Genomic DNA, 59,374 nt, shown 5'->3' with positions numbered 1-59,374 from the left:
CACTCAGGGAAGGAAAGCCTTCCTCCTGACAGCATGCCTATAGAAGGGCATTTCTGGTGACAATTTGAGGGAGACTTTTCTTTTAAGCTATAAATAAAAGCTGACAAATATTGTGCTAAACTGAAAAGACAATATACTTTTGAAACATTGTAGAAAAGGTCATATGGAAAAGAGTATGCTTGTTTATGCAGTTTGTTGGTTTTTTTAATAACTTTTGCATGCAGCACAGAACTAGAAAGAAAAGAGCGCTTTTTTGGTAGCATTGCATTATAATAGGTTTTCCTAGAATGCTGCCAGCAAAAACTGTGCTTTTGGGCTTCAGCGACACAACCCAATTGTTGTATCTCTTACCCCAGCTTCCCCAGCTGTCAGAGCTCTGTTATTTGCTGTGGGGCTCGCTGCTGGAATGTATTTATTTTATGATGGGAATGCAATCCATTATATTTGGAAAGTATGACATTCAATTACGTCAGTGTGTCCAGGGACTGGGATTAGTATATTGTTTTATAAATAAAGGAGCCAAAGTTCAGGAACCATTGTACTTGTGTATATCAATACGGCTTTATCTGAAGATGGGGAAAATGTGCAGCTTTCCTCTTTGTTTTATTTCCCTGACCTGTCCCGTTTGCTTATTTTACCAAACAGAACCTCCTATTTTCATCAGTTTCCTTTCTGATAAATGGTCAGAAAATCTCTTGCCTAACTTACCTGCATTCCTGTCACAGAAACACATCACTGTGGGATGGTGAAAGGAATGCAGGTAAATCAGGCAAGAAATTTATTGCAGGACCTCACCCCTGCCCTTAGCCTATGGAGGCATTGCAGCAGTTTCTGTATCTCAGGGGGTAAATCCCCATAGCCTTTGCCCCAAGATCCATGGACAGCAGAGCTTCCAGGACAAACAGAAAAGTCCCCTTTCCTCAGGATCTTGACCACACCTTCAGTCCTGAAGGCTTTGGTCTCGGTGTACTTTTTTCTGCCTGCAGCAGAGCACAGCTGGGCCCCACACCGTCCTGGCCACCTCACCCCACCACCAACCTGCACCTGAAGCCCCCTGCCGCCAAGGGACGTGTCACATCCATGCTTGCGGGGGCACTAGCTGACTGCTGTGACAGCTTGCTAGCCTGTAGCTGGGGCAGGGGGCACAGGGCACTTCTTAGTGCTTCTTGTAGCACATATTAGCCCTACCCTCAAACAAACAAACAAACACAACAAAAAGAAAAAAATTTCCAACCGTGCCCAAGTAGTCTCATTTCCTTCACCCTGCCTGCCTGCCAGGACTTCATTCCCAGTCCTTTGAGGGTTTATTTAACCCACTCCTGCTCTGGCTCCTCCATTTTTCAGTCTCTTTTGGGAGCCGGACAAAAGCTCTCACCCAGCCTTAACCTTCCCCTGCAGTAGGCTGCTGTCCCTGGCCTCTTTTCCAGAGGACAAGTTCAGTTTTATTTGGGTCTCTGGAGAGGGAGAGAAGCAATGTTTGTTACTATTCCTTCCCACCATGCTTCTCCACCAGCCCCAGCTGGTTCCCAAGTCCCTGCAGGAGCAGCATATACTGGGGTGCTTTGCCCTTGTGGATTACAGTTTGCTCTTAACTCAAGATTTAAGGGACAAGAACTTCTTTCTGAGTTCCTCAAGTTCCTGTCAATGGCTGTTGGTCACTGCATCCTTCAAAATGCAATTTCACTGAATCCACTCAGTAAGGATTAACAACACATAAGCTGTACTTTACGTGTAAATATGTAAAGATGCAGACAGCACAGAAAACAAAATTTAGGACAAACCTCTAAATGATAGTTTTCTGAAGTTGGCCACATTCTTTTTTTTTTTTTTTAAAAACAACTTTGAAATATTGGCCTACATTTATTTTTAATGCTTAAATAATATGTATAACATCCCTCCATGGCTTGCACAAATATAAGATCCACTACAAAGAAACTTGTAAATTCTGCAAGCATCAAAACTGGATCAGTTTAAATGTGTGATACTTGAAAGAAAACAGTAGAGAAGCTAAAGCTCTCTTACTTCATATCCACAAATTATTAGGACAACTTTATACATTGATAGGAGAAGAACACATTTTGATCACTTTGGACTTCAGTTACAACCTTCCTGCCAAGAACAATATCACACAAGAAGTCCAGTGATGAAATCTGCTGAGAACATGTCTTCTGGCACTGTTCCTTCCCATGGCTCCTCCTTTAAATATGCAACATCTCATTACAGAGTTCAAAGATAGGAAGAGATGTTTCAATGCATTCTAATTCTTTTCTACAAGATTAGAGACTTATCAGGGTTTTGATTATCTCCAGGCTTAATGGCATACATTAATTAAACTGTCGTTAGGCCTATTTTTCAACCCTTTGGTAAACACAAACTTGAAAAGTACAAAGAGGAATTTTATCTGGATTTACAGAACGAATGCCACAGAGCAGCAACTCTTGGGAAAAAAATATACTCAAAAAAAAAAAAAAGCTGTTTTAAATCCATGTTTTGAAGAACAGTTCATCAGTTCTGCTCACACGATCAAACCGGGGTGAATCCACCCCACGCAGCTACTGCGGTGCCTATCAGTGGGGCTGAAGATAGGGCAGCCCCCAGTGAGCCACTGGCGCTAGTGGAGAGACAGACCCCGTGGCACATCAGTATATGAGAAATGCAGGGAGAAGCGTGTCTTTTCGCTTGTAAAACAGCTCTGTAGTGAGCTGGACTGTTAGAAAGGCAATTATCATGTGGATAGCACAGAGGACATTTAGGTGGAGCTAAGAAGCTGACATGTAAAGGGAGCTGGCTTTGGCTGAAGGAGGCTGGAGGCTCTCCCGTGCTCTCTGTGGAGCAGGTAGGCTGAGATATGAACCTCGCCAGGAGTTTGAGAAGACTTTACATTAACAGAAAAAAACATGCCTTTATTCTGGTGTTATTTCCTCCAGATTTACCAGAACTGGGAGCTGAAATTAGGGAATTGCTTGTGCAAACAAGAACAAGAAACCACAAAATTCATAGTTACCGCTCCTTCTAAACACCAGAGATCTTGTACAGTCTCAAAACATTATTCCAATGACATTCACCTTCCAGACATGTCTTCCTTTCCTGTTGGTTGACCTGGGGCTTTGAACAGAGGAAATGTGCAGCTTAAACTGCAAGACAATGTCCCAGAGCTACAGGTCACTGCCACAGCAGGGGAACATCCTCTGGGGATGGAGCTCAGAAAAGGGAGGCACCAGAGCTTTTGACCAAAGGGCTATAATGATGTACATGAGCATCCATCAGTGCAGGAGAAATAAAAGAAAAACATTCAGAAAAAATGGACAACAGTATAGTGTCAAGGACCCTAAGCCAGGAAAAACACTTCCAGATTTTTAATTACATATTCCAAAAGCTAAACAGAAGATTAAAAGGAAAACAGCAGCAGAACTTTGAACTCCCTGCTGAACAGTATGTTCCTCCGCTGATAGCAGAAGATCGTACAGCGCAGGGAGATGAACTAGCTGAGCCTGCTCTGTTTACAGCTTGGGGGCCAGAGATAGGCCACGAGTACAGTTGCAGAAGGATGTCATGCCATAGATGAACACAAGGAGATGAAATCTCATGCATTTGCAGCTGGGGAGATGACAACTATTACTGCTATGAGCTGCATGTATGCGTACATCCAGCTCATTCAGTTATGGTCTGAGTATCCTAAGTGGACTCCTCTCACCATTCCTAAGCCATTCCATAAGACCCATGTCAATGCTGAAAAGGGAATACAGCCAACAAATGCATTTCCACAACTTCCTATTCCAGCACATTGTTCCTCAGGACTAACATCTAACTTGCAAGTACTCTAGGGAAGTGTAGGTCTGGGACATCACCTGAGTTACAACTCAAGAAAACTTCTCAGTGAGTTTGTAAGAGCAGATAACCTTCTTCTCCCAGCCAGCTGAGCAGACTAACAACTGCTAGGCACTGGTATAGCTGGCACTGGGTTGTGCCACACTGTTCAGTCTAGTGAAGGATTGATTACCAGAAGAGGTGATGGCAGGGGAACATCAAGTGGAAGAGGAAACACGAAGGTGGCACCAAGAAAAGTATACTGAAAAATAAGAGCAGAGGTGTGCTCAGAGCCTTGGCTGCAGACTTGTGTGACTGCACCTGAAGGCTGTGAAGCTGAACCACATGTCCTTCCTGAACCACCACTGTCTTTCTTACCTGGAAGGAGGTCACTGAACTTCAGGACACAGATACATCCTTCGGGGTCTGCTGGCTGCCAAAGAGCTAGAGGCAGCAAGTGCAGTGGCTTCGGGAGCTGTGGCATTTCCAAGTGCCACCCCTCTGAAGCTCCTTTCGCTGGTGCCTGCTGCTGCCAGACCTGACTGGGAAGGGGCCTGGTTTTCTTTCACTTTTGGCCAACGTCTGAAAGGCTATGGATTTTTTTTTCTTGCCCTTTGGATAACTCTGTTGATGTTAAAATCTACTCTTGTGAAACTTTTTCCATTTCCCCAGGAAATATTTTGTGTTAATATATTCTTATTGACTTTATCTGCTACGCATTTTGCCAAGTCTAATTTTTAGAGCCTTACGTTTATTGTCTTAGGCCCCAGTCATGAAGTGTTTTGCTGGGCTCCTTTCTTTTTTTTTTCCACGATGCACAGTGCACTTCTTCCAAGCGAGGCATGGCTGGGAGCAGCTTGTGATTTCTGTGTAAGCCAGGCTGGCAGTGTGGTCTAGCAGACAGGGTGAATGAGCAACAGATAGGGCAACTTCCTACATGCTTACATCAGAGGGGCTGAGGCCAGGAGAAAGCTGAATGATGCTTAATTAGTTGTGATTAGATAGAAACGAGAAGGGGACACACAGGAAACACTAGGCAGTGACAGCTCATGCTTATGGGTATGTGGGATCGAGTACTAGTAAAACATTTCATACCCACAAGTCATTTAGTTAAAAATACAGTGTATTTTAGGAGCTCCCTGGTTGCCTGCAGATTGGTCAGGGACTCATCTCTCTTACATTTCCTGAGCTCTGTGACAGGGTGGGCAATGATGACCCCTGGGGCATAGGAACTCTGAACACCCCTGTGTGAGAGCTTGCCAAAATGCCCCCTCCCCAGGTCTCTTCCACATCGGTCCACATGCTTGCTTAGTGTTTTTTTAAGGCCTAGATCCTGAAAGCTGCAAGATGTAGATACAAAGGCAGGTGTCTTCTCTGCCCCACCTGCAAAAGCAAGACCAGCAGGGAGATGTTTTTTAAGTCAATCTGTGGAGTTTCATCACCTACAGACCCCGACTCCTCCTCACCTGCTGGGCTGAAGCCCCCAGGAGGCTCCTCTCACGCTGTTTGTGTGATGATATTCCCAGCTCTGACAACGATGCAAACTCTGCATGGCCCAAGCAAACTCCAGACACAGCCAGCAATGAGCTGAAGTGGTACGAGAGTGGCCCAAGGGGCGGCCAACCCACAGCAGAGGACCTGGAGCACCCAAGAGCTCTGCCCGCAGAGGCGATGATGCTGGGGAGGGAGCTTGGCCGGAGCCACGGGGTGCTGAGCAGCTCCGTGACCATGCAGAAGGTGTGTGGTTTGCAGGGAGCTGGGGAAAGCTGCTCTCCCACAGGCCAGGGAGGTGTTATCACAGCAGAGCTGTGACGATAGCCACTTTCGCAGACTATTTGGAGCGTGAGATACCCTGGACATTTAAATATTATTGATATTGATACCAGCAGCCTCCAGAGCTTGTTTAATTTGCACGGGCCTATAACCCAGACCCAGCCTGCCTTTGATGTGCATTCCTGCATACTCACGAAGCACATTCATTTCCTTTTGCAGTGTTTTGCTTTGCTGCTAGAAAGCCTCTAGGCCTCTCAGATGGGCCTGTGGCTATTCAAACAGTGTCAGTAGTTTTCCTATCACTGAGAGTCTTAAACAAACTCTGCTAGTTTTCTTCTGCTCTGCATACCAGCCTTTTACCACGGTCAGAGAATTTTAAATTCCCACAGTACGAGCTACGGCTTCTCTTCAGAAATCACCCACCATCACCACTGCAACCATCCAAAATATCTGCCTGAAAATCGAGTCCTTGGCAACACCCACCGTGGAGTCCCGCTTTCTAACAGTATAGTATAAAACAGGGCTTCCATCTCCAAAAGTGTGCCACCAAAGCACAGCAAGGAGAAATAAAATGAGGTATAAGCACAACTCAAATATATTCTGAAGATGCTCTTAAGCCACATATATTTGTATGCGGCAATGTTACCTGGAGTTAGCCTTAACAAAGAAGTGTTCCCATAAAACACTTTTACAAGACAAGATGACATGAATGGGAGAAGAAGCCGTTCTCAGGCATCGTGGTGTTCCCTGTGCCACCTCTACTTGTGCCCTTGTTTGTCTTTATATGATGCTCACAGCAGAATTACTATAACTAACCCGCCAGGGGCATTACTGTTTATCAGGGTGTACCACCGTGCCTTCAGCGGGTGGTGACGTGAAAAGGCAGGCAAATTTGTTGAAACCTATGTGCGTTACCTGGGATGTAGGGTGGAGTAGCCAAAACTGGAGGAAAGCAGAATTAAAAGGAAGTAGAAGTTTGGGTTCAACGCCAGGGTGGAAGCGTCTGTCTGACTGACAGGGTTGAGGGCCTGGTCATGATTCGAAAAATCAATGAGCCTTGAGCATGGCGCATGAAATTGAATCACCATCACATTTAGGCAGCTGAACCTCATGAGCCCAGACTTTCTGGCACTCAGCCCCTGCAGTGAGACCTGTGGTAGCTGCATTAGGTAACCCCTGCCCACTCTTGTCCCTTTGCTCCTGGAAGAGGGCCTGCATCACATCAGGGAAGGGGATGTCTTCTGCTCATGTCCAGAAACAGCCCACAGTGCCATAAGCCTTCCTAGTCTGTGTATGTGGGAGTTTGTGACAGGACCTTCCGGGGTTCAGGATGGGTTTAATTACTAACCCTTCATGACCATGGATAATGACTAATGGGGGAGGGAAGTGAGGAGGGTGTGAGCAAAGAGAAAGGGTTAAGCAGTGGAACAAGACAGTCTTTCCTGGACTGAAGGAGAGTGACAGGAGTTGGTCAAGAAAACACAATGAGCCTCACTGCTTTAGCTCAAAATGGGTTCAGGTAACATGGGCAAGTACATCTGTGCTTTGGGGACTTCTAACACTTACCTGTCTGCTGGGAAATTAGGAGCTTTCAAGGAGGAGGAGTTCAGAAGTTCTTGCCAAACTGTCTTGGCATGGTGGCCGATCAGCTTTGCCACCCTGGGGATTCAAACAGGTACACCAGGTACACTGACAGTAGGGTGCAGGCAGAGAGGAAACCCCCAGCTGATGAAGAAGCACCCCAGAAAGTGACAGCACTGAGGGCATCATCCAGAGCAAGTGTGGCCAGGGGCTAGGTGTCCACCGCATCACTTCAGTGAAAGTTCGAGAGGGCAGTGTTGTTACTGGATTTCCATTGCAGGGGGCTAACTGACAGAGCTGTGTAGGTGAATTTGAAAATCATATTTAGAAGACTAAGGATTTAGTGCTAAGAAATGAATGTGTCAGCCTGAAATTACTCTGACTGACACCACAGGGAAGCAGATGCTCTACAGAGCAGTGGGCAGTAGAGGATCCTTGCACGGAGCCACCCAGTTCCCAGGGCGGTGCTCACCAGGTACAGTCTCGTGATCAAGGTGCTCCGGAGATGGTTTCTGAAGACAGAGCCACTGCAGTCTGGGAGAAACCAAGGGCTGTGGGCCTCTGTGGAGCAAGTGTGAGCTTAGGCACAACATGAGTCAGTAGATATTCAGATCTTAGGTTTGTATGTCTGGCTGCCAGAAGTTGCCCCTGTTCCAGTATTTCCAACCTAAATTGCTCCTGCAGAAGGAAATCTCCCCTTTTTATGATAAAGCAATCTTAATTTAAATCCAAGACAGCTATTTTTGTCTGTCAAGGTGGGGCAGATCTGTACAAGGATTTTTACTAGAACTGTCTTTCTCGGATAATTCCAATGGAACGACTTCTATAAATTGTACATTTTTTTCAGCGTGGTAACTGGGAGGTCTCAGAACAGTACAACTCGCATTTTCCCCTTGCAGGGTGTTTGCCTTGCTGTTTTGATTACTTGGCTGATAAGCAAGCTACAGGAATCTAAACAGCGAGGAGAACAAGGACCATGCCGCCCGTTGCTTTGATAGCACAGCCTTAACTGCGGTTCGAGGCGTCCGCCCCCCACAAAGAAGAGCTCTGCTGGGTTTCTGTGTGTCCACACAGGGAGGAGGTGACCATCCGCTTCAGCTGCTCCAAAGCAAAACATGTTTGCCTGGAGCACTGAATCAGTCACATTTTGGAGCGTGCAGTTAGAGGGGTCACTCACTTTAAAAGCCTTTGATGGACCCGTAATATAAGTCAACAAGGAATTTAATTATTTTTTAATTATTAGGAGCGGTAGCCAAGAGCACAGTTTTGTAACTGTGATCCAGAAGAGGAACGTGTATGGTCCCTTGGAAGATGTTATGCAGCTCAAAAATACCATGTCTTTTTCTTCTGATTAGATAGACAGAATATCTTGACAAAAATGTCCCAGAGCTCAGGAAATGTGAAGATTATTCTGTTTCTAGCAAAATAAGTGATTATTGTGTTATGTCACTATAAATAGATCTAATGCTAAAATTTTATGGATAAAATCATGGAACGTTACTGGACATTAAAGACATCTGGGTATTTCAAGATACCAAAATGTCCATATCAGATGTGGAATATGGTCTTCCATTCACTGCCCTGATAGATGATGGTATGTTCCCTGAAAGCCAGCTTTAAGTTAAAGACTTCTGCTGCTTTTAAATATTTAATGATAGCAATTCAAAGAGAATACCCTCATCACTTTTAGGGCAGAGGTGAAGATAACTCCAGGAATGGATGTGACAACAAAGATGACAATAGTTGCAGGAGGGGCTACCTGAGGGATTTCCTGAGAGCACCTCCTTACGCGTGAAATCCCCCCTGATGCAGCTCATGGCACAGAGTGCAGATGGCAAGTGGTGACCCTGGAGGTGACATGCAAAATGGCAGACACCAGTGTGAGAAGAGGAGCAGGAAAAGTGTGTTAGCACTAGAAGAAAACAACAGTTTGGATTTGGCTAATGATCTCTAGTCCTAACGAGAGAAATACTGTCAGCGAGGAAGTAAGAGAGAAAGAGCAAAATTATTCTGGAGTAGAGAGGAAATAAAGCAATAAAGAGGGTATCATTGCACTTAATAGAAGAGCACCTATTTCCACCAAAGATAAAGGAAGATAAAAAGATACAAGAAGATAAAGAAGGTAACAGGTCATTGATAAATGAATGCTTATGAGAAAGCTTTTGACACGCTGAATCACTGACATTTGTGGAAAGATTACGAATGCTGTCTCAGTAGCTAGTATCAAGTAATACTAGCATCTGAAATACAAGTGTTTCAACTAAAAAAAAAGCTACAAGGTTTGGGAGAAAGTGCACACTTCATGACAAGTTTGAGAATAGATGATAAAATTAGATGTACCAGAGGACAAACAGTAAAGAATAGTAAAAGGATCGCCATAAAAAAAAAAAAAAAAAAAGAAACCAGTAATTCTAAGGTGAAAAATAATTTAGGAAGAAAAATTAGAAGATTGGCTAATTTGAGCAAGAAATACAGGGATAGCATAAGATCCTCAGAGCCAAACAACAGCCTGGAGGAATCTGACCTAGCCAGGTAAGGCATCAAGCCTGATATAGCAGAAGCATGGTGAAATGGCAATATATCATGGATATCGAGGGGCACGCACTTATAATAAAGGTATAAATAAAGGCATATTACTGACACAGAGGTATGTCATTGTGCACTAGTGAAGTGTGAGACTACTGAAACAAGAAGACATAGAAGGGATAAAGCAATCTATTAATGCGAAAGCCATTCAGGAAGGGTTAAAAAAAAAAAAAAAAAAAAACATGGTTACAGCTGGGAACATGTCTTAGGTCTCCAGAATTAAGTTTAGATTTGGATAATGATCTCTATTGTTAATGAGTGAAATATCGTCAGCAGTGATGCAAATCAGCAATGATACAAACATGGGAGGCATGCTGTGTGTTTGTTAGGATCTCAAGAAGTTAGGCTGAGGTCTGGTAGCAGACCACATGTACAATCTTAGTCATCAGACTGCAGCAGAACATAAAGGTTTAGGATACAATGACTCAGACGGGTGTAATGATGTGAACATACTCTTATTCTCCCAGCTCAACTTGGAGAACAAACTCTACTAGAGCCTAGATGTTCTAAGTGGAAGATGCCTTCAAAAAGTTACTAAACAAAAATAAGCGGTACTTTTTTAGACTGGACTTCAGTAACTAGGAGGAAACTATAGAATGCACGATTATAAAATATAATTTTAGAAATAACATTCAAAATTTAAGTTTTCTGGAAAGACTGTCAAAGATAGGCCTACAAACAAAGCTTTAAAGTCCTAAAGCACAAGCTTTATTGAAATACAAAAATAAAAATGGTGAAGCCGAAGAACCAAACCGAAGAACTCAGAGAACTGGATGAGGAATAATCTTGGAATGTCTTTATTTCAAAGATGCAAAATCTATTTGTACACAGAGAATAACTTATGGAGAAGCACTTCGGACTTAATTAGCTGAGTATCCTCTCAAAGCAGATATTAGGAATAAGCAGAGTCCTTAAAGAACGAAAACACATTCTTATGAGAGAATAAAACTGTTTTGCACATTAGGATGTGCAGAGGTAAAGTAAGAAAAGGCCAAAATTCAGAACAGATTTAGATGCTGCAAGGGAAATTAAAAAATAATAATAATAAATCAATAGTATAATAAAGAAGAAAATAACAGAGAAAAAAGTGAAGCTGCAACAGAGCAAGGACTAGATGGTTGAAAGATTTGATTCAAACCTCATCCTTCTTTAAAAAAAAGAAGAAAAGAAAAGTAAAACATTGAAAAAAGCAAGGCAGCTAAGGGAAAATATTGCATCTGAGGCATAAACAAAATTTCAGGTACTCTAATAAAGGGCTTCTTTGCCCTAAATTTTCAAATAATTAAGTGCATGCAAACACAGTTTTGGTAGCCACATTTTTGGTAGCTAGTCAGAAATGGTGCAATTATGAGTGGAGAACAGCAAATATGAGGACTCTGTTTCAGGAAGAAAAAAATAGTGTTAGAGGCCGGGACCAGTACTCTGACTTCAGGAGTAGGCATGGCTTTAAAGAAAAAGCACTGTTTAAAAGAAAGAATAATTAAAGACATGGAAATAAATGCAGAATGGAATAAAAGACGACATGGGTTTATGAAGTTTAATTATTTCAGACTGACTGAATTTTCCCTGAAAAAGAAATAGAACAGATCTAATGCCACTGAATGTCAGCCAATATTTTGATAATCTGTCAAATAGGAAATGATTAAAAATCATACAAGGGTTTCACAGAAGGGAGACAAAACCAGACCATGCTGAAAGAGAAATTGCCGAGCTGAAATACATTGTCAGCAGAGTTTGTCAAATATCAGTCTCGGTTTCATCTAATTAAATATTTTCCTGTGGGACTTCAGCAAGAAGTGTAGTTTCACCAACGACATTTGCTAGAGACACAAAATAGTCAGTAATGGTCAATACAGTGCAGAAGTAGAGTATCACAAAGGAATAAAAGGCGATCTTGAGAAATTAGTAATAGAAGCAGGTTGAAAATTAATAATATGAAGGGTGCCATCACTTGGGGAACAAAAAAAAATCTGCTGTATCTGAAACAGTAGATGGGAGTGGCGGGGGGAAAGGTGCAGCATATCACCACGGTGTTGGATGGGCAGGAGCCTGTTGCAACACAGCCGTGGGAAAAGCAAATATGTGGCCGGCGTGTATCAGAGGAAACAACTTCCACTGCAGACAGCAAAGTGTGAACACAGGTCTCCAAGACACGGTGAGACCTCACCTGAAACACTGTGGAAATCCCCGGTCATTCTCCGACAGGAAAAATTAATTAAAATGGGAGCAGATGGAGACAGCGATGAGGAGAATGGGCACTGCCCTGCAGGAGGGAGCTGAGCCTGCCTAGCAGGGGAGAGAGGAGGAATACAAAGGGTTTCTATAAATACTTCAAGAAGAAGTAAACACCAGTGGAAGAAAAATAGCTATATAAGGGAAAGTGGCATAAGATGGGAATCTAAACTAGCTACAAAAAGCATTTGTATAGAAGATAGAATATGGTTTTTATGACTCAGAAGAGCAAAACTGTAGCGCAGCCTTCCAGGAGAAGCGGTGAAACAGGAAATTTGCCTGGTATCAAGGTACAGCAGGATCCCTGTGCAGGACTACACCTGCCAGGGTGGGATGAGCAGGAGGAGACTGCGCTTGGTGCTCCCATGTGCTGCTGCTGCAGGAGGAGCCAGGAGGTCCCCGCTTCTGGTGGCGTGCCAGGGCCCGGTTCCTGCGCGGTCCCTGTGTCCGAGCTGGTAGCCTGCTTTTGGTGGAGCTCTGCGGTTCTGCCCTGTCCTTGAATTATCATACAATCATAAAATTACAGAATGGTTTGGGTTGGAAGGGACCCTAAATCCCACCCAGTTCCAGCCCCCTGCCATGGGCAGGGACACCTCCCACCAGCCCAGGTTGCCCAAAGCCCCATCCAGCCTGGCCTTGAGCACCTCCAGGGATGGGGCATCCACAGCTTCTCTGGGCAGCCTGTGTGTTCAAGAGGCAACCAGGAAGCGTTCAAGGCCAGGCTGGATGGGGCTTTGAGCAACCTGGTCTGGTGGGAGGTGTCCCTCCCCACGGCAGCGGGACTGGGGCTAGATGGGCTTTAAGATCCCTTCCAACCCAAATCATTCTGTGGTTCTGTGATCTCCTGCAGCCAACAGTGCAGTTGGACCGCACACTGGAGTCTGCCTCCAGCCTCACTCCAGTTCCGCTTTAGCAGTGTAATTCATTCCTCCCATTTGAATGAGAAGCTCTCCACATCAGGCTGGGCGTTACACTTCATGCACTACTATATATATTATACAATTACGCTATATCACTGCCAGTCATGAACCATTGATACCATTCACTAGTGGAGCAACACATTCCCTATAGTCTGCTCCCTTTTCAGGGATTGCCATTACTCTTGACTGCCAGAAACATGTATCCCCTCATGGACTATACAGTACCGACTTCTTGCAGTGGAAGGTTATCTCTGTTCAAGTTGCAGAAAAAAACAAACAGATTTCCACAGGCCGCACATTATATAATAAAGCTATAAGCTGCAAGGTTTTGCTATCTATTTTGCTTGTAGCAGGAAGCGTCTTCAGTAGTACAGTGGGTGATGTATAACAAATACCAGCTACAGTTGGTGAGTAAATGAAACAAAACATGAAGGGGATTAAGTGCTACCATCACTCCATCACAGACGTGATTAGGAGAACTGCTTTGTTTAAAAGTTACAAAATCTTTTTGAAGTCCCAGCTTGGATGGAGCTAATCTGCACAGGAAGCAATCATTTTTCTCTCTTTCTCTGTAACTGTTGTCCTTAACATTTCGGCTCTCTTGTGCCTTTTTAAGCAAAGATGTGGATGGGAATTGGGGAATGGGTTGGCTGCAAATCCCTCGTCTTGCACAGCAGTGGGTGCATCCAAAAGCCTGGGTTTACTCTCCTGTTCAGAGCACAAGACGTCACAGGTCAGGTGTTCAGGGTTTGAGGTAGCCTCATGAAGTGCACATCATTTCATTGCAAATTCAATGACCCCACGGTCAGGTGCTGTGCTGGGGGGATCAGAGAGCTGCGGTCCTGGCTGTGGATATTCTTCACAATCTGAAACTCTTCCACTTCACTTTGAGACAAAACCGGGGCCTTTCTGGGCTTTCCTGGAGAAACAGTGTCAGGAACTGGCTGCAGCCTGGACTGCCCTTCCCCACGTCAGCCCCACACCCACTGCACAGGAGATATGTCCACGGGGCTTTGCCTTCTCTCACCACACCACCGGGTGCTGAGGGGAATTTCTTGTTCACTGCAAGTATGCGAGCAGCTTGGGATTCACTGGGCCCAGTACTTAGGGGAAAAAAAAGGGGTGAGATGGAGTAGAGAGGGGAATCAATGCTCGTGGGAGAGAATATAGGGCAAGAGGGGAAGCAGGCAAGTTGCAAGTGGTAAAGAAAGCTTGGAGAGCAATCAAAAGAGAAAGCAGCTGGAGAAGGGAAAAGAAGCAGAGGAAGCAGAGGTACAAAGGTTTGTGAATACAGGAGGAGGTGGTGTCATTTTTTGAGGTGACAAGTGTTCGCCCACAGGACCAGGATGGGAAGAGAAACAAGAAGGCACAAAGTTACAGAAATTTTAAAAGGTAGCTTGCTAACTGTGCAAAGAAGGGACTAAACTTAAAACACACCTAGGTGCATACAGAAAAATACGTTAAAATTAATCTCATTTAATTGCTCCTCCACCTTTTCCTTTTCCATTAACTCAGAAAGAAATAACAGTGCCAGCAGAAGGTACCCAGAGCTGCCTGGTGTCCCAGGGCTGAGGCATTGAGAAATGTGATACAAGCTGAGGCCTTGCCTGCTTTTTGGGATTCCCTCTTTCCCACATCTCTGCTTTGGTGATGGTCCAAGGGAATCGGGATATAATGTTTTGGGAATCAGGATATAATGTGTTGGTACTAACGTGGGACCAGAATATATTTGCAGGAATTTATTTCTTTTTCTAATTCCAAATTGGAACAAGAACCTCGAAATTTTCAGGAAGTGAATGATACTGGTGAGGACCCAACGTTTCCAGTCCATAAGAATACTTCACATTGACTTTTTGCATTTTCAGTAGGAAAAAAACCATACATTTTGAAAAAGATTATCCCGAGGTAAAAGAAAAATGTTGCATTTTAAAAACAGGCTGTTGAAATTCCTTGTTTAAAAATAAAAATAAAAAACAGACTGAAATATTCCATCCTCCTTAAAAGGCTTTTGGGGGTTTTCCTTTTCCAAAATAAAACACTCCTGACATAGCCATGTTTCCACAGAAAGTTTCAGTTTTGACATGAATGGCTTTGTTTGACCAAAAAGCAGTCTTCCACTGGAAAAAATTTGACCGGCTCTTGTGTGGCCGCCCACACCCTTCTCTTTTTCCTCAATATCTTTTTCCAGTCCCCATCGGTCAGTCCCCTGCCAAAAACGCTCCACCCGCCAGAAAGAGGAGCAGGCAGAACATATTCGGGGCAGTTCTTTGCTGTGCGTGCCCTGGGCTTTTTCACACGAGCTCCTTCCCCATCTGGGGGCTGCAGTTTTGGGGGCAGCCACCGCCTCCTGCTCTGCCTGGGGACACGGACCCCATCCTCACGCCCTGGTGTCTCCTCTCCCAACAGGAGACATCTCACAGCCGCCAGCCACAGGACCCTGGCTGGAGCTGCAGGCTCTGTTCCTACGTAAGCCCAGCAAATGTTATATTTGAACAAGAGCTGGTTGCTGGCAATTAAAGGAGTCCTGCACGGTGCTGCTGTCCTGGTAACGCCCGCCGGAGGCATTTATGGTCTGAGTGCCTCGCACCGCCTGAGAAGGATTTCTAGGAACCACCAGGGTGGCTGAGGGCAAGGTCTGCACGCAGGTGTTTTGAGGAAAAGGGCTTGTTGCACAGAGCAGGTTTTGTTTTCCAGCCTGCTCAGTGCTTCGTTAAGTCCACGTAATCCTGAGACAGGTGAGCTCACAGCTCTTCAGGGCCCCAGCAAGACTCACTGCCATAGCTTGGGCTTGTTAAGGGAGCACTTGGGCACCAGCAGAGGACAGGGGCCTGCCCGTAGGCAGGAAAAATCGCCCACAGCGCTGAGCCCCATGAACCTCTAACTTTGCTTGAAAAAAAAAATCATTTTAAAACCACGGAAAAGTTAAATACAGCTGATCATCGCTCGGAGCCCAGCTATCGTTTGGCCTCAAGCCATTGGGAGGTGAAGAGGGGCCGATTTGGGGTGGGATGCCTCGCTGCGATGCTCAGCCCAGCCTGGAGAGATGTCCCACCACCGGTGGGACAATGGGTGACCCCCCGACGAGAGGGCTGCTCCACAGGGGCAGGAAGGACCAGCAAGCTGTAAATGTCACCGAGTGGAAAGAGAAGAGCAAACACCGTGATGTAGCTTCCTCTTCGGATCTTGGCTGGGAGGCGCAGAGGCTGCCTTTGCAAGCCTTTGTGGAGCTGGTACAGCTGAACAGGAAATGCTGTGGAAATGGAAAGCCTTGGTGGAAATATTTATGGATCTGTAGTTCCTTAAAAAGAGAAAAGCTCTTCAGCAAGTGATTTGTGCTTTTAGCTAAAAATGCAAGAAGAAGGCTCTCTTATTCCTCAAATGTTTTAAAATTAGCAGGTGCTATCTTTTCCAAAAGAAATCTTGGAAGCTTAACAGCATGTACTCCTCATAACTTGTACCTTTGGTGTGACATCTGTCCTCGAGTCCATGTTTTGAAGGGAAACCTACACAACACGTCTGAATAAAACACAGCTCCACAAAACACCGTGTCGTGCGAAGCAGCAGCCTGTGCCACAGCGTCACCACTCAAGGGCTGGTGCCACAGCACGGGCCCTCCTTTGGGGCAGCGCTGTCTCTCCCCCAAGCACCGGAGCTATTGCTCCCACCAGGGCTTCTGAGTCCTGCAGAGTCCCCAGTGTCCCCCTGGGGATGCCACAACCCCAGCAGTGGGAGAGGGCTCCTGCTATGACACCGGTGTCCAAGAAGTGATGGACACCTGCACCATGGGAAGGGGCTCGCTAGTTTTCCTTAACCATCCCCATGGCGGGGAAGTTGTTTTTAGGACTTAAATGTGGCCACTTCAGAGGTGTCATTCCTCTGCTTCCTGAGGGGCAACATCAACACCAGCAAGGCAGAGATTGGGGTGCTAGGGGCAGTGAGGGAGCCCTCAGCACACAGTACTGGGTTTTAGCACCTGAGCTTGATGTCAGGCCTGAACCCCGTGTGCCTGTCCCCACTGCTTACAATAACACAAGCTGTGACACAGCGTGAAGGTAAAACCCACAGGGTTTCTCTGGGTTTGGAGCCGCTGGCAGGAGAGTTCAACAGAGGGGAGGCACGGGGCCTGCACTGCAAATCCTTCTCTTTACACAAGTGTTTCTCTGCTTGTGTCAATGGGAATGTTCAGCACCGTTTATCCTGGCACTGGCCAGCAGCAGCAGCAAAGCCAGAGGTCTCTTTTGTTTGTAATCTCTGCTGAGCAGATGAATCATTGCTGTACATCATCAGATCATTTCTGTTTTATAACACCCTGCTCATTTCATTACGAAAAATCCACCCTTGAGCAGAGTAAATTAATTTGTCTTCTTGTTGTCCTCACATTCCTCTTGATATTTAGAATGTGATTTCCGCAGAAAACCAGAAGTACTGCTCTGTGCCTGCGGCCAGCTCCCATCAGACCGCGGGCCGGGTCCACTTTCTGGGCACCAGCCACCGTTCAGTGGATGGGCTGCTTTGAAACAGACCCCTCTCGGTTATCCAGCTCACGTCCTGTCATCACCGACCTGCTGTTTCATCCTTCTGCAAACGCAGGATGGCTCTGGAAAGTTTATTAAGCCCCGTCCCATCTGTCTAATGTCAAGCCTAAAGCTTCCCTGGCCTTTTTTGTGAGTTCACCTGGGTGCACCCTACCCAGACGACACTGCAATGCCCATCTGCTCAGCAGCTGCCATCGAACCAGCAGACAACTGCGTCTCGGTGGTGGTGTGTTTTCGGCGTGCACCGTACAAACATCTCTGGAGGACACACCAAAATGAGAAGCATGTGCAGTTACCCATTGTATTGTCTAGCTGTACAAACCCCCAAAAGAGCAAAGAATCTCGGGCCCACCAGGACCAACAGGGTCGGCCTCCCCCGACTTTGCAATGAGGCTGAATTTGGGCACGTCCACCACGCGTGCAATGTGCACAGTGGAAAGCATTCTCCTTAGGAGCTCCAAACAAAGGGAAACTGGGGCTGGGATAAACCCAATGGACATAAAATAGCTCACCCACTGGTGTGAGTTTTCTAAGATACTGCACTGCAGTATCTGATGTCTGTTGAGACGACGTTTTTATTCACGGGACTTCTTTTATCAGCTGTTAATTTCTTTGGCTCCCTGTAGTAGTGAGGAGCTGGTGGAAAAATAACAGTGGTAACGACGGCCTAGCCAGAGCTGTAAAGTTGAAGGGCTAACTAGAAAATAGCCAGTGGGTCAGGAAACTTGACGGGTGCCCAAAAACACGTACTGATACTGGCACTAAGGCTGTGGGGTTTTTGCCCCTGCTCTGAGCTCCCAGGGACTGACACAGGCACTTGCACGTGCTCCTGCTGGACGCACATGAAAAGCTGTATCTGCCAGCTGCTTCCCCATCAGCTGCAACACATTGTGCCATCTCCCAGGTCTGGGCTTCTTCAGGACTGATGCAGAGACCTTTCCTCTAACGCAAACCTCTGCAGAGCAGCTCAGCCTGCTGGCCCCATAGCCTCTGTCCACAGCTTAGAGAGGTTTCCTTGCTGAGCCTCAGACAGTGTTGGGGCTCCACGTTTTTCCATTAACGAGACAAAAATATTTTGGCTGATTATTAACAGAGAAAACAAAACCCCAAGAAAATGCTGTACATAAAGAGTTTTTTAAACAAAATGTGTTTGGGAGTTTAATTGAGGCTTTGCATGCACATGCGAATGTCAAGCTTAATTTATTGTATTTTCCTCTTTGAAAAAACATATGAGAAGCATCTTCCTGCATGTTAGTTACTATTTAAAAAGAGGGACTCTGTTAGTAGGGCACTGAACCTTAGGTCACCGCAGGCCAGGGGAAAATAAATCCGTTCACCTGCATGTCTCTACTTTCTTTCTTATATCCTCAGGTCTACTCAAAGCAGGAGCTCCTGGGTCAGGGAATGCCTCGTGGCATGTTTGTACGGTGCCTGCTGCCCGTGCCTGGAGATGCTGCTGTGCATAAATGTTTTATAACAACATGATTTATAACTCTGTACATCTCAGAATGTTGTTGAGATCATCTGTATCATTCAGCCACTGTACGATCGCCACTAGCCAAAGGCACACCTTCCCCTGCACCAGACTGTGATGAAATAGGAAAAAGTAAGTTTTCTTTCCAATGAAAGACCAGAAGAGCAGTCAGACCTGTAAAGGACTTTGTCTTCCTCTGTAGAAACACTCGAGTCTCTAAAATATAAACCAGTTTATGCAGTCTCCCAAAGCCAAAAGCTCTCAGAAGCTCTTGGATGTGGCCATGATTGCCTTTGTCCTTGAACCACATCCTCACCTGCTTCTCTTCATTCCGGTCTCTTTATATCTGGCAACTCCTTTCTCAGAGGCTGGTAGGGAAGCTCAGACCCTCCAGGTGCACCTCTGCTCTCCCTTCCCTTTCTCTCAGCAGAAATGGTGTGGCCAAGGTGAAAAGGAGCAAACGCTTTGCTAAGATTTTGGAAGTACAACACTGTAAGTGTTTGTTCACCAACTTAACTCCGTGTCCTGATTAATACAAGAATTTCTGGTACTATCATTTTGTTTCAAAGATAAGATCACTATTTGCTAGTGAGACTTTTTCTGATTTGTTTTTTCGTTACGTGTACTTATTCTGGTTCATTTTGTAATGTTGTTTTATTTTTGCTCTTCAAGAGATAAACACAAGCTGCAGGCTCTGCCTCTGTGTTGTGCAGCCTGAACTGTCGTAATGTTGTCACAAATGGTACCCCAGAGATGAGGGAGGTCAGAATCCAAAGTTCTGGATTTTGAGATTGCTTAACCACACGGATTTGTCAATGTGGTTTGGGAAGAAACCCCTCCCCTCAAATACCATCACAAAATACCATCAAACGTGTGTTGAACTGTGGCACTGAAAAAAACCAGAGATGTGTGTCTGTGACTTCTGCTAACAACAGCAACGCTGACCCTACCTCCCATGGAGAGAAGAACTTGAGGGGAACGGCAGCCATCCCCGCGCCTACCTGAATGCCTGCAAAGTACAACAGCAAGGCATTTATTGAAGGGGCAGGCACCGGTAAGCACGTTCTGCCTAATTTTGTGTGTTTGCCAATCAAAGTAATGAGTTCTTCAGTTATTTCTCATCTCTTCACAGTGGACAGCAAGGAGACAATGGCTTCTCAGTCTAATTAGAAAAATTCATCTAATAAAGCATATAGCATGCTCTGAGTTAGCTAATCCCATTTAAAGTATTTGGCCACACTAGACAGAACTGGAAGCCAGCAGGAGGTGTATCTCCTCAAACATCACTGCTGTAATAGCTAAGAGGTAGACCCTGAAACGCTGGGGAAAGGGGACAGGAGCAGCCATGAAACACTAAACTCTCCTTGCTGTATTAGCTAACATGGAAGTGGAGAAAAACGTGCAGGATTACAAGTCGGATGAGGAATGGTAAGTTTCACCCTCACCCTCTTCACTATATTTCTGTTATACATATCCCAAGCAATTTGTAGCTAAGTTTTAAATTCTGTTTGGGAAGTGATGTTTAGCTCGAGATTAGTGACAATAACACATCTGACCTCCACACCACTGCTTCCCTTAGTGCTCGGGCTGTTATCGAACAGAGGCTGTTAACCTCTGATCATTGTGCAGAGGAATTAGTGAAGCGAGATGTGTGACCCTGACCGTAGCTTTTACAAGATGGATGTTTACAGCTCAAAGTCCCTGCCTCCACCAAAGCCAGATGACTGTAGGAAGAAGTGAAGAAGAATAAATGAGGATGGGGAATGAATTATCCTCTAACCCTTGGAAGTGAACCGTGCTTTAAACTATGTACAGTTGAGGCAAAGTTGGAGGTACCACAGGACACAGATTTGCCTGAAAATAATGACAACTGGATCTCATTGCTATCAGCCTGATCCTTATCTTTTCATCTTCCTGAAATCAGCATCTCATCAGCATCACACTAACTATGGGAAGAAGTAACTTGCTAGTATTTCATTGATCATAATTTTCAATGGCAATTTAACAGCTGGTATGGAGAGGATCATACCACGTGAAGGTGCATTATTTGCTCAGCATTAACACCAGTCAAATAAGCAACTTTTTCTCTGTGTGTAAATTTAAGGAAGTTCTCAGCACAGTTCCACATATACTATGCCATTCTGTTCTCTCCAAAGCCATTGGGGTATTTCTCAGTGCCTCCAGCTGGATCAGAAAAACAGGGAAATAAAGAGTTGCAACAAATTAATCAAGGTAGGAACCAGCAGCCCTTATTGCAGCTGTTGCCAACTTTCAAGTCTTTAGAGACTGGCAATTCAGAGTGTTGCAGTGTGTATTAGACACTTGGCAAGGCAGAAATCTCTTTTCTGAAAAAGAATTTCCCCACTTCTGAATGGTGGGAAAAAGACGGAGCTCCCCAGATGGATATTTTCAGCCTGCTAGTGTTGGGAAACACCTCATTATGCCCTTGATAGTGTTTGAGCAAGTAGCTGCTACTGCCAGGATGAAGCTTGGTGGGATTAGGACAGAGGCTGTACAGTGTGGCTGCCTGAAGTACAAGGAAGCTGGATGAGGTGGTGGCAGGCAGACAAGGTAGAGCTCAGCTGGACTCATCTCAGTGGAAGAAGAGTCCAGTCAGCCCACAGTCTCATGTCCTGTCATGTACGTGCTGACATCCCAAAAGTGCTCAGGAGAGTCTGAAGCAGGGAATGGATAGAGACATTGCTCTAGATTGTCTTCAGATTCCCTAAACCCATGCTTAACTGAGACAGGTTCACCTTTTCCTCACAGCTGAGTTACGCCAGCACAAGTATTCAAATTCCTGCTGAATTACAAAGTGCCTTAAAGTGTTCCTTTGACCACGGACTCTCAAACTAACATGAAAAGTCTCTTTCTCAACCCCTTCTTCCATCTGACATTACCAAAGCAGTGAGTGCACAATCTGTGTCCCTAGACAATGGCATTGCTGCTATGGAAAAACACTGGGAGGAAATACAAATCATCTATCTTGTCATACAGTAAGTCACTTTTCAGATGAGTTATATTTTCACAAGGTCTTATATTTGGAACAATAATTATTTTTGACTACACAAAGCATTAGAATGAGTGGTAATATTCTCAAGTCATCAGCTGCATCAAAGCATGAAAGTTTTGCTTTTGGAATTGCGTATCATTTATCTTATTTATCCCATTAATCTCACTGAGAGTACCTCTGGCAAAACATTTCACTTCTAAACTTGCTCATACATTAGATGTTTTAACAAATCAACCTATTTAACATATCAAGATGTGATATGGTTATTTTAATAACAATTTAATGACATCATTTGTTGTTTCAATAGTAAATTAATAGCAAAACTTACTAAAGTATACACAGAATCCTCATTACAAAACATCAGAGCTGACTGAGCATCCAAGCAGTTGGATGAAAAACATATTGTGAAAGAGCAGGGTAACCCAAAATATCTTTTTCTTAAATAAAAAGTGTCGTGTCAAATGTGAGGAGGTTGCTGTGTCTAGTCTTGTTCAGTGCTTTTCTATATTAATGGATTTTTCCAGTGTGCTACACAAAATGTCAAATGTTTGAGGATATTAAATTCTAATTATCACAGGCTATTGTGCACTGCACATTCCGAGCTGGACTCAAATGCGTCTGGTTACAGCAGTAACTTTTGTAGAGATCTTTTAGATTGATAACATTAACTTTCCAAAATACATAATGCAAACAAAACAGGCAAACGCTACACGTGTGGCTTGGCTTTTATGCAGTTCTAATAGGCAGAATTCCCTGTAATTCCATGAAATTTCCACTGCAGAAATGAAGCCAATGAGAATTTTGAGTGAAATGGGACTATGGGATGTTTACCACAGTAATTAGAAAGAGAAATCTATCTTGGGGCTTTTGCCTGTGTCTTTCATCTATGTGTGTTTTCTAAAATGATGAAAAATGCCAAGCAGCATGCAATATTTCATAGGCAGAAAGCCTGTAATGTATAAATATTTTATAGGAATCAGCACTGATTTTTAAATTCTACCTTCGTATGGCAGGACAGCTAAACAACCACAGCTCACAGATATAACACTGAATTCTTTCACTACATTTCAACAATATGGCTTTATACATTTTTTCTAACATTCACGAGTGACATTGTACTAGCTGAAATCGTGTATTCAAGGAAAACCTCGTGCAGAGTCAGCATATATCCTGTTCTGTATGACTGCTTGGGCATATTGTCACCAAAGCTATGCAGGCAGACATCCTGAACACCCTCTCCTTGATGCCTTTGAGTTTACAGCATTGCACATTACATTAGCAACCTTTCCTGAGCATGCCTGAAGTTAAGTGCTATCCAAGACCTACATGAATGAAGAAAGAGTCTACATTATATTGCAAAAATATTGAGAATCCTAACAAAATGCAACACTTTCAAAAGCTTTTTTTTTTGAGAGAAAGAACACTCGTGGATATAGCCCGTTTATCAGTTATTTTTAGCGCAAGCATTTTCTAACCGCTAGACTTTAAAGGAAATTTCTGTTAGGAAAATAACAAATTTCCAAGGAGCAGGCATTTGACCCATCCTCATGTTTGTAAATACAGAGATTACCATAAAATGTTCTTGTTTATCAAACAATCACATCTTCCCGAGAGCTGTTTGACTTGCTTTTAATTCTGCAATGGCTCAGCGTTCGCTAGCCGGGCAAAGTTTACTCCCATCTCCTCTGCTTCACAGCCCCCGAGGAGCCGAGCTGCGTCAGGTGGTGACAGAAACCTTCTCCAGACCTCCTCACGCAAAGGACAACCCTGCAGCTCCCTCACTGCCACCCCTCGATTTTCCACTTTGTGCAGAGATGTAACGGAATATTAAAATGGGAAGTGGCACCAAATCCCCAGCCTTGCTGTCTGAAGGGGAATTGCTCCAGCTGCACCTAACGGGGACCCACCTGGGCCTGGCGGGCCTGCACCCCAGTCCCATCCACAGCACCTCTGATTGCAGCCTGCCCGGAGGAAGGGGTGGCGGGGAGGTGCTGGTGTCCCCACCGTGACCCAGCCCTCAGAGACCTCAGCTGCCACCTCCCCGTGCTACCTTTTCACACAAGAAGTGGCAATTTGCTGGCAAAGTCTCTGGGCAGCTGCAGATTCCCCTCCCACGAGGCGCATGTGGAGGGCTGGGGCCTACACGTGGAGCTCCCCAGTGCCTTTGGCAAACACACCACGCTCAGGTGGTCCCGCTGGATAAAAGCTACAATTTCCTTCTGCCTGGTTCTAGCCAGCTGAAGGCCAGCATGTGCTGCCTATATTTAGTGAAAAAGATACAACTGTCCTCATCAGGCTCCATTTAAAATCCATCGCTGCTGCTTTTAATGTGGAAAGGGCAACGCCACTTTTGCCCCTGCACAACTGCGGCTGCTGCCCTTGAAACCTCAGCACTAGGTCAAAGCCTTTAAAGCAGAGGGCTCTGTGCAAACAGACACCAGCGAGCACTAAAGGAAACACTTCCGAGCAGTCACAAGGCTGAGGAAAATAAAGATAATACTGCAAAGGGAAGGGAAGGCGTTGTTAGGCTGCCGGGGTGGGTTTCGGTGCCGATTTATATTTAACCCACTTAAATAGACCGTAATGGCTTCTGTGTGAATGCAAAAATGGATTGGAAGTTTCCATTTGATTAAATAAGGAGGAGAAATTGCCCCGTGGCTAGTCTGTACATTCACCGATCAACTGTGAAATCTCAATGGAAACTAGTGACCTGCCACTGTCAACACACCACTGATTAGAGCTGCTCTTGAGGGGTCATGTAAGCACGGCTTTGGATGTTTATTTCACATCGCTTTAAAGCGCAGCTCTTGGTCTAGCTCACACTATTTTCTGTGTGGTGAGGGGTCAGACTTGTCAGCTCTGGCCACACAGGTAAATTAAGCTAACTGCTCCATTTAATTAAGAGGAGCCTGGGTTCCCGCTGCTTGTTGGCCCCAGCTCAGCGCCAGCCGTGCCGGAATGGGGCTGGATCCCTCCACATCCACCCCACAAAATCCCAAGGGACTCCCATGTTTACCAGCGAGGCTCTCTCCGTACAAAAGGACGAGCTTCAGCCTAAGCCCTTCCAAGCTAGAATAATTCCTGATGTGCGTCATCTCGCATTATGTGGAGTTAAAAAGGGAGTTGAAAAAAGTCAGGTGACTGCAAATTTAACATCTTGATAAATTTTGCCACCTCTTGTAACATCTTTCCCCAGAGCATTGCCAGTGCCAACAACACATTCCCAGAAAAGTCTGCTTGAGCATGCTCTGCTCTCAGCTTCCCTCCAGGCAGAAACTGGGCCTAGGGAGATGTATTTAACCCATACAAAGAATTTTAACAAAAACAACATAAACAGCCATCCATCCTCCAACTGGTTACTCCGAAGCTTCATCCGTGAATTATCCTTTATTTCAAGATTCATTATCTAGCATGTGAAAAATGCTCAACACTGCTTGTTTAGTTTAGGAAAAAGTTGCTGTGTAGTTCTTGTTAGTTCTGTGTTCTCTGGAAACATAAGGATACTTTGCTTTCTGTTCCTAATATTTATTGGCTTGACTAAACTCAAAGGAAGACATAAAAGCAAGGCTGCTCCGAGGTAACATTTCCATGCCTTTCTGTGGGACCTGCCTATTTTCCATGCTCTTAAATCTGGCAGAAACACAAAATCTTTCTCCTTTGGGGGGATTTGGCTGAAGAGGTCTCTCTGAGGCAGTTTCTTGTGTTCCTTCTGATTAGGAATTGTGATTAAAGATATCAAACCTCTTCAATTGCAGGTTTCCAGACAGATCTTATTTTTTAATATTCATTATTTTTGTCATCTTTTTCAGCCTTCATTTTTTATCAGCTCTGTAAACTCTCCGCACCATTTGAATCTCCCAGCTTTTGAAACCATCTCCAGCTCAGATCGCTCTCTGTATTTTTGCTGCATTTCCCAAATGCAGCTGCAGAGCCAGGAGGATGCAGTGACCTCCTGCTTCTGACCCTGCTTTGTGCCAGCAGCTGCCAGCAGTGGTGCCAGCCCAGTTCTCCCCAGTGCAGGAGCTGGGGGCCACAAGATTAGAGCTGCAGCAGCCGTGCATGCAACCAACACCCCTCAAAAAAAAAAAAAAAAAAAAAAGGAGAAAAAAAATCAGCCCCTTTCTTCCTTTGCAATAATGTGTGACAGCAGGAGCTTATTTGCAAAGTTTTTGGTTGTTGTGCCTGTCTGGAGAAGAAATGAGTGAGACTAGTGAGGATAAAAGGGAGGAAAACCCTCATCTTTTGTCCTTGCCCCTGACATCTCATTACTTCAGTTTGCAAACACAGTTTTAGGGAGAAGCACGCTGCAGCTTGAGGAGCTCAAATTTGTCTTGATTTGCAAGTGCCCCTGAAGCTGGCATTTTGGGTGCATCATCCCTGGGCACCTTAGTGCATATCAGATTTCTCTAGGGTTGCTTTTAATGCTGGTTATGTGGCAGCAGAAATTTGCAAGGTTTTCTTCTACGTCAACAAGCAAGGACTGACATTTGAGACACGCAATTGCAAGCAGTGTTACAAAAGGAAAGTATCGAGTAAGAAAATGCATTTGCAGGCTGTGTTCAGCAGCACGGCTCCTCCTCAGTTGCTCTTTATTTAGTTTGCAGGGACTGGGTTCAAATCTCGCCTTTCCCCTACAATTTCCAGGACTTCTTGGAGTCCCTGTTTTTGTTTTCATCTCTTTTCTCTTCCTCTGTCAAAGATGGAACAAATCTGCATCATTTCTTTGTTTCACTTTTCAAAGTCCTTTTTTTTAGAGATTCTTCCCATGGCTGACAACTGGGGAGGGGGGAGATTCCCCCCTCAGTTTGAAGGCTTCTCTGAGTTTGCAATGCCACCATAATTAGCATGTTTCTGCAGACTGGAGAGCATCACAAAACTTTCAAAATCATCACAGTACTTTAGCAATCATAGACACCGACAATACTTACATTTTTTTAAACTCATTCCTCCCGGTTTGCTGTTAGCTTAACAGTCTCCACGTACAACAAACTAATAATAAAGATTGTAGATAATAACTCAGTTACAACTGAGATGGCTTTGAGAACATTTTTTTTCTAAATTACCCTTCTTCACCGTGGGAAAGGCATTAAGCTCCTCTGGGCGACTGGGTAATAACTCACGGATTGGCCTGCAGGTTGTCTGAAGAAGCTTTCAAGACAAAGCCAAGGCACACGTGTCAGGAACAGTCTGTCTGCTCAGAAAAAAAGCAGAGCTCCGCTTGCTAGCAGGTGAAGTGGGAATAGTTTCATGCTGTGGAAAATGAGGCCCCGACACTGTTGCATTACTGGAGTAAACCTCACTGTCGATATACTAATAAAAAAAAGGGAACATTGGCTGTGAGTACAAGGAGCAGGCCGACCTCGTGGAGCTCAGCTCAGCTTGGCTGGGAGAGCTTGAAGGAATGATTAACTCAAACAAGAACGTTTTATGAGGCCTTTTATATCATCATCTGAAAAGAGTGAGTGAGGAGGGTGCAGATTTACAGTTCTGGAAGGCACCAACCTTGGCCAGCCTGGGCTCAGTCTCAGTCCTTGGTAGATTTTGTGCTTTATACTTTCATGTGCTGCATTATCTATGAAGTTCTGGTTCTGATATCATTTATGGTGCTTAGCACAACTCTGTCCTCTGAGGAAAGGGTGAAAAACAATCTGAAGCCTGCCTTCAGTGCTCTGGGATATAGACAACTAATTCTGTTTCTAAACAGTGTATCTGATTATTGGTATTCACAAAACACAGGGAAAAAATAAAGAGAGACCGGATGGACAAGCTCAGAAGAAAAAAATGAGGATGATGCTGGTACTAAAAGCAAAGTAGTAACTTGGGGATTAAAGCTACTTGCTTGAGGGTTCAGACCCCAAGGTCTTGCTGTTTTACTTGCAGCTACAAACCCACTTGTGAAATGGCCCTAGGACATTTTCACTGAGAAAAAAAAAAAAATTATTGCCCATGAACTGGGTTTTTGGGAAGGGGCTGGAGACCCTCCCAGCTGTAGGGGTTTGAATTTCCCCACTGCTCTTTTCGTGGTTTTGATTCATCAGCTTGTGGTAACACAAGTATCATGTTAAGGACAGCCTCAGGCAGCTGAACTTTGCCTTCTGATGGCTGCCACGCAATCCCCATCCTGCTGGTAACACATCTTCAGAGCTGTTAGGCTGGCTTCTGCCATGGCAATTGCAGATATAATGAGCTACAATGACGTTAGGTCCCCGGATGTTATAAGTAATGTCACCAAAGAGAATGTCTTACAAGACTCACACACAAGATCTCTTGATTTCAAAAGCAAGGTCTGCAAACATTAGCATTTCCATGGGGTTACTCATATTCCTAACTTCAAGCATGCACAGATTAGGGTCGGGTAAGAGTAAGATCTTAGAAACAAACTAACAGAAAGAATACAAAAGAGACATGAGTATGATACTAATTCATGTCAACATTAGAGATTTCTAGGTTGGGACAGTCATTTTTTGAGGACATGGTGTCTTCTCGTGAGTAAGATATAAGAGAGCAAAATCAGAGCCAACAATTCTGAAGTATCCACTGTAAAGGACTCCCACTGAAAATTGTTTCAACTCAGAGCAGGAGAAAGAATGCAGCCATAAACCATGACAAGTGGGAGTTTAACAACATTTGAGAAATACTGTGTAAAATCCAGCTTTGTGTCTCTTCTTTCTGCTGTCTTCAGTCAGAACACATAGGGGATTGTTCTGCACTGAACCTGTGCCTGTGTGTCATGTCCCCAGCCATCCCCTCTTTTTCCTCCATTTGCTTGTATCTTCTAAAAGAAAACAGTCAGACGGAGAATTAGGAAGAAGTTGAAATAAAGAGCGAGATGAGTATCTCAACAAGACAGCTCTATAAAAGGGAATTACTCAGCAGCATTGGGAATACATCAGAAAAAAAAATAAATAAATACAGGATTTACTGCCCTTGTCAGCTATTTTGGATGAATCAGAACCAAAAACAAAATCTGAGCTCTGATTTCCAGAAGAAAAAGCAGTAGTTAGTCATATCGTGAGGGACAGCAATGCTTCAGGCTGACTACTTTATGCCTTGATTACTTTATTCTTTTGTGATCAGTGCCTGTGCCAGGTCTGTATACGCTAGAGAAACACATCTCAAACTGCTGTTTTCTCCTGTTTTTCTGGGACCATTCAGCAGGGCTGCTGGCACTGGCTTGCCAGCTGGGCCCCTGCAGCAGTGCAGAGACAGTCAATGCCTCTCCGAACGCAGGCCCGTATGATTCACGGGCCGTGTATTGTGGCCTCGACGGTCACCAGTGAGCCACATCCCTAGGAATTACTGCTGGGGGTGTCTGTGGTTTAATGCGCAGCAGTGCATCATCCAAGTGGGTGACTTGAATATAAGCAGTGAGGAAAGGCACATGGTCATGTTCAGTCGTCATGCCACGCTGCAGAACTGTGATGTTTTCATATAAATGCCAGGCAGCAAAATAGTGTATTGCGCAAAGTACAGGATGCAAGTCAGTCCAGTTCAGCTCAATATTCTTATTTGAAAGAGTTATTGCGGGCTAGGCAGAAAGCACAATAGCCTGCAGCTTTCAGTCCTGTTCTCTTCCTAAATGATCCTGAAAGATTTTATTGATGTCAGCTACTCCCTCCATTTAGGCCGAGCTCTGAACTGCTTATGGGCCCAGATGAAGTGTCACGGTATGCATTCAGCAATATCAGGATATTTTGCAATCGTGAATTTGTGAAGATGACCTATTTGAACTAAACAATGTGTGCCTCTGCAGCTGCAAGCTGAGGTCTAGCCAGTGTTTTCTCTTTCCTTGTACACATACCAAAGTCCCACTCCTAATTTAATGTCTAGAACAAAAGAAACAACAAAGCCATTCACCCATTTTAGAGAGTGAGAACATTTGCAGCACAGGTCGGTAAGGTAAGACTGGGAGCTGGTGCCAGCCAGGTCAAGAGGAATCTGCAGCTCTTGGAAATCCATCTGGCCATTGGGGATCCTGCACAAGTAATGCAGAGAAACAGGTATCTTCAGAGGGGGATTCAGCACCAGAGCCTGACTTAGGCCTCCCAGATTACCCTCTGCAAGTGTCTTCTTTCTCGACTAAAACACAAAGGGCTTTGGATCCCCTTAATTAAAATAGCTCTTCTCTCTGGGGCCTTACTTGGGAACTGAAAGTCTGGCCATATGATCACCCCTGAAGAGAACAGTGGGATGCTGAAACAAACGACATACGTCAGCTTCTCTGCCTGCTGCTAGGCCACCACGTAAAAACTGACTTTTCAAGGCCAGGGACAGTTTATTGGTATTTTCTGGCTCTTCTGGTTCAGCAGAGAACTGAAGGGAAAGTAGGATCATGAGTGCCCCTGGATAAACAGGCAAAGGAATTGAGCAGGGTACAGGTGAAAAAGTACAGTTACTTCCGAGCCTGGACCGAGTGGCTTGTCGTGTGTTAAAGCACCATTTTTCAAATCTGCTCTGTCATGAATAGGCTGTTACGGGAAGCCTGGAGAGAAAGCCCCGCGGCGAGCAGGCCGCTGCCTGCAGACCAAAGATGGTGAGGCAGCCCCTCAGGTGCACGTCCACCAGCGGCCTAGCTCGAAACGGAGCCCGAGGGAGACGGGGGATCTGCCACTGCCCAAGCTCGTCTCCTCGAGCCTCGCTCGTCCCAGCCCCTTGTTAGCCGCTGTTTTGGAACAGTTGCTTAGAGACCGCAAGAGCCTGGCTTCAACTTCAGGCGAGTTAATTTGACATTAAAACTTGACAATACCAAATGTATTCCAGGGTTGAGACACACTCGCAGATGAAAACCACAACATTGGTAGACATCATTATTAAACGTAACTCGAACGAACAAGCCTCTTGTCAGAGATCTGGGTGAGCCCCCCTCCTTTTCCTTCTCCCCGGGCTCTCAGAGATATTTGCAAGAAGACATGCTAAATTTCACGTGCCCTCGTCCTGATGGAGCTAAACTAAGCATCAGCTCCATCCATCCCTGGCCTCAGCTGCCTGGTGGGGGCTCCAGACATGCCTAAAGTTTGTCAGTCCTCGTAGCAATGGTTTTAAGGCCATGGACACAGACCTAGTGCTGCCTCACCCCCAGTTCTTGCACATTTTTAGGAAGCCACTTGAGATGCAAGCTTTCTGGCTTATGAAGGCACCACTTCAGACAGATGCAACCTTACAAAATTCTAACTTAGTTATGTAAGAAACAAACCAGAAAACAACAACAACAACAACAACAACAATAAAGATTTCAAGACAAACCCCTCTCTTCACACTCTGCCACCCACCCCATTTGGAGTCTGCTTGTGTTAAAGCTGGCAGGGTCCCCTGCATCCGCTTGTAGCGACCCTCTTGGCCTCAAGCAGGCAAAATGGCCAAAAGACCAAGAATAAAACGTTTCTTACACTTTTGTAGCTTTCCTGGATTTTTGGACAAATGATCATTAATCAGAAGCAGCCACAGACACAGACCTCTTATCCTGGATAAACGCTGGCTTATTTCTCATGCTTCTTCCTCTCAAATCCAGAAACAAGTATTGCCACTTAGACAGTAGCGGGACCCAGTTACCGTGCTGTTGTGAAGTGCTTTTGTGACTGATAGCTCAGAAATGCTTGTGTGATTTTTCCCTTGTCACTAATATATTGATGGTTGTGCAGGACTCTTGCAGCAACACTTCCTGCCGTAGCATGTTGATTTAATAACTGTGCTGCCTCCAACTGTCCGGGGCCAGAAAGCATGGGCTGTTTGGATCCCTATCAGAGCAGCCACATAACGCTGGGCTACCTCTCCGCTTCACTGGTTATATCCACGCTTTGATATACTCAGAAACAGAGATTTGATTAGATGTCACTGGCTGTGAAAATGTACATTCAAGTTCACTGGAGCAAGTCTTGCAGTCTTTAATCAAATATTATTCCCAAAAAGAACAATGGAAAGGGGCCTTACTTCAGTGAAAATCAGACCACTCTTTCATTGTTTCCGTATTAATAAATCTCCCTTCGTTTAGAATGTGAGACATTCTCTCTCTCATCCCAACGGCTGAAAAATGAAAAGGCCCTTTCCCTTGGGAATCATTTAAAATCATGTAACATGCCACTGAGAACAAATAACCTAAGAAAAGTGCTGTAGACAACATTTTAATGAGCTTTATCAGATGATGAAAAATATAATGCTTCCTTGTGCAGTCATGGGGGAAGCCATGAATCCTGATCTTGACTGTGGCTCTGGAAGTGAGTGAAGGCAAAATGGAAAAAAGGATAAGGTTTTTAAGTGTCAGCTTTCCACCTTGAGAATCAGAATCTCTGTCCTTACTTGGTCTGTATAAAAAAAGTCTGTCTACAGATGATTACTACGTTTTTCCTTGTAATATGTAATTCTAAGTGAACTTGTAGTTCTGAGTTATATTGACAGACTAGAGCAGGAAATGTATCACAAACAAGAAAAATCCCTTAGCTATTGAAACAAAATGGCTTTTTTTTTTTTCACTTCGGCATATTCAACTATCTGAATCAAATGTATACAGACCCCAAGGGCGGTCTTGCACTGAAATTGAGTGTTTGCCGCTTGATATATCTAAGCAAATGGCAAATTGTAAAATCAGCTGGAAGAAGGATGGCTCAGCCCTCAGGAGGCTGCCTTACTGCACTTTGTGTTTCTGGAGTCTCACTGGATCCAAGGAGGCATCTCCTCCCAGTCATTAAGCCTCCTACTGTATATTTATGCTTGCCCAATTTTACTGACTAGTGATTTTTCAAGGTACCTCCTGTTTCTTTGTGAAACATTTTGCAGTTTATGAACTCTGTAAAAACCCTTTAGGAGAATCATCCAATACCCTGACTTGGAAGGGACCCACAAAGATCATTGAGTCCTATCACTGGAGAAAACTTAAGTGAAGTCAATCAATGAAGTTGTTCAGGTCAATTATCATCAAACAAAGGAGAAGAAAAGGAAAAATAAAAAAAAGAGGTTGTTTTTTAAGATGAAAAATGTGATTTAGTGCCATTTTATGTTCACCTCAGACAAGATGCATCTCTTAGCGTGACTCTGTCCTTCCTATCATAAGAAAATACATGAAATATTTACTGTAAAAAAGAGATAAATTACCTTAAATGGACAGGAGAATGTTTCCTTGTTGGTAATCCCCAAATGGAATAAAGCCAGGCCGTGTTGACAGCTCTGTGGTGTTAGGGAAGAGAAGGGAAGGGAAGCTGATAGATGTTAACAGATGCAACAATTTAAAACTGTTTGCCCATACATATAAGCATAGTGATGCTCAAACGGCACAATGTTTTAAGTGGCAATTATATAATTGCAACTTGCAAAAGCAAATTGAATGAGCAATATGTATTTTATATATATATTTTACACTGCTTCAGCCTTTTTTTTTTCTAAAGGCGTATGCTAGGGTAGCAAGGTGTCAAAAATCAATACGCCACAACGGAAAACATACAGAGATTATAACTCCTTATCTGACATCCGAACAATGAACCTCAGGTAAGGATAAAATAAACAGACCTTTTATAAGTTACTGCAGGAAGATTTGGAAAGACAAACATTGTTTATTAACTAGCAATAGTAAAGTCTGCATCTGTCAGGACACCTACTGACAGATTTATTTCTGAATGTAACGGGGAGAATATATTTTTAGAAAAGGGTAGTATATTTTTCTTGTAATTTGAAAGTTCAGCAGGGAGAAATAACTCAATCTTGCAAAAAATTCCTAAGGCAGTGTTGTCATTTTATGAGCACTAGATTTTAGGAAGATTATTGCACAGCAAAAGTTAAAAAAAGAGAGGTTTGCTTTTTAAAGAAAGGAATTGCTTTAAAAAAAATGTTCTATTAAAGTTCCTGCAATCAAACTAGCAAAAACAAGGGATCTAGAGGCATGCTGGGAGGAGGTATGTTGTTCCCAGTGGAGAAAAGATTTTTAGTATCATTCAGACTTTGGCATTCTTGTGTGATGTTAAGATCCCTTGTCGAAAAGGGATCCGTTTGTGTGACACTTAGCAAACGCAGGAAGGGCCACGTTCAAACTTTTCATCTAAAAATGCCTTTCTGTTGAGAGGACATAAGATGGGGTATGCACTGGTTGCTGTCTCCATGGCAGAACTAGAGGATGACCATGGTCAACTCTGTCCTCGTGCAACATCAGCGTGTGGTCTACACTGTCCCAGCATTTGTGCTGAGTGGCCCTGGCTGGAGAAACCTGGTGGGAATACAACAATATTCCTCACCCAACCAGGAAATTAAATTCAAACCTTGAAGGCCAAATGTCCCATCCTTAAATTGAACAAAGAGAAGCAATGCAGTCCATGGTAAACAAATATGACATGGTTTCGAAATGGTGTCCCATCTCCAAAAATTACTGAGAATATTAGGGATCTCAGTAAACAGATTTCTTCATAAAAAAAAAAAAAAAAAAAAAAAGTCGCCACTGTGGGAACTGTTCATGCCATTAAGTAACTGAATACCAAAAAAAACATATTTTCTGTTTTGAAATATTGTAACAATAATGCATTAGTGGCAGAAGCTGAAATTCAGCTGTCTTCTGTCCAGGCTCCTCTGTGGTCTGGACTTCTTCATGGCAGGACATCACCCTGAGTGCATTGGAGAGCTGAGCGAGAGGAGCAGCACAGCTTCACGCGAAGTGGGATGTGTCGAGAGGCTGCCCATGGGAGCAAAAAGAAGGGGAACCATGGATCCTGCTCTGTCTGGTGGGCATAAGCAGGGGAAATTCAGAATTTATGATCTGGCTGAAAAGATTTTGATGGTTTAATAAAGTTCTTGAAACATCCACTGGATATTGCCCCATCCTTTCTCCAAGCACACGCATGAATTTTCTGCCCTTCTGCCCAGCTCACGGTTTATGAGCTGTAGAGTGCACTGCAAGGCATGACGAAGTGTCACAGCATGTGACAAAGCATGTATCACCCGACATCTGACAGAAAAGAAAACAAAATGAGTGTCAGGTGTAATGATGGCAAAAACTGATATTTATTTGACATCTGTGACTTGGATATTAAGGAGGAACTTGTGATCCAGAACGACTGCCAAGATCTCCATCTATTTGACAAAGCTGGCTGATGCAGCCTCAACGCAGGCTTGCTTTGCTGGAGGAGAAGGCAACTGAGAGATGGCACAGCATTTAGGACTTGGGGGTGGGCTGGGTGAGCGATCTGGAAAAGCACTACAGATAACCTTCAACTTCTGTAACAGCCGGGCTCCTGAAACAGTTAGGAGTATGGTCCAACAGACAGGCAAGCTGGGAGACTTGGGATAGCATCCTAGTTCATAGGATCATAGAACCACAGAATGGTTTGGGTTGGAAGGGACCTTAAAGCCCACCCAGTTCCAGCCCCCTGCCATGGGCAGGGACACCTCCCACCAGACCAGGTTGCCCAAAGCCCCATCCAGCCTGGCCTTGAGCACCTCCAGGGATGGGGCATCCACAGCTTCTCTGGGCAGCCTGTGCCAGGGCCTCACCGCCCTCTGAGTGAAGATTTCCTCCTAACCTCATCCAGTTCTGCCACCTCCTTCTGGTGTGAGCTTTTGCTGCTATTGGTAACAACGGTTACATGTGATGTGATGCTTTGAAAACCAGCAATAATCAGGTATAAGTGTTATTTCCTCACACTGTTGGATGCTTATTTTCTATTTCAGACAGGTAGAGAACAGGTAATGTTAGCTGAGATTAGAAGTGGCATTGCACTCTTCCTAGTATTTAAGTTATAAAAGATTTTTTCAACTGAGTTTTAACAAGAGGAATTGTGCTTTAATCCTAGAAACAAAGAACAAATGTATGTTTTGAATGTTTCCGTATTTTTAAGTAGAGTAACAAGCATTTTCATTGAAATGAAAACATTAAAAACTGGGAAGGATAAAAGGCCTAAGTTTAGATCTAGATATAGCTAAATATTGCATAAGCCTCCTCTGCGTGACTTCGGCACTCTAATGTATCTCATACCTCTCTGTAACATAAATCCTATGATCCTGGAATAAATTTACTTCTCAGGATAATGTCAAGTTAATTTTTTATAGGTTATAGCTTGAGTGATTTTAAAATAATTTGCTACCTAATGCAAAACCCTATGGATTTGAAATAACATCTTTGTCTTTGAAAAAACTCACCCATGCTCAAAAACACCCTCAATCTCTCTGCCCAATGACGTGAGACATCCAGTTGCACTGTAGTCACTGAAGTTGCAGAAAAGCTGGCATGTTCCTGTTGCCTTTCCCTTTGTCTTCTCATTACCCATCTTCTTCGATGTGAAATTTTGACCTTCAGGTAGTGAAGCCATGTTTCAGTTCTTTGATAGCAAATTTTCTCCTTGGGCCTACGGTTTCCTGCGATTTCTGCTCAGTCTCTGAAATTTAAAAGGCCGTATGTGTTTGAGAAAAGGCACTCCAAACATAATTTTTGGCTCTCATTGATTCAGGGGGTGCAAATTTACTACAAATCATACCAATACTCCTAAAAGCCAACGTGAAAAATAGTCACCTATAGCCCTGCTTTATACTGCTTGCCTGTGTATGGACGAGCTCCTTACCCGCTACTTGTCCCAGTTAGGGAAATGGACACATTTAACACAACCAGGCCCCAGCTCTGGCCTCCGAGCAGAAGTAAAGGGTGAGGAAGAGGAAGAATTTGTTTGCTGAAGGGACTGCTGGTTGCAATTAGTCACTGGAAAGACACAAAGAAAAGAGAAGAAGAATGGAGCAGAACCAGAATAAAGTGAAAGGAAACAAATAATTTAAAAAAAAAAAGAGAAGGAAAAGAACCATCCTCAGTGCTGTAGCTCCATAACCTGGCCTAGGGATCAGCCTTTGGAGTGACATTTGAGGATTATTCATCCCTACTGTGAGCTGGGAGGATGATAAAACAATAGGAAAATAACAAGCAAGCACTCACCAGAGAATTTTTTTCCATTTGTAGTGAGGTTAGAAACAAATAATCAAAACAAGATCCAGTGCAACTTTTGCTTTTTCCACAGAGTTTTCCCTGCCAGAAGACTGAACGTCACGGGGATCTGGTAGCGCTCCCAGGCGGGAGCAGCCACCGGGCTGCCGTGACGGCTCCCACCAGAGCAGACCCACGCTGTGAGCGCCTGTGGGCTGCAGTGTGGTGCCTTCCCCTGGGCCTTCTGCTGCCCCTACTGCCTGATCACCCCCAGCCCTTGGAGCCAGGCTGTGCTCGGTCCCGCACCCACCCCACCAAGCCCAGCCCTGCCCAGGGGAAACGACCCACTCACAAGCTACCCCTAAACACCTCCCAAAGGGATGCTGAGGAAAGCAACAATTCTACAAGGGTTGCAAGCCCAACAGCCAGGTACGTAAGCTTGCATGAGGAATGTACAGATCTAGGTGAAAAAGGAAATACCAACACAGTTCCCTGCTCACTGGGGCCCAGCATCTGCCTTACCTACCTGCCTCCATCTCCTCCTCCTTCTGAAGGGAGAGGGAGGGATTCCAACAGGCAAGAACTGTCCCTAAGGCCGTGGCATAACTGCCAGGTTGAAGAACAAATCTATTCTTCCTCTGAAACCATGGAGAAAGTAACCTTTAAAACCACGGTATTTACACTGTAAAATCACTGTATATGTAACAAAACAAACGCCTCAGAGCAAAGCCATGGTACTGATTGCAGATCAAAAACGAAGCAGACTCAGCTTAGCTCTGGGCATTTTACAAGCTGTGAATTCCATCGTGCTTCACTGTGTAGGAGGCAATATTCGGCAAAAGATGTAGTACTTAGAACTTGTAGATGTATCCTTTATAGCATAGATAAGTGGTGAACTTGTCAGTACAGGGTTAAAGGTTGGACTAGATGATCTGAGAGGTCTTTTCCAACCTGAGTCGTTCTATGAAAAGGCTCAGCCCAGGGCAGTACGAATGATCATACGGCAGGTAGGGAAATTCAACCAGCAGAGGCACACAGCTTTGGCTTAGGTTGTGGAAAACAACCACACCATGACAGTGGTGCTTAGATACCAGAGAATACAAAACTGCAGCCTGCACCTGCAGTGCTTTAGGTGAAAAGTGGCTGCTCCCGAGCCATGGATTTCCACAGCTCAGTTGCACTCTTAGCAGTAAAGACAGAGAGACAGAGAGAGAGAGAAGCCAAGGGCAAAGCCACAGGGTCTCTATTAGAGAATGGAGACATCCTCATCAGCAACAATATGGTGAAAAAGCTAATAACAGAACAGAAAGCTGGGGTTTTGTTTTAACAGGTGAAGTTAACATTAACACTTCCTGGGTATTTGTGCTAGGTAAGCCCAGATGTTTAAAAGCTGTTGTAAATGAAATGTAACAACTGAAAATGCGGTTCAGTTGATGTCCTACTTCAGATCAGATGAACATGACTGCAATGTTTTATTGCTCACTTACTAATCTAAAAAAAAAGCAGAGATAATCCCTCATAATATACATTTATATACAATGCATTTATCTTGTTATCCTTGCCCATGGAATACCCTGCAGCATGAAATGAGTGTGAATAATCTTCATGTTTGCACCTCTGAGTCTTACTAATGCCTGTATTGAACACAAATACTAACAATTAGCTTTCTGAAAACATCCCCACCCAGGAACATGAAAAGAAAAAGTAAAAGGATTGTTTGATTGATTGCTCTTGTCATTGTGCTTGAAGAATTGGAACAAGGCTTACTTAACAACCTTGGTAAGCCAGACTTCACTCTGAAAGTTTTACTCCTTCATAGCTAGCATGAACTCAGAGAGACAACAAAGATATTAATAAAATATGCGACATAATCCACACAAACATTCTTTCTTTTCTGTTCTCCTGCGGGAGAGCCTGGTATGTCTCCAGTCTAGGAGTTTCAGTAAATCAGATGATCCTTGTAACTCTGAGCAATCCTTTTGCTTAAATTGTTGTCAATGTGATCTGCAAGGTGTAGGACAGAAAGCAGAAATGTAGCTGTACTGTATTTGCACTGCACTCCAAACCGAGAGAGAATGGAAAAATTAAGAGTCAGACTGGAAAAATAAAATCCCTGTTTCTAAACAGTAAGAGCTGTGAGATATCCACTGTTTTGGTTAATATTTTTTTCCATGTTAAAAAAAAAAATATATATATATATATATTTGTTTTAAGGTGTATTTATAGAAGTCAATCTGTTATTCTGCATTTTACTGAGCCTCTTAATTTTAATTGATGTTAAATATTCTGTGGAAGAGAGAAGGTGTAACAGAAAAGATATAGTTTTCAATACAGTAAGTTGAAAGTGGCTAATTTAGCTTTTGTTACAGAGCTCAGATGCATATTTTGCCGCATACTATGGCTGGTGTGGTTCCCCACTGCTGCTCTTTAGTCACCTCAAGCATTCACCACCTTGCTGCAGGAACACGATACACTGAGCACATCACCCAGGACTCAGGACTGACCAGGTAGAGGGATTGCAGCGACAGCATTTCTCATGGTCAGCCCCCAGCAAGACATCCCAGGAAAGCACAGTGCCTCAGCAGAGATCATGTTGCATTTGGGGAAAAGGGTTTGGGGAGCCTTTTTCTGCCTACTTTTCTCCCCATCCCTGGCTTGAGCCACCTCAGTCCTCATTCAAAGGCAGGGAGAAGTGGTGATGCAGAGATGGGATGTGTGCTGAAGGGTGGGTGTCCAGCCTGAAACCCCCATGTCGACCACCGAGCCGTGGCAAGGCTGGGGACAGGCTGTACATCGGGGTCTGCAGCTCTTTTGCCCTGGAGACTGCTTCTCTCGTCAAAATTATATATTAAATCCTGAGCTTTTCTTGAACAGGAGTAGCCCCTGACTATAGATGGAGAGAGCCTCTTGAATTTGTCAAATGTCACACATTCGTCGCCTCAAAAATTTGCACTGACAGATGGAAAATGTGGGAAATCTCCCTAACGTAACAAGCCTGGTCTTGCTTCTTGTCCAGGAAAGCAGGCTGCTTCCTCGCAGGGAGGACTGAGGGTACAACACTCCCATTATAAAAGACCATCTTTTTCCATCTCCAGAATTATTGAACTCCCATGAGGCCTTGGGATGTTTTCCTAATTATTTCCAGTTTCTAAAATTTCTTGTAAATACAGCCTCCTCAGCTCCACCGACACGAATAAACCGAGCAGGGCTTGAACGCTGGCACACAGCTGGTGCCTGCCTGTTCCCTCAGCTGCCTGGCGCCATTTTGGCCCAGGCCACCAGGTGCCCTCGCAGGTGGCCTGAATCTGAATCTGAATCTGAATCTGAATCTGAATCTGAATCTGAATCTGGGGGACAGCCTGGCCAGGAGCTATGCCCAGGACAGCATGCACGGCTAACACTGCTCCACTCAGGAAGGGCATTTGGCTGCGAGGCTTTGGCCATGCCTCAGGCCGCAAGGGCAAGGCCTGAGGATTTTGTTTATGGACACAGACAAGGCCCCTTGGGCCCGCTGGCATGTCCAAGGACTCGATTCTCTTCCGTGGGTTTTGTTATTTCAGTTTTAAATGTCCCAGCAACATGTCAAGTATTTTTAGGGCATGTAATGAAGGGTAGATATTGTGTGTCCTGGGCTGTAGAAGGAGAGCAAGCGAGGCTGCATGAGGGTGCAAAGGCTGCCTGCACAGTGCCAGAGGGCTGTGCAAGGGGAGGGAGTCAAACAGGATGAGCATCATAATTCCTGGAAACGTGGGGGTCTCAGGAGTGAGAAGGTAACTCCAAAACCAGGTGCACACCGTGTTTCAGAGGGAACCGGCTGGTGGCCTCCAAAGAGAGGTCCAGAGACAACTCTAGCTTGTGCCACATGGGCAAGCAGGAGACAAGGAGATAGACGTGTAGATTGAAGTGCAGGTGTCACCCTAAAGTGCACTATCAGATCAGTGATACGGCTCACTGTTACTATAAACATTATTTAATGCATTGAATATTATAGTCAAGGAAAATGTTAAATTCATACTGAATAACTGAATGCTCTCTATAAAGCTATCTACTTGCACAGCCTGCCACAACCCCTCTTGCACATCTTCATTTAAAAACAAGCATCATTATCCTTGTGTGGCATGGACTGGGGTTTGATAAAAATGTTTGTGTGACACAAATATCTTTTGATTACACTATAAAAACTAGGAAGAAAAAAAAAGCCAGAGAGAGCTAGATGATTGGGTAAAGGAGTTTCAAAGAAAGGGGAAGCAATCTAAAAACAAAGAAACTAGGAAAATACTGAGTAGCTAAGGCAAATTTATTCTCCGTAAAGTTGGACATCTGGAACAAGTTACTGAAGAAGAGATGTGGGATCACATAGATTGTTTCTGGAAAAGGAGGGGCTTGAGGGGCATGGAAAAAACCCAACATGGTCGAATTAAGAGCCAGCCACAAACACTGAGCCAGATGGCTTTTTCTCTTCTTATAATGATATATGTTCTCATCTTTCTATATCTCTGCTAATCACTGTAACACAGGAGAAGTACATGGAGCAAGATGTTAAGAAGGAAACAGAAGGACCTGGGTAAGATGAAAAGAACTGTATTTCTTGTATGCCTCTCTGTAGTGTAAACTGAAATTCAAAACAGGGATGTCTTTCTTATGCAATAGTACATCTGTTGCTGTTCTGAAGTCTTTGGGCACAGAAACTCTTTCCAGACAGTGCAGAGCAATCATTTGTGTGTTTTGACAGGTTTCCAGCTGTAAGCCATATATTTGTTTTATAGCAAATTTTAGGTTAGTTCCTAGAATTTAAAACATATTCAATCTGCTTTTGTTTTACAATCTGTAAACACTTTTAGAGCTCTATTCTTTATTTAATGATAGATAGGCACAACACAGCTGTTCTCTTGTGGCCTGTATTTTTAGTGTAACCTTATTCTTCCCTACATGCCCTGTTCAGAGTTTTGAGTATGCCAGAAGAATATGGGCCAAAATATCAGCAAGACAAAAATGCTCTGAAATAAGCAGAAGGTGAGTGATTTGTAATTCATATCTGCAAGGTAATGATAGGAACTACCTCTCACAGTACCCAGGACCAGAGAGGATGGTTTGTATACAGTTGGTACAGGAATATGTTTATATGGCTCAGCAGAAGACCCTCTAGGTAATGTGAGGGCTATAAACAAACCAGGCATGTCAACGCAGAGCCTGTTGGACAACTGCACGTAGTTTCTCAGAAAGCCCAATTAATGTAAGTCAGGCATTGCATCAACATGATTAGAAGTGCTCCTGGTAGCCAAGGCAGCTCACTCAGAGCTGGTGTCTCAGCGTGGCACTGTCCCACATCACATAACCCTACTGTGAGAAGAAATGACGGGAGCAAGAGCCCTGTGTAGCGCAGTGATTATACACAAAGCATCAGTGCAACAGCCCTGCTGAAATTAACTTCTGCTGCCTGCACAGCCATTTCAGGAGGTCGGCTGGTGCCTCTACTTAATGATGCCCTCAGCTGTGCCCTGAACTCTCCTTTGGCAGGGTACAGTATGGCCTTCCCGCCAGCAATTAAAAAAAAAAAAAAAAAGCTGGTTTCAACTTTGACTTCAGTTTATATTTCAAATGTTGTGATAAAATGATCTCCCAGCACTAAGGAATGCCATATGCCATCATAATGAACAGCACAAGCCTTCAGAATTAGGCCGACACCCAAGCTACATTATTAATGCTTGCATATAATCTTCCTTTTTAGAGATACTGTGCTGACAAACTGTAACTCTCATCTTTGCATTTGTCCAGCTCACATTCCCCCCTGTAAACACTGCACATTCACAAATCAACCCCGTGCTCCAGCAGGATAAGCAACAGCAACAACTCCAAATTCACCTTCTGACAGATCGGCGCAAACACAGTGAGTTCTTTTCTTGATACCACATAGTTCTTCAAAGAAAATAATTTGTTTCCAGAAAGTCTTTCCCCTTACTTACAAAGCTTTGAGATGGGAAATCCTGTCAGCAATAGCTTTGACAAGCATTTGTTTTTTTAATACTCTCATTAGTAACTTCATCCTTCTCGGAAAATACTCAACTGTTCAAAACAAGCTGCCCACATGCACAGGGACAGCTCTGCAGATCTTAGCCTCCTTCCCCTCAAGAAACCTGAATACCTGCCCCCAGACCTAAACTGGGCGGCTCAACCTGTTGTAGGCTTCAGCCAGGAAAGAAATGGCCAGTTACACCATTTCAGGCCCTTCCCCTTCTGTTGGCAACTTCCCTTACCCTTTTGAAACCTTCAAATTAATAATTTCTTTGGGATATATGGTGCTGGGAACAGCCATCCCATTAGCTCTTTTGCAGCTGGAAAACCACCTGGGACAGTACTGGGTAGAGGAGGAGGTGGCCAGAAAAGCAGAACACTGGGAGCAACATGGTTTATTTTATTATTGTTGTTGTTGTTGTTGTCATTATGTTGGGCCAGGAGACAACTGATGCATAAACACAGAGCACAAAATGGTCTCTTCCCCAGAAGCTTAGACTGTAAGTATAAATATTCAGCACAAAAAGAGTCTGAATAGAAGGTGTTAAGTAGGGAAATAGTCATGGTAGATGCTGTGAGTGAGGATCTAATTTATATTGGAAGAGAAAGTAAGCAGACTGTACAAGAGAGTGCTACGTGGTCCAACAATGGCAGGATTGTGGACAGGCATAAGACTGCATTTGTTAAAAGACTGAGAAATGATGTTGCAAAAAGATTTTGGTGCTAGAAGCAAGAGAGTTGTAATAAATACTGGACAAACCATCAGTTTCTTCTCCCAGTCTCCAAGACCCCAACTTTTAGCTCAACAGAGCCACCTTATTCCTCCAAGTAATCCTAGAAAAACTGAAGTACAGAATGGCTTTATGTTACAGCATGTCCTGCTAGTTAGAGCTGTAGGCATTAGGCTGCCTGAAGCAAGCTGGGATTTATAAAAGAGCTTCCCACAGGCACTGATCCAAAGCCTGTTAATGGGAGTCTTCCCTCTGACTTCAGTGGGATTAGGAGGAGGCCTCCCACCCAACCCACCAAGGCTCCTATCCAACCATGAACAAGTTTGAAGGATCCACCCTGCACGGATGATCAACTTGCGCCATGGAGGATGCTCCATCGAAATCTCTCTTGAAAGGCTGATTCGATGCCTGAAGAAAAGGGCTGGTGTATTAGATGTGTGGCATATGTAAACACACAGGACATCTACTGCAGTGCAAAATCTCAGTAGAGAAAGGTTTTTTATGCACCTCACAGGATATTTCTAGCACTCCAAGAGTTAACGAGTTTCCATAAATTTCCCTGAAACTCACTTTGACTGGCTGACAAAGGAGCTACTCTTGCAGAAAAAACAGAAACTAAAGAAGCTGTCACTTACTGCACCGTTTCCTTACGTTGGAGTCAAGACACTAGCACTAATAAAAGGTGACTTGTGTCACGTCTCCTCCTCCCTGCAGAATACCCCTCAGCCGCATGGAAATTTTTTTGCAAACTTTGGCACTGTCTGCATTCTAGCAAGTCACGCTGGCAAAAACAACGAGGCAGAATTAATGAGAGGAGTTAGCTTGTAAAACAGTACAGTGTGTCAGCAGCAAACAAGGAAGGAGAGCCATCCGGATGGCCCTGCACACAAGATTAATTGAGAAAAATAAAACTGATCTGTGGGTGAAGCAGTTTACAGTGAATTGTTTAACTTTTACCATGGTAATAGTCCAGCTTGTAAATGAACTCAGAAAAGATACAGTAACCATGCTAGCATGAAATTATTAATTGATTACTAAAGAGCAACATCTTAAAGCAGAAGGACACAGGACTGTGCTCTGTTGTGTGGAAACGCAACACCTTCTGGCACGGGCTTAGAAAAATGTGTAAGTTCTGTGAATTCTCTAAAGTCTGTTACAGAAGACGTAGAAAAGCCATACCTGAGTGCTATAGGATAGAAATAAAACATTCCCATAAGTGTTGGAGCAAAAGGTAATCTGATGGCTGACTTCCCTGCGTGGGGCAGTGACTATGGTGGGGAACACAGCGGAGCCAGCCAGCCATTCTAAGCAGTTTCAGCTCACTTACTCCTACACGCACACTTCTTCTTTTTTAATGCAAAGCATCATTGTATACCATGACTATGAACACTTAGGGAATGCGGACAGAAGAAATTCTGGTTTGAAACACTAATTGAGTGTTGGGCAATGGCTGATGACATTCATCTGGGCAGACAGGCATGGGACAGCGTGTACCCACTGTGCGATGGAGACAGGCCTGGTACTAACGCTGGGTCGTGGCTTCTCTTTTAGCAGCCGCAGGTGGGAAATAAGTCTTTCATCAGGCACTTTCACAACTGGGAAGGAGTCCCTCCTGTCTTTTATTTTTTTTGGTCTAAATCCTTATGTCATACCTGAGTAAGAAATCAAAAAGAGATACCAATCATTTCACTTCAGTTGTTCAATTATATACCTATTATCTAGAAAATTGCCATGCCTAAATGAGACCCATTTGTTTGTTTGTTTGTTTGTTTTACTAAGTAACAAAGACAACTTTGCTTTCTGAAGAGTATATTTGTGCATTGCTAATTATCTTTTCCATGAGTACAACAGCTAAAGTTTGCATGGAAAAACAAACAAAAGGATGTCATTAAGATGGGTCCCAAGAACCTTTCAAATGATTCATAGTAGTCTTGGCCTAATTAAAATTGAATGAGAAAACAAACATGCTTGCAATTTGCTAGGATAATATTGGGTATTCATTAATTTTTTCAACCTGGCCCATATGTGACAAAATGAAGCACATGCAGTCAAAGTCTAAGATCATAATCATGCATGCAGTGTAAGCTATGTGAATTGAATTTACTTTGTAGAGAATGGTACAAGCCTTAAATCTTACAAATCCTACAAAACTACAGCCTGGAATAAGTCATATCTCTGCTTTGGGTTCCCACTCTGCCTGCTCTCAGTGCTACAACGCACACTTCCAATTTTAAGCAAGGAAAAGAACTGGAAAGAAACATTTCTCTTTTTATTTGGACATTAGGATAGACTAACTGGAAGGCACTAAAAGGCTAGAGACAGATTAGGGACCATGAGGACGGATTGAGAAACTGAGTCGTTGCATCCCTTGGTACAAAACCACTGGCTTCACTTGGCTTAACCCAGTGATATGGTTAGTACAGCCGTACACTGGGTCTGCAACCAAAAAAGTTTAAAAGAGATAACCTATGAAAAAAAATGCCTATAAATACTAACACAAATCCCTAGCAAAACAGTAAGGAACTTAGGCAATAATGAACTTGTTGAGTAGCAAGCAGGATTCCCTGCTATGAGGTGGGCATACATACACCTTGTGGGATAGGGTCAGGTGGCTCCAAAGAAATATCCACAACCCCTCTACTCAGAGCTAATTAATAAAAAATGAGGCAGAGGAAGGAGGCTGAAGTTCTGAGGATCTGAGGGAATCAATTCAGGGCTGTGGGTAGGTGCTTGCCCTGGGAGACCCAGAGCCAGAGGAAGGGTACCTACGTCATGACAAAGAACAAAGCACGATTCACTGTTAGATTTTGACATGGTCCCCACCTTTTGTCTGCTTGACCAGTGATGACAGTGTTCCTCTAGGAAGCAAGAGACCGGAGCTCAAAGCATTTGCCAGCTCCCAGAATAACTGCTAAAGGAGGGGAGGGAAGGAGAGACAGGGACACAGCCCCTCCTTCTGTCAAAACTGGATGCTGGTTCAGGACCAGATGGGAGAGACGTGGGACTTGGGAGAGAAAGGGGGTGAGAAGACTTAAAGAAAACATGATGGTTGTGGTAAAGGCATTTGACAAGGCTGAGGGAACGCCGTGGCTCCCTCTTATAAGATTATGTCTGTAACATATGAAGTAGTCAGAAATAAGAGGCAGACGCAGTCCTGCAGCAGTGAGAAGGCAGCAGCAGTCCTGATGGCTCTTTGTGTGTCCCCATGGCCCATATTCTGAGCCTTCTGGACTGGGTCCCCCAGTGTCTATGGCACCACTCTGCCTTACTCCCACAGACTGACCTGGCTGTGAGGGAAGCCCTGAACCTGCTGTCCTAGACTGAGAATATCTCAGCATGCAAAGTGAGAGCTCGAAGGAAATGCCTAGGAAGAGTAAGCACTAAATTGCTTCTGGACTACGTACCTCCAACCTGTCTAAATTCATCTCTGTCTAAATTCATCTCTGAATTCACCCAGGATGAAGAAACAGCCGGGCTGTAAGAGTGCATCACATTATGGACGTCAATGTGCGAACACAGGGGAGGAGGCACCAGCGTGCACAAGGCATCACTGCTCACAAAGCTGCCAGAGCATGCTGCACAGCCCCTGCTGCACGCACACCAGCACCCAGCCTGCGGGGTCTATCCTGGCTTCCCAGGGAATCGCCTCTCCTGCTTCTGGAGCTCTCCGCAGCATAGACCAGGACCGCAGAAGCCAACAGGAGGACGGGGACCTTTCTGCAGCTGGCAATGGCTTTAATGCTGCAGGCAACAACCTGCCAGGTTTCTTGGCATCTGGCAGCCAGGACAGAGGAAGGTGGCCCTGCCTAACGATGGAGGTTGTCTCATGGCTGCAAGTGATCAAAGGCTGACGCTCTCAAGGACCAGACACCCTAGAAACATCTCACTGCTCGCACCGCTCTCTTGGCAATGAGATGAAAGGGAGAACACACCGCATCTGACAGATGCTGATCACTTTGCACAGGCTCAGCTCCACAGTGGTACTGAGGATTGGTGATACGGACTGTTAGATACTAATTTTTTAGGTACTCCCAGTCTGAAAAGGAGCTGCCACTGTTCCCTTTTGTACAATTTCTGTTATAGAAGGCCTAGGAATTGGCTCAAATCTTTTTGCAATTCAGGCCTTAACCTATTGCTTTCAGTGTCAGCAGCAGCAGAAAATAACTGTACGGGCGTTCTGTTATTCAGATATTCGGAGCAATCCGCAGCTCTTTGTGTCCTTACAGAAACAGCCCTGTCTATCACCAAGAAACGAGGCCTATACTTTGATCGGCCGTCACCACAGAAGCCACCGCAGCTTATCGAAAAAGCATCACAACTTGTTTCCTGGGCTTGCAAAACAGCTGCACCCAAGCAAGCGGAGCTCATTTTCTTCCCCTGCAGGCTCCCCCCAGCCGCAGCCCAGCTGCTGGCTGAGCAGATGCTGCCCCCTGTCTGGCTGCTCCGTTCCTGGCCCCAGACGAGCTCTAGCAAAGGGAAATAAAACTTTTCGCCTCTCCTGGCAGGGTAACAGGTGTGTCTCAGGAGGACTTCATTCATTTCTTGCATGCGCTGCTTTGAAGGCCAACCCTTCCAAAGTCTGTAATGTCCTGTGATACTGGGCCCTCCAGCTCGTGGAGGAAACTGTACCCAAGGTAGGTGAGCTGCAGTGCAGTTCCTTTGCTGCTTCTCTCCTTCCAGCAACAAAAAATAACACTGGAAATCCCCTTGGTTTCCTTTCAGGGGCAGCTAAATTTCCAGAAGTAACGTGGTCTCTTTTCCAAAAACTCCAATCAAAGTCATTTTAAAATGATGTAGACAAGACCCTGAACAATCAGGAATGCTTGCACATATATTTAACTTTTTCTACATAAAATGTATTTTACAAAAGCCCATTCTATATTTCTGAGCTCTGCTAGAAGTGTCAAGGCACTCCAGAAGAGAAGCTTCCCACCATGAGCCCTGCTCCTATGTTTAGCTAAAATATTTCTAGGGAGAGCTGTGATCATCAATATGGCAATAAAAGCTACTCTGATCATCCCAACTGATATATATATATATATATGTATGTCCTAAGTACATTGTATGGTCTTCATCTTTATAAGCCATTTCTTCAAGGCTTCTAGCAGTTCCCTACTCTGATTTTGGATGTTTTCTTTTTAAAAACAGAGGAAGGATGACTGCCGTGTAGGACGCTGATTGCATTTATTGCTATTAGTAGTGTTGAGCATTTATACTGCAGTTGCTACCAGAGGCTCTTTTAGGGGTCCAAGCCCCATTTTATTAGGCATTACCCAAATTCTGTTCCTGAGGAGTTTCTTTAACAAAACTCTGTGGGCAGCAACAATATTAGCTAACACTGAATAAATGTGGACTATAATTCAAATGCTTCCTGCAATGAACATGAAGAGGCCAGTGACAGCTCGGCAGCTGCTGATACCTGTAGCCACGATGCTCCCCGCCTTCTTCATCTTTACACATGAATTTTCATGTCTAGGTATCTCTGCCAGAGACTGTGATTTCAGCTTCCACGCGAACAAAAGCTGAGGACTGGAGAAAGGAAGTTGAGAGAAGCATTAGTAGTTTGAAGGACTGGGGAGATGTGCCATCCATTTCGGGTCCAGGCAAGGGTAACAGAGGGTTTGATAATAGAAGGGGAAATAGGGTCATCTAATCATGCGACCAAAAGGTAAAAAATATACCTGGAAAGACACGGCTTCTCCAGCAAGTGGCTGCACCAAGTGTCTTCTTGCAGCTCAGAGTGCCGTTGTCACCTTGCTGCTGGAGGACAAGAATGCTCTCAAGCTTATTTTCCCCATTGCGCTGACCAAACAAGCAACATCCGGGAGAAACAGAAAGAACCTAACTTCTAAGCATAATTATATGGGCATATAAAGACATCTTAATGGATTAAAAAGAGTAGAACATTTTATTTAGAGGTATGCTAAAATCCTGACACCATCAAAGCATCATCACCTTCACAAATTAATCAAGATTTGATCAGCTTTCTTCAGCTGAAAATATATAATTATCCTGTTTTGTATCTTAATAATGGGCATTCTTAGAGATAGGCATTCTGTATGATTTAGCTAAATCCATGCAACAGAACAATCAGGAAGAATCAAGTTGAAAATTATTTCCTCTTCCATGAAAAAAATATTGAATTTTCTAAACAACAATATCCATCCAAAATTAGAACAAAAAGTATATAAAAAAAAAGCATGCTTAAACACTGAAAGCTTGCAAAAGAGTAACTTTAGATTGGATCTTTTTTTTATTATTATTATTTTTACCATCAAAATATTTCTTATATTTTGACTTTAATTTTACTGAAAATGAATTTCAATTTTAAAATGAGGCCTCTTGAAAACTTCACTCAGAAGAGTTGAAATAGGACATCTGAACAACCTTAGGGCATTTTTAAAGACTTTCAAAATTTATTGAAACTGTCCTTTCCCAATACACAGTTTGAGAAATCAGCACTTTCGAGTGCAAAATGATTGAACTTGTGAACTTCTGAGCAGCCCTCGCAGTACTGCAGCCAGTCTTTCACTACAAGAAGCTGCCAGTAGGGCTTGAAATTAATGGTTCTGCTGATGGTTTTAGCCTGTTTACATAACAATCCCAGGTAAAATCTCTGCCAAAATAGTCAGAAGGCAACTGAGCAGTTTGTTTTTGGATAAAGAGCTTTTTGCTAGGTCACTGGGCAGGACTCTTACCCTGCCGTGTCCAATGGGACAGACGAGTCACCTGCTGCACCGAACTCCTCACGTGCAACCGACCCAGGTGGGCACAGTGACGGCCCTGTGCACACTTGGATATCCCTATTTATGCTGGGAAAAGGATTCAAATCCCAAAACTGCAGGGCAGTCGCCTACGGCCATTAGGTCTGAGTGGGCGGGGAAATGGGATCAGGTCTGACTCTTTACAATTTGTGACAGACTCTGCAGGAGGGATGAATCTGATTCCCTAACGTGGGGCTAAGCAAGAAGACAGTTTGGCTTTACAGAAGAGGCAGTTTGGCTTTACAGAAGCCTAGAGGTGAGGCTGCAGGCTTTTTAAAACTGATTGAACGTGGTGTTTCCAAGCACAATGTAAAGTAAGGAAATTCAATACAATACGAGGCTTCAGAAGGTGCCAAATACTCACAGAAACAGGTCAACATTTTGGGACAATCCTTGTTTTAGTCTTCTAACATTTGGAATTTGTTCTGAACCCGTTACATGCCTAGAAGGACTGAAGATCTACCTGGAGCTGTCAGACCCATGGGACCTACTGCCTGCCTACGCTGCTGAGGGGAGAGAGGGAGACTGATGATGAAAGCAAAATGAAGGCCTCACCTGTAAAGACTCAGGCCTTGATCCTAACACAATGACAATATTTACACTTGATATTGAGCAATGAGGTTTCCAGTAATTCCCGCCAGAAATATGTTTCTAAATGTAACAAGGAGTCCATCTTTTGAAGAGCATTTGTTTGCTTGAGTAAACAGGAAAGGCCAAGGAATGGAGGGACGGCCTTGAGGTCGGACATGGCTGCCCAACTCGCGCCACGTAAGAAACGTTTCTTTCCTCAGCACAAAATACTGAGTTTGCTGCTCTGGGAAATGGAAACATTAGAGAATTGCACTTTAAACCAAGGAAGCTGCCTGGAGACAAAACCCCTGTCTATTTCGACATTCTTTGATGTCAGCTGAAAAGCAAAGGCAGAGCACTCGGGCTATAAAGCTGAAGCAAATCTAGAGGGACGTTCCTGACGGATGAGTCACGCCGTTCGTGCCAGCCAGGGCGCACACACGCTCAGGCTTGCCAGCTGGGGAGGCTTTCCCAGATAGCCCCCGCTGGTAGCATTTCAGCCGGGCCAAACTTTCTGACAGACGCAACAAATAGCAAACAGAAATGCCATTCAGTTGCTGCCCTCAAGCAGTCACATGGAGTAAGTTCAAAAAACTGCAAATATCTTCTGAAAATTCAAAGAAGAATTAAATAAAGCTACCCAACGACTCCAACAGCTCAGCCCCTACCCATTCCTTCCAAGAGGCCAGGTCTTGAAGGGCAGCACACCAGTGTCATGCAAACAAACACGGTTCTTGTTTCAGAGAACGATGATGGACATTTCACCTCCAGCCGAGGGCCTGAATTTACGCTATGTCAAGAAGTACACAGATACAGCAGCAATGCTGCCAGCAAAAGGGAGCAAAGTGTTTCCTACACAGCAGTTATCTCCCTAGCACTGCATTTATCATCTAGTTTATGTATAAGTAAATCCTAAACCTACAGTTATTGTTGATACATGGCTGGTTTCTTTTAAGCACTGCAAACACCAGAAAAAAAAATAAGGCTTCGAAAAATTCAGGATGTGCTGGCTTATTTCCAAATTTGTGAACTTGCATATAATTCAGAGTATCTGAGATTTTTTCAGCCTTGAAATAATTGAATCTCCTAGGCTACAACTGCCTTATCTTTCCGATGCAGGCTCTGTTATTAGATGAAAGGCTGGAATCTGCCAAATAAAACCTGAGAAGCTGCCCCCTACTAGATGCTCTACCAGTATTCTGCCAGGAAGCAAGTTATACTAGCAGTAAATTAAAAATACTTTGGCTTCCTTACATGTGAACATGATTCTCATAAGGTACCCAGAGGAAGACTGACTACTACTGACCAAATTTAGCAAGATAATTTTTAGAGAGCTCAAGTTAGGAGTCCACTTAGTGCAAAACACTAGGACAACCATCGGTATTTGAAAGACTGGTAGCTGTCTCAATAAATTCCCTTTCAAAAATCAGTCTCTATAGCTGGGGAGCAGTATTTCTTCCTCGGCTGAGATCTTGGGTTACAGACTGTGCAACTCATCTGAGCATCTCTGACTGAATTTAGCACCTGCAGTTCTGTTATTTTCAGGACAACTATAGAATTAATGACTCATAAATGTCAGTATTAACACTTAGAAGAGTTTAAGGTCTCCTAAAACACGGAATTATTCATGGAGACAAACCTCATACTAAAAGAAACGCCTAAGCATGCCTTGTCACGAAGCACCTATTCATGTTCTGCATGGAGATGGGCAAGCTGGTCATAATTTCATACTTACCCATTCATATATCAACATCTCTCTCCTAAATCAGATCTGTCAGTTCACATATTTTCCAACTCTTTATCTTCTTAGTTCTTTTCAACCTGGTCAGACTAGTTTACTCTTCCTTCAAGGAACAGTATGTGCATTGAATTTTAAAAGGTGTCTTTGTGTTAACGTTTCAGAACAAGAAATTTGCTTTAATTACAATACAGTGACATTAGCTTCTGTAGGAAACGAGTGTTTGGGTTATTGACTGAGCCAGGAATATATTTACCAAATTATTACAATTAATAAATCCATACATCATATTCACATAATTAGTACACCATTTCAGGTTGGAAATGAGGAGACATTTTTTCTCAGAAAGAGCAGTCAGGCATTGGGATGGGTTGCCCAGGGAGGTGGTGGAGTCACCGTCCCTCGGGGTGTTCAAGGAAAGGTTGGATGTGGTGCTTAGGGACACGGTTCAGTGGGTGGCATTGGTGGCAGGGGGATGGTTGGACCAGGTGATCTTGAAGGTCTTTTCCAACCTTAATGATTCTGTGATTTTCCATATTCCAAGATTCTGTCTTCTATACCATCTCCACAGCCAACATCATGAGCTTTGGAGAAAGGTACAAGAAGTCCATACCATGTGGTCAGAAAACCACTTGGCAGTAAAACAATGTTCTCCCTAGCACGCTCAAAATAGTTTTTATCTTGAAGGTATGAAAGTCCTTCCAATTTCCAAATGCATTTATAAAAGGCTGCAAGTACTTGAGCTGTTTATGCCCTCATTATCTCTGTGACAGTGACTCACAAACAACAACTGATTCATACCTTCTTAACAACGCATTCTTCAGGCTGGTTATAAGAAAAACTTTCTTTAATAATTCTTGCTTTCACTGCTGTTGAATGTCGTCTTCTCTAACAAAAAAGAACAAACAAATTGGGTTATTTTATCTAAAGACTGGTACAGAAAAAGCTTCCCATATCTGCATAGTTGTTTTTTTTTCTGCATCCAGTAGCACGGATAGTGAGTAATGTATCAGTCAGATTACTTAGCCAGATTAGGAAAATGAGTTTTTAATTATTTCCATGTCATCTCTCTATTGTTGTTGCAATCCTAACCTTAATGAAAAATCCATATACCTAGCTATTTGCTGCTAGGAAAATCACAACAGCACTGTGATCACCGTTATGTCCCAAGGACATCCTCAGTTAAATCCACACTGGAGAATAAGATGTCTGGATGTCTGCTCTGGTTGCTCTGAGGATCAGATGGCACTTCATCCCTCATTAGGTAGGGTAAAGCGAAGGGATGGGGAAAGGGACAGGAGAAGTCCCTGGACCATGATTGTGCTGCCAAGCATCCACACAAGTCCTGTGGCTGGCAGCGCGCACAGGAGCAGGTGCGTCTCTCAGCACAGCCACAATGGGAACGACGCACGCTTCTCAGAAATGTCATTGCTCGTGTTTGTCTAGGGTGAAAATCTGAATGAGAACAAAAGCAAAGACAGGCTGCATGAGCTATTCCCTGTTCTGGACCATGTCCAGTCATCTGCATATTAAAAGGTTTCCTTTCCCAGAAGTTTTGTGACAAATCCTCTGATTACGGGTTTGCTAGAGAATAAAGATGATGGAACGAGACATAGCTTTGTTCCTCCTTCTCCTCATTTTATACGTGAAAAGAAAACAGTATTAAAATGAAATGAAGATGGATGACTGCGTTTTAGTCTTTGCCACGTGACCGTGGATGTTGCACTCACTATTTGCAAAGCTGGGAGCCACAGAAACACCACCACCGGGAACAGCACCACCCTCTGATCCTACTGCTTTTCCTGCCCGGGAAGTATATTTGTTAGATACAAAGAGAAGCAGTACTTCCTAAAAGCACTGTAAAAACAAACAAACAAACAGAGTTAATGTAAAAGACAGGGAGGACAATTAAGACATGAAAAACATGTTTTTTGTAATGTTTCTCAAATGCCATTATACAACAACATCTGTTGCAACCATACTGTCCATTTGTGCATTCTAAACTATGCAATATTTGGTCTATTAAATCACAGAAAATATATTTTTTTCATCATTTCTATAACGAATGTGTCAGTTTCCTTTCTGAGAGTGTTTGCCTTTCACAAATACTCAAATTTACGTAAAAAATCCCCAGAAGGACTGAACTAAGAAAATCTGTATCTTTATTTCAGGTGGGCCTAATTTTATTTTGACTTTTCATAATTATGTGGAGAACAAATGTTTTATGACTGGGAATAAATAGCAGAACAGAGAATATCAAAGATAAACTTCATATAAGAAGGATCTATAAAATGCTACTAAGGTCAAATACAGAATTTTTCAGGCTTGAATAGGCAGAATTTGTGCTTCAAAAAGATCCTTCATCTCAGGATAACATTCAGATATGATATTTTAAAGGTTGGAAACACAGCAAATTACGTCACCTGCTAACACCATAGCTGTGAATAAAAGGCCTGCTGGTCTCCTCAGGAAAGCATCTCCCTTTGCACCACCTTGGCCTCGATGTTCACAGAACCATCTGCAGATCCCATGGCCATGAACCACTTTGTGGTCTTGCAGTAGGGATCCACCACAAAAAGGGGATTTGGTGTTGGCACATGGCCGAAATGCTTTTTGGATATGAATTGTTAATGATTTGCTGTTTCTAAATCCGGGCAACCTGAAAATTTAGGTCCAGTGTGTTTTGTTTTTTCTCCAGAGACTGGAGCCCATTTGCCCAGGGGTGTGTTACAAAGATCATCCACAAGGAGGAGCCAAGTTTACAAATAATTCGTTAAAAAAATACGCTGCAGCTCTCTGTTAGCCCATACCCAGATTAAACAGATTAGTGCATAATCATTGCTTGATAAAATAAACAGTGTTTGCTTTCAGCTCGACTCCCATCAGGAAGAAGATTCAGCAGCTAAAGGATGTTTCCTTAATTACATTATCCTGACTTCTCCCAATTACATGGGGAACAGATGTTTTATGGCTGGAGACAAACACAAAGAGAGGGAACATCAAAGACAAACTGCCTGTAACAAGAGTCTATAAAATCACATAAAAGCACCTAACTAATTAAACAGGCCAATCGCTGTACTATTGTCGCTTGCTTTGGCTTTTTGTTAAACTCAATTAGTTACAATGCCAACCACATTTTGCCTGGACAGGAAGGTGTGATTAAGAGAAATTGGATCCCTGGGGACTGCTGGGTGATGCTGAAAGAAAACTGCAAAGGTTGGTATAAAGTTTTACACCACAAAATAAAGTTACTATGTGAATGTGTAACAGCAGCTTGCATTCTGAATCTACTCTGCTTATTTCACTATAACCTACAAAGCTTAGCTTAACTTTGCACAGCCTTTGTGAATAGACTCGTTACTATTTTATGGCTATACAAATCTGTAGCACTGACACATATCAAGACATAAGACCAAGAATGTCAAGTGTTTGCTTGCTGTGACTCCTCCTGCGTGGTTTTCAGATGTGGTGAGCCTTCAGAGAGCCAAGCGACGCCAGAAAGATGCACGCGCACTCTGAGCCATCTAGGCATGGGTTTTGAAATCAAAATCCAAAACCTCAGGTTTGTAAATTAAGTAGCCATGTCTGAAAACTTCACCCTAGGCAAACTGTCTTTGGTTACCCAGTTGCATCTGGCAGAATAAGGAACAAAATCCTCAGCTGTTAAAGGCGAGTAAAATCCTGCCACATGTCTTCATGAGAACCGACAAGGGTTTCTCTTGAATTCACTTGAGCCGGGATTTCATTCAAGACTTGCTTCATGTAAACTGGCGTTAGTTCAGTTCTCAGCTGACCTGCCTTATCTGGAAATGGCATGTTTTTTCCTTCCTATTTAGACATTTATTTTATGTATAGAATTCAACACAAGGTTAGTGGTTTCTTTCTTTTTTCTGTCTGTTACTACCCTGATTACCTTTCTGTTTTCTTAATTTGCTGCCCACACGGCGAAGGATTACTGGAGTACACTGATGAGAATTCCCTAGTGAAGGAGACCACGGACCCAACAAGGGCATGCACTCTGCTGGACCCCACACTTACAGAGAAGGAAGACCTCATCAGGGATGTGAAGGTCAGGGGCAGCATCGGCTGCAGTGGCCATGAGCTGGTGGAGGATTCTGCAAGGAGGGAACAAGGCAAACGTCAGAATAACATCCTGGACTTCAGGAGAGCAGACTTTGGCTTCTTCAGGTACCTGCTTAGAAAAATCCTGTGCAATACAACCCTAGAGCGAAGGGACCATGGGAGCCAGTTGGTTTTCATGTCTACTCTAGCCCCAGAATGATCTAGAAAGCTGAAGTCTGTACATAATGAGGAGTTCCTGACAAAACTGAAACACAATGAAGCGTGCAAGAGGTAGAAGTAAGGACAGGTGACCAGAGAGGAACATAGAGATGCTGTCCAAGCATGCATGGACAGGACTGAGAAAGCCACAACCACCTGGATTTGAATCTGGCAAGGGACATGGAAAGCAACAAGAAGGACTTCTACATGTATATCAGCTGCAAAAGGAAGACCAGGGAAAACGCAGGCCTGCTGCTGAATGGAGTACAAAGGATATGGAGAAGGCTAAGGTACTCTGTGCCTTCTTCACATTAGTTTTTACTGGTAAGACCAGCTTTCAGTAATCCCAGGCTCCTGGGACCTACGAGACAGGCTGAAGCAAAAGAGGTTGAGTAGGGTGAAGTTACAAAACACCTGGAAAAGATGGGACATACACAAGTCCAAGGGACCTGCTAGGATGCATCCATGTGGGCTGAGAGAGCTGGCTGATGGTAGAACTAGATGATCTTTAAAAGTCCCTTCCAAACTGAATCATTCTACAATTCTATGATATTATCAATTATCTCTGAAAGGTCATGATGACCAAGAAGGATTCCCAAAGAAAGGAAAAGGGAAAATGTTTCTTCTATCTTCAAGAAGGGCGAGGAGGAGAACCCAGGAAAATACAGGCTCGTCAGCCTTGGAAGGTGAGCTGGAGAAAATATTCCTGGAAACCATTTCCAAGTGTACAAAGGACGATGTGACTGGGTGCAATCAGCATGGATTTTGTAACCATGAGCCCTGTATTACTACATAATTTCTAATAGAAATAGGTAATAAGCTTTGTACTGAGCTTGCAAGGCCTCAGGCTGAGGCTTGCTCTCTCTAAACTATTCCCGACTTGCCTGAAGCTTTGCTTTATTTGGTTTGACTGTGACAGCAATTTGTCTAATTGACATGGGGGGGTTGAACAGATTTGGGCGAGATGATCTCCAGCAGTCCCTACCAACCCCAACTGTTCTGCGATTCTGTGAAAATGAAGCCTGATGAAACGCATCCAGACCTTTCTTCATGTTAAAGAACAGCAAAGACAGTTCTTTTTTTTTATTGTTTGAACTTTTAAGAACATTTCAAACCACAATTTCCTCCTTCTTCTGACCTTCTTTCAAGTGACTAATTACAAATCATAAAGGAATTAATAGTAAAGAGCTACTATAAAGTATTTGGGAGGAGTTTACAGATTTAGGGTCATTTATTCAAATTCTTTAGTGACAAAATACTGTTTTAATTTGACTGAAATTTTTTAAAATGGCAACAAAAGAATTTGAAAGTACTATTGTTCTTGTGCACTGCTTCTCCACACAATGACTCAGAAAATTCATGTACGTGAATGCTTGCACATGGATTTAAGCATATGAAAATGAATACACATTTTGAATCCAAGGTGCCTGTTGCAAGCATCCTCAATTTGGCTGCTTCTTAGTTTCCTCCTATAAAAACGGCTGGAAACATCAATGTCTTGGGTAGGTCTGGTGTCTTAAAATCAGGAGTAGATCAAAACTAATGTCAATTTGATCAAACATTTTCTGTGTCCTCATTTTCTCTTCTTACTCCTCGTCTGTAAGAAAACTGAATTTAGAGAGGTTTTTTTTTTCCAGCTGAGCTGGGTATTTCTCTTCACATTTTACAAACTTTCATCCAGAAAACAGTGTGTTGTATTGACATATATATATATAGCATTGCCCATTAAGTTATTGCGTCTAAGATCTGAGTCAATTTTGTTATTGACTGGGTTTTGCGTTCCTGTTCTGCCTTGCTGCCAGGTCTTGGCATATTGTCCCTGTTAATCTGATTTTCTAAAATGTCATTGTTTCCTTACTGCATAGTAAGAAATGTCAGTTTAATAATTCAACAATTCACTACTGCAAAGTCCAAAAGTATGTTGGGAGTTATGTTCCTTGCAGGTTTTACCCAAATTATCACATCCTCGATGCAGACTTACACACCGCTCCGCCAAACACTCACCAGTGGAGTATTTTAGGAACTAAATATATTTCAGAGGGTGTGTCTGGAAACAACATGTCACGGAAAGCTACCTTATGATATCAATCGTAGGTCTTCCTCCATGAGATTGCAGCTGCCAGGAATCATGTGATGATCCCAGTTTTGCAAACAACTCTGTCACCTGATGGTTTACTGCGCTCTTGGTAGTAGACGCCACGGTTGTTTGACGTTCTCTGTGGGACTGGCAGGGTCTCTCGGTGCCCTGAGAAGATTTTGTTTGAAGTATGCCCACAGCCAATGTTCTGTGAGCATGAGCTGGCACCTCCATTGTATTAGAGCAATTCAAGATAGCCAAAATTAACTTTCTGTACTTTGTCTTCAGGACCATAGCATCACCCAAGGTGTAGAGACCTAGAAAAACTTGGTGAACAAGGGAATGCTACAACAGTTAGTATTCATTTGGGCAGCAACTGGTATGAGAATGTATGAGAGAAAA

General features: G+C 43.7%; 1 long non-coding RNA gene across 4 annotated transcripts; it reads left to right on the top strand.

The window, feature by feature from the left end:
* Positions 1-40,416: 40,416 nt before the first annotated feature.
* On the top strand, positions 40,417-56,699 carry LOC308190999. 4 transcript variants are annotated; one of them, XR_013947632.1, is made up of 4 exons: positions 40,417-41,363; positions 41,742-41,812; positions 42,575-42,686; positions 47,000-56,659. It is a non-coding gene; the product is annotated as an uncharacterized lncRNA (long non-coding RNA). The 4 variants fall into 4 exon arrangements; XR_013947630.1 differs by having other exon boundaries at positions 40,417-42,686; positions 47,000-55,830; positions 56,565-56,699; XR_013947631.1 differs by lacking the exon at positions 41,742-41,812.
* Positions 56,700-59,374: the final 2,675 nt, after the last annotated feature.

Source organism: Anser brachyrhynchus (genome assembly GCF_964034855.1).
Source record: "Anser brachyrhynchus genome assembly, chromosome: 2".
NCBI classification, from domain to species: domain Eukaryota; kingdom Metazoa; phylum Chordata; class Aves; order Anseriformes; family Anatidae; genus Anser; species Anser brachyrhynchus.
Note: the sequence above shows the minus strand (reverse complement) of the source record. Positions and strands in the feature narration are given on the sequence as shown.